Below are 72,089 nucleotides of genomic sequence, written 5' to 3' on the forward strand. Positions count from 1 at the left end.
TCTATTCTAACTTGCTTTCAATGCTGAAAGAAGGCAGAGACATGCTAAGAAATGAATGAATAAAGAACCCCCTCATGATCTTTCTTACATTTTATTTTCTTGTATTAACAACCATTTATTCTGAAAAAAGATAAAATTCAAGGAAAGGGAAAGATATAGCAACATGTAGTCCTCTTTTCTTTCTTTTTTAATCCTTCTTTACTCATTGGTAAACTCAGAGATATAGAGTTTTGGTAGAATGTAGGCATATCAAGAAGTCAAAAGTAGTTTCGTATCGCGTTTCCATTGCCTGGTAAAAACAGAATACATATGCACACATGAACCTGTTCATAATGAAGACTCTTGGGCCTCACTTTTAACCTACAACATCAAAATCTGCAGTTTAACAGGCCCCCAAGGTGATTTGAAAGGACTTTAATATTTGAGAAGCATCAGCCTCAGTTTAAAATGATTTTTAAATGGTGAGATGGAGACAGAGAGAGAGAGAGACAGGAAGAAAGGGAGGGAGAGGAAGAAGAAAGTAAAATAAAAGCAATGCTAAAAGTCTTTTATTTCATCCATGTTTAGTTTGAAGCTGGGGACTTTGTTCCATCATTTCCTTTACTCACTTTTCTTCTTTTTGTTTTGTTTTTTCCAAGTCTTTTTGTTGTGGTTGTTATTATACTGAAGAGCTACACAAGACAGAGAGCTTGGCAGCCTTCCCACAATCCTCAGCATGTGGGAATAGCAAGTAATAAAGTGTTCGCCCTGCCAACTGGTGGTTCCATGTAAATGTCTCTGTTAACAACCAACACTGCTGCTAGCAGCCATCGGAGCAAAGCAGCAAATCTGTTCCTCTCTCCGGTGTGGAAAACACTACCAAAAAAGTCACCTAATTACTTGATTAAGATATATCAATCCTGGAAATTGTTGATCTAGAACATTGAGTCTCTGACATTTAGTTCATTCTTGATTAAACAGAGTAGTTTCCACCTGACTCTTTGTGTTATCTCCAAGTACTGTGTGCTATGCCGAGAATTCTAACAGAATAACCTTTTTTTAATGGGGGAGAGAGAGAAAAAAAATACAGTTTGCGGTCAGATCCTTTCAGCTGTTTTAGTACAGACCTTCGATAAGCCCCTGTGTTAATAATGGGAAAGATAGATGACCCAGAAAAACTAAGGCTCTCTACAAGCCTCTGATAATAATTGAGAAAAATCATTATTTCTTTTAAGCATCCTAATTCTCTTATTTTGAAAAACACTGAGAATTTTCTCCCATACCTAGGCTACAAAAACCCAGTCCCACCCCCATCCTATTGAAATGCATTGTTGAGGAGGATTTCTTCCTGTACATTCTCACACCCAAATTTATTTCCATTTCTTTATCCCCAGAAGATGAAGTTTATCTGATTCAGTCATTATCCACCTGAGGCAGGAGTGGATGCAATTTAGTGGTAAGCTGCTTCTTTTGGTCATGATGCCGTACCATCACTTTAAGAGCATCAGGGAGCCTACCTTCAGGGATCACCAGCACCAAGAATTGAAAAATAATGAAAAAGTTCTTCCAAAGATTGAATTTGCTTTGAAAGCTACAGTGAGAGGAATGAAGACCAGGATAACACCCACAAGAAGCCATATTGTGTGTTAGTTATTTCAAAGAAGCGGTTAGTATTTGCAACTAAAATAAATGGGCCTCATTTTACTCCCAGAAACACCTTCCTTAATTTAAGAAGAATGAACATTTGCTGTTATTATCAACTTCTGGTTGACATTCAAGTAGGGCTGTTTACCATAATTCCATGGTTTCTTCTTCATATGACCGCCTGGCTATTGTCACATAAATAAAAACCCAGAGAAGATTGCTTAGAATGATCCCAGCTTTTTTTCTATTTCCAAAACATAATGAACCAGGTAGCAAGTCAGTATCATCTGGAACTGCACATACATCCAGAAAAGTAACTCTGTTTGGCCCAGTGCCAAAGCACCACATCCAATCCATCCATGTGATCTCAGGCTTTAAAGAGAAGTGAGTTTGTTTATTTGGTGCTAGCATAAAACTAGAATCCAATAGAGAAAATGAGCCTTCAGTGGCTCATTTTTAGCATCATGGGACACAAATTTGTTTCAACTGGCACAAAGAGAGATGTATAAGCTAGAGTAATTTCCATTTTACCAAAGGAATAGGTAGAGCTTTCAGAGTCAAGTCATTGCTCTCCTATGCCATATAGAAATGATATAAGAGCAAAGTGTAGTATATCTTGACCACTGTAGTATTAGACTTCTAATAGAACTAATTATATATTTATAGTATATATATATTTATAACTATATATTTATAATTTATTATATATTTATAATTTATATTATATATAATTTATATCTATATTCTATTAGAACTAATAGAATAGTTCTAATTTTGTTCTAATTATACTTTTTTGTTGACTTAAAGGTAGGAGAAGCCCAAAGTGTCCTGGTAGCAATCTTAATTTCCAGTTTAATGGAATCATTGTTGTGTCTCCTGGTGGTAGCGTTCCTCCCTCTGGAACTAAGACCTCTGGCCAGCAGAATGTAATGTCACAGGAACAGGAAGCAAAAATGTTGCAAGTGGATCACTAGGGGTAATGGTGAGTGGTATCACTTCCACTTCCACCCCTTGATTCTTGGACCTGTGAATCCTGGCTATGGGAGAAACAATACCATATAGTGGGCCCTGATTCAGAGCATACACGGCCTTCTGGAGAACTTTGCCCCAGCCCTGCAAAGTATTGGCACCTAGTTGGCATTATAATTGTGACTTCAAAAGGCCAGTACACCATCCTGTCAATCCAGCTGCTTCAGGATGATGGGGAACAAGGTAAGACCAGTGAATTCCATGAGCATGAAGTCCACTGCTGCAATACTTTAGCCATAAAGTGAGTGCCTTGGTCAGAGTCAATGCTCTATGGAATACTATGACGGTGGATAAGGCATTCCTTGAGTCCATGGATGGTAGTCTTGGCAGAAGCATTGCATGCAGAATAAGCAATCACATATCTGGTGTTTCTATTCCAGTGAGGACAAACCTCTACCCTTTCCTTGATGGAAGAGGCCCAGTATAATCAACGTGCCACCAGGTAGCTGGTAGATCACCCAGAGGAATAGTGCCATATCGACGGCTCAATGTTGGTCTCTGCTGCTGGCAAATTGGTCACTCAGCAGTGGCTATGGGCAGGTCAGTCTTGGTGAGTAGAAGCCCATGTTGCTGAGCCCATGCTTAACCTCTATCCCTGCCACCATGGCCATTTTGTTCATGGGCCCACTGGGCTATGACAGGGGTGGCTGGGGAAAGAGGCTGAGTGATGTCCACAGAACGGGTCATCCTATCCATTTAATTATTAAACTCCTTCTCCGCTGAGGTAACCCATTGGTGAGCATTCACATGGGAAACAAAAATATTCGGTTTTTGACCACTCAGAGAGGTCCATCCACATATCTCCTCCCCAAATTTCTTTGTCACCAATTTTCCAATCATGCTTCTTCCAAGTTCCTGACCATCCAGCCAAACCTTTGACTACGGCCCATCGAGCCAGTATATAATCACATATCTGGGCATTTCTCCTTCCATGCAGAGTGTACAACCAGGGGCATGGCTCAACGTTCTGCCCTCTTGGAAGATTTCCCTTCACTGCTGTCTTTCAGGGATGTCCTCGAAAGGGGCTGTAGTGCTGCAGCTGTCCACTGTCAGGTGGTGCCTGCATATCGTGCAGAACCATGTGTGAACCAGGCACTAGTCTTCTCTTTCTCTGTCAACTGATTATAGGGAACTCCCTCATGAGGCCATAGGTGCAGGCTTGGGGAGAGAAAGCAGGGTGGCAAGAGTGGAGACCATGGGCATTTGAGTCACTTCCTCATGTAATTTACTTGTCCTTTCAGTACTTGCACTAGCCCAATAGCATATGTACCACTTTCATTTGATGATGGAATGCTGCTGTGCATGACCCACTTCATGGCTAGATCAGTCAGAAAGCAACCAGTTCATGATAGGCAGTTCAGGTCACAAGGTGACTTGATGATCCATAGTCAAATGTTCAGTTTCCACCAAAGTCCAGTAGCAGTCCAAGAGCTGTCTCTCAAAAAGAGAGTAGTTATTTGCAGAAGATGGCAGGGCCTTACTCCAAATTCCCTTAGGCCTCCACTGTGATTCATCAATGGGAGTCTGCCAAAGGCTCCAAATAGCATTGCTATCTACCACTGACACCTCAGGCACCAGTGGATCTGCTGGGTCATATGGCCCAGGTGGCAGGGCAACTTGCGCAGCAGCCTGGACCTGTTGCAGAGCCTTATCCTATTCTGGACCCCACTCAAAACTGGCAGCCTTTCAGGTCACTCAATAAATGGGCCAGAGTAACACACCCAAATGAGGAATGTGCTGCCTCCAAAATCTAAATAGGCCCACTAAGCACTGTGCCTCTTTCATGGTTGTAGGAGGGGCCAAATGAAGCAACTTCACCTTAGAAGGAATAGCTCAGCGGGCCGCCACCACTGGACCCCTAGAAATTTTACTGAGTTAGAAGGTCACTGAATTTTAGTCAGATTTACTTACCATCCTCTGGCACGCAAATGTCTCACCAATAAGTCCAGTGTATTTGCTACTTCTTGCTCACTGGATCCAATCAGCATAGTGTCATCAATGTAATGGACCAATGTGATATCTTGCAGAAGCAAAAAGCTATCAAGGTCTCTCCAAATAAGATTATGACCAAAGCTGTAGAGTTGATACATGCCTGAGGGAGAACAGTAAAGGTATATTGCTGACCTTGCCAGCTAAAGGCAAATTGCTTCTGGTGGGTCTTATGGACAGGAATGGAGAAAAGGCATTTGCCAAGTCAATGACTGGTACTAGGAGATGTGTTAATTTGTTCGAGCAATGAAACCACACCTGGTACAGCAGCTGCAGTTGGAGTCACCACTTGGTTAAGCTTATGATAATCCACTGTCATTCTCCAAGATCCATCTGTCTTCTGCACAGGCCAAATGGGAGAGTTGAGTGGAGATGTGGTGGGAATCACCACCCCTGTATCCTTCAAGTCCTTGATGGGTGCTCTAATCGCCACAATACCTCCAGAGATGTGATATGGTGTTTGATTTACTATTTTTATAGGTAGAGTTGGCTCTAATAGCTTCCATTTGGCCTTTCCCACCATAGTATCCCTCACCCTACCAGTCAGGGAGCCAGTGTGGGGGCTCTGCCAGCTGCTAAGTATGCCTATGCCAATTGTGCATTCTGGCACTAGGGAAATGACCACAGGATGAGTCTGGCAACCCACTGGACCCACTGTAAGTTGGACCTGAACTAAAACTCCATTAATTACCTGACCTCCACAAGCCCCTACTTTAACAGAGGATCACAATGACATTTTGGGTCCCCTGGAATCAACATCAGCTTAGACCCAGTGTCCAGTAGTCCCTGAAATATCTGATCATTTCCCTTTCCCCAATGCACAGTTACTATGGTAAAAGGCCAGGGTCTCCTTGGGAAAGGATGGGAGATTCACCACATAAATTATCAGTAACGTAGTGGGGTCCTTCCTCAAGGGCACCTAGCCTCTCCTTCATTCAAGGGGTTCTGGGTCTGTAAACTGGCTCAAGTCTGGACATCAATTGAGGGATTGTGGTTCTCTCTTTTTATAATTCAAATTAGTCTTTTGTCAGTTTGATCTAGAAGTTTTCTGATTGTATAAATTAAGTAAGAATGCAGTAGACTTCCTATCAATTTCACTTCTAGGAACACTGTGGTTAACTATCAGATGCTAGAGCTCTACAAGAGTCAGACTATTCTGATTGACGCTTTGCCTCTGCTCTCCATTATGGTAGCTACGTCCACCTTGTCTTTGATGGTTCAGTGCCACCACTTGGCCCCTGCCATCTTGGGATCCAATTATTCCCATTATATTTAAATTCTGTAGTTGAGTGACTGTTGTTCCCACAATAGATCTGACGCACAGAGAAGAGCGATTACAGGGCTCTTCAAAAATGCAGGTACTGCCCCCTCGCAAATCTGTTTCATAAGTAATTGGTCAAGGGTATATCTTCTGGACCCTCCCCACTGGGATGAGTAGGTCTAAAGTGACTAATCCACTCTAGCCTTCCAATCTCCCTAAGCCTTTTGATCCCTTCCTCTCCATTAAACCAAGTGAGATCAGGCATTTACAGCTTGCTCACAGTGGGCCATCTTTTAATCCATATTTCAGCTAACCAAGCAAATAAACTATTTGAACCTTTTTTTAACTCCCTGAGCTGCAACATTAAAAACAGAGTCCCTACGCAGTGGACCCAAATCAATAAATTCAACCTGATCCAACTCTGTGTTCCTTCCACCATTATCCCACACCCTTAATATCCATTCCTGTGCCTGTTCTCCATACTTCTGTTTATATAAATTAGAGAACTCAAACAGTTCTTTTTGAATGTAGCACATCTCCTCATGGGTCACACTTTCAACCTCACCTCTTGAGGCCCACCAGGACTTTAGTCTAGTTATAGGTCTAGAAGCAAACAGGGGTATTAGGAGTGGCTGCTGAGCAGCATCAACATTATTTTGCCTGGAAACTACCTCAGGGAGGCCATCACTGTTGCCTTAGGCAGCACAAAGTTTATCCCCTCAGACAAAGGTGGAAAGGCTGATGGCAGCATGGGTTGGGGAGGGGATGTTGTCGCTACTGGAGATGGGGAAGCTATTCCTTCTGGCAAACAAGGTTCATCAGAGTTTACAAGCTCAGTGTCCCCAGCTTCAGCAGGGTCCCACACATCCCCATTCCAAGTTTCAGGGTCCCATTCTTTTCCAATCAATGCTCTCACTTTAACAGTAGACACTTGACAAGGTTGTGCATACACCTTTCGTTGCAGGTCAGCCACTTGCATGATAAGAGCTTGTGTCTGTTTTTCCACAATTTCGGTTCTTTCTCTACAGGAGATAAGATTTTCACTCAGGGCAATCTTAGCAGATTTGAGGCTCAGTATCTTCTTCTGAAGCCGGGAGACAGAATCCCTGAGTTCACCAATTTCTCTCATTGTTTTGTCCACTGAACTTAGGAGTCACTAAACTCCTTGCCTCTCACGAGCAGTGAATCAGGAATGTCAAATGCATTTATTCTGTATAACTCTCTAGTTTACACCAAGGACTTTCAGTGTTCTCCATACTATTAGAAGTAGAGTCTTTAGCATTTTGGGGTCCAATCATACTAAACAGTCAACTCCAGAAACCCCAAAAACAATGAAAGAATTCCATCTTTAATATTTTGTTCCTCTAGAACCACTCCTGGCACCAGAATTGTATTATTAAGGGCTCTCTTAGAAGAACAGAAATAATAGGAGACATATATATATATATACACACACACACATACACACACACACACACACATATATATGTAAAGGGGAGTTTATTAAACATTAACTTTCATGATAACAAGGTCTCACAATAGGCAGTCTGCAAAGTAAGGAGTAAGGAGAGCTAGTCCGAGTCCCAAAATTGAAGAACTTGGAGTCCCATGTTTGAGGGCAGGAAGCATCCAGCATGGGAGAAAGATGTAGGGTGGGAGACTAGGCCCATCTTGCCTCTTCACTTTTTTCTGTCAGCTTTATATTTTCTGGAGTCTGGTTAGATGGTGGCTACCTGATTAAGGATGAGTCTGCCTTTCCCAGCCCACTGACTCAAATGTTAATCTCCTTTGGAACACCCTCACAGACACACCCATAATCAAAACTGCATCCTTCAATCCAATCAAGTTGACACTCAGTATTAACCATCATGACCACCATTCACTCAAAACCTTGACAATCTCAGTTTTAAATATTGTATCTATTATAACAGTCACTGCTCTTAACTATTATACATCCCTGTCTCTATAAATTTTGAAAATGCCTTAAGTATCCGAAGTACATTTTCTGTATACCTCTCATAATAAAAGAAAATTACTCAAATGTCTTCAAACCATGATCTTATTTGATGTTCAGAAAAGTAGTCACTAATATATAGGTCACTAGAAAAATACCTAGCTGTCTCTTACAGCAGTTCCACCATATTTTAAATAAAACACAAGGCATATGCACATCTTGTTTGGGTGCTTCAGCAACACTCAGATAATGACACTTAAAAATATCCGTGATCATTCCAAAGGATAACAATTGATAATCACTTGATGAAACACACAAATTATTTAATGTTCTGTACTTAGTATATAGTATATTTTTCTGAATATGCATTGGGTGGGAAATTACTGATAATTCTGGAATAAGGGAAATTAGCTTCAAGATTTCCAAAGCTATTCCTGGCTGTCACTTCAGATCAAAATCTTTAGCCAATCCAGGTAATTCCTGTCCAGGTAGTTCCTAAATTTGTGATATTATGCTTTACCATTATGTATGAGATAAGAATTAACCACCTATACTTGGCACATTGAGAAACTTCTAGACAAGCTTTCTCTCTTACGTTTTTTAGGGATGTGTACTCCCCTTCTAGTAGAGGTTTACTTACAGTAAAAGGAGAAGATGCACAAAACGGAATGCATCTGAAACCCTTAGAAGAGAAGAAATATCTCTGGGCCTTGGTATAATCTGCAGCTAATGTGAGCATTCTTGCACAGAAGCAAAAATAATGGAAGCTTTTGGTAAACCCAACACAACAAGCAACTCTCTATTTTTTTAATCATTTCTTACCTTCCGCATGGCTGTCCTCTTAATTCTCTGACCACATTTTTAAGACTCATATGTTAGGCCGGGCGCGGTGGCTCAAGCCTGTAATCCCAGCACTTTGGGAGGCCGAGACGGGCGGATCACGAGGTCAGGAGTTCGAGACCATCCTGGCTAACACGGTGAAACCCCCGTCTCTACTAAAAAAAAATACAAAAAGATAGCCGGGCAAGGTGGCTGGCACCTGTAGTCCCAGCTACTCAGGAGGCTGAGGCAGGAGAATGGCGTAAACCCAGGAGGCGGAGCTTGCAGTGAGCTGAGATCCAGCCACTGCACACCAGCCTGGGCGACAGAGCGAGACTCCGTCTCAAAAAAAAGACTCATATGTTAGACATTTTTCCTCTAACCAGATATAATGTCATTCCCTAGGGTTCTCTCCTCCAGTCTCTTCTTTTCTATTCACTTTCCTTAGATAATTTACACCTACGACTAATATTTAAACTCATGATTTTCAAGTGTACACTATCAGTTCCATTCTCTTTTCTAGGCCTGACCTCCTATTCATCTTCAATCTTATGACCTTCAGACGGTTCATTCATACAAAGTCTAAAACTAAACTCAAAATCCCATTGTCCTTAAAATTTTACCTTTCCCAATGTTTCCAAGCACAATTAATAGGATCTACATCTAATCAATAAACTGAACTAGAAACTTGAGATCATTCTGTTTATTTTACTAGTCTGTAATCCACATGATTGTAAGAACTTTGCCTCACTAGTCCCCATATACACAACAGGTAGCAAAGCACCAGGCATATGGCAGGTGCTCAATAAATATGTAATCAATAGATTAATAAATCCTTGACTCATTCTTTTCCCTTCTCTTATTATTCATCTGGTTACTAAATTTTGTAGCTCTGTTCTAGAAGCATTTCTGGAATTCATCCTCTTTTTTCTATTTCTCCTGCCCCCGCCATGGACTTCTCACTTTTCTGTATCTTACTCTTCTCATGGTCGTACATCCTCCACACTGCCACAAAGGTTATCTTTCCAAAATGAAATTCTAATCAGGTTGTTCTCCCAAGGGAACATTCCTGTTGGTCTCGCAAACTCTTCAACACGGGCTTCAGTCCAAATGTTTAGCTTCTCACCATCTGGCATTTCTCTAATATAAACCTTATGGTCTACCCAGTTGGACTTGTTTCATTCTTGAACACAGTGCATATTCTTTTCTTTCCCATCAATTTGTTCATACCCTTCTCTTTGTCTGAAATGCTCTTTCACTCTTCTTGTCTCCTAGCAAGGCAAATCAACATTATCTCTTCTGTGAAATTTTCTCTTTCCCATAGATTCTTCCTATCTTGTTTGCCCATTGCCGTTTGCTCAGCATTCTCTCAAGGACTTTCATATTATTTTTATTTCATGTTCATTTTGTCTGCCACATCATAAGATTCTTAAAGAAGGAACCATGCTGAATTCATTTTTACTGCTCCCACTCTCCAATAAGTATAGCATATAGTGGCCATTCAGTGTGTATTTTAAATTGAGTCATTGTGTGGCATATTGAGGAGAAACTCTAAGTCTGTATTAAGTATGAAATGGAAGCTTGGCAGTATGCTTGCACCAAAATTCTGGAAAACTTCAATATACCATGCAAAACTAGTGATTAAAGCATTATTACTACTAAACACTTAAATCTAAAACTGCTAAAATAAAACATTGGAGAAAAGCTTCAGGACATTGGCCTGGGAAAAATTTTCATGAGGATTAATAGCCCACAAGAGCAGACAATCAAAGCAAATATGGACAAATGGGATCACATCGAGTTAAAAGCTTCTGCACAGCAAATGATACAAAAAACAAAATGAAGAGAACCCACAGAATGGGAGAAAATATTTGTGAACTACCCATCTGACAAGGGATTAATAACCAGAACATATAAGGAGCTCAAACAACTCTGTAGGAAAGAGTCTAATAATCTGATCAATAATGGGCAATAGATTTGAATAGACATTCTCAAAAAACAAGACATACGAATGGAAAACAGGCACAGGAAAATGTGCTCAATATCGTTGATCATCAGAGAAATGCAAAACTACAATGTCATATCATCTCACCCCAGTTAAAACAGCTTATATCCAAGAGACAGGCAATAACAAATGCTGGCAAGGATGTGGAGAAAAGGGAACCCCTGTCCACTGTTGGTAGGAATGTAAATTAGTACAGCCACTATAGAGAACAGTTTGGAGGTTCCTTCAAAAACTAAAAATTGAGCTACCATAAGATTCAGTAGTCCTACTGCTGGGTATATGCCCAAAAGAAAAGACATCAGTATATCAAAGAGATATCCGGACTCCTATGTTTGTACAGCACCATTTATTTATTTATTTATTTTTGAGACGGAGTTTCGCTCTGTCTCCCAGGCTGGAGTGCAGTGGCGGGATCTCAGCTCACTGCAAGCTCCGCCTCCCGGGTTTACGCTATTCTCCTGCCTCAGCCTTCCGAGTAGCTGGGACTACAGGCGCCCACCACTACACCCAGCTAATTTTTTGTATTTTTCGTAGAGACGGGGTTTCACCGTGTTAGCCAGGATGGTCTCGAACTCCTGACCTCGTGATCCGCCCATCTTGGCCTCCCAAAGTGCTGGGATTATGCAGCACCATTTATAACAGTTAAGATTTGCAAGCAGGCCGGGCGCGGTGGCTCAAGCCTGTAATCCCAGACAAACATCGCATTTTCTCACTTATGTGTGGGACTTAAAAATCAAAACAATTGAACTAATGAACACAGGTAGTAGAAGGATGGTTACTAGAGGGTGGGAAAGGCAGCATGGGGCTGGGGAGGAGGTGGGGATGATTAATGGATACAAAAAAAATAGAAAGAATAAATAAATACCTATTAATTGAGAGCACAGTAGGGTGACTATAATCAATAACAACTTAATTATACGTTTTAAAATAACTTACAGAGTGTAATCGGATTTTTTGTAACTCAAAGGACAAATGCTTGAGGGCATGGAGATCCCATTTTCTATGATGTGATTATTTCACATTGCACACCTGTATCAAAACATCTCATGCACCTCACAGATATATACATCTACTATGTACCCATAAAAATTAAATATAATTTTTTAAAAAAACATTATTACTACTAAAACTCAGGTTATGCAATGGAATAGGGCAAACGGCTGAGAGAAGAGACAGAGAGCAGTTAGCAGTTTTCTTTTATGTGTGTAAGAATTATGTGGACAATTTTCACTTTTCTGACCTTGAATCATAAGCCTCCAAGAAGTCCACCTACACATGGTTTCCTGATGAGGTCAGCATGAGCCCCACTCCAGTACTTGCTACGGTTGTTTATCTAAGCAGGAGCAAGTAACAACTGGTACAGTTTCAACCTACAGTGAGTGAAATGAAAAATGGTTTGGCACAGACATCAAAACTATGTTAACATCATCGAGCACTGAGGTAGGGGTGGGGGCAAGCTTTATCCTACTTTACTTTCTGGAAATTATCTTTCCTCTATTTACAATACATTATGATTCCCTGATAGGTGCTGATAGATGTGTGAGAGTCTGTGTCATTATACGTCATTATATATATTTTTTTATTTCATTTATTCCACCAGCAAAATAAACTGATTAAAGATGTTTCTATATCTAATAAAATTAATATTAGTTTTCAAAAACTACAAGAAATGTATTCTGCTTGAAATAATGCTATGTTGTTTAAAGATCTCTGAATTGAGTCTATATGTATAGATAACAAAAGGCCATAATCGTATTTTTGAATTTTAACTTACCTACATTTCACTTTACATGTAGCCCCTCATGATATCCTCTACCTAACATAGCAAGGGCCTTGAATTTACATCAATATCAGTGGCTTGTTTGCTTTTTTAATACTTAATAAAGATTTCTGTGATTTGATCTGAAATTTGCCTATGAAAAGAGCATTGTACTTGGTAGATACATAGCAAAATGTTTCTATTCAAATGAATGATTAATATAAAGAGGACTGGCATCCTTAGTTGGGAATCTAGGGCCACATATGAGTGGGAACCTTGTGGCCCACTGCTAAGCCACAGACTCCTGGCATGCTGGGGTTCAAGGGGGAAAGAGTCTTACAAATCCTATCAGGGCCAACCTTCTCAGCATCCATAGATATGGATCTTTGCCAAAGAAGATAATCCTCTCTGCCCCCCACCACTATTGGTTTGATGGTATTAAGTCCTTCAATTTGAGACAGAAATTCTCCTCTCACCATTGGAGGGAGGTATAAAACCCAACTGAGACAGGAACAATAAGACTACACTGATTTAACCACGTGATAAGTAGGAATAAGTAAACAAAATCAGAACTTTTCATAAAGTCTTTTTAAGTTACGTTTTGGATGAATAACATCTTCAAGGAAAGTAAGCAGAAGGAATAAATCTAAAAGGATGACAGAAAGGGAATTTCCAACTTGATGGGGGAAAGCATAATGAAGAAAGACTTAAACAAATGAATATAAATTTGTATTTATTGAAATCACTTCCTCACAACTGATCAAAAATCATAAAACCAATAATAGCGATAATAAGTGAGTGTTATTATATATGAAATAATAAGCTAAATATTTTTTATAAGGTTATCTGATTTAATCCTCTAATAGAATCCTGGGAGGCAAGGAGTATTGTCCTGATTTCAGAAGTAAACAAACGTTGTAGGTGTTCATTAACTTGCTCAAGGTCATATAATTTAAAAAGTTGTGCAGCTGAAATGGAATCTTAGGTCTGTCTGCCACTAAATCCCATGCTCTTTCTTATAAAACACAGGCTATATTTATGTAATCCTTTCCACACAGGTGTTTTTTGTTTGTTTGTTTGTTTCTTTGTTTGTTTCTGTGAGACAGTCTCGTTCTCTTGCCCAGGCTGGAGTACAGTGGCATGACCTTGGCTCACTGCAACCTCCTCTTCCTGGGTTCAAGTGATTTTCCTGCCTCAGCCGCCTGAGTAACTGGGATTACAGGCGTGTGCCACCATGCCTGGCTAGTTTTTGTATTTTCAGTAGAGACGGGGTTTCACCATGTTGGTCAGGCTTGTTTCGAACTCCTGACCTTGTGATCCTCCTGCCTTGGCCTCCCAAAGTGCTGGGATTACAGGTGTGAGCCATCACGCCCAACCACAGGAAGTTCTTATTTGTGGTTGCTCCTACTCCAATTCCCACTTCAAAGTGGAATAAAATTTAATAACAGTTGTGAAAGATTGGGTTCAAGACAGAAACTGAGTTCAGTCTTAAAGATATTAAAGAAAGTAACATTTCACGTGCCTGAATTTTGATACTTGAGAATACTCTCCCAGCTTGTGGTCATGATGGAATACTTTATTTGAATTCAATGGATAGGTCAACCTGGAAATTTGCTTTGTAATCTGCTGCAATGCCATTAACCAGTTGACTTCAGCAAAGGAAATCAATGATCCTAACCAAATCTCATGTGGCTTAGAGCGGCCGACCAAATACATTCCCTCAACTAGAGGAAGTATCCAGTTAGATTTTGCATTTGATATTAAGCACATTAGATTGCCACTAATGAAGGCCAACTGAACATTTATTATTATTTTTATTATTATTGAAGAGCAAGCTAGATACTGACTCCTTCAGGAACCAGTTACTGAGCTTCTACTGTTGGCCAAGCACTGTTACAGGTGCTGGAGAGTCCACAGGAACCATGACAAACAAGGGCATTGCTTGCACAGGACTTTTGCTCTAAGAAGAAAGAGTGACTCATTAAAAAGAAAGAAAATAGTGGAGAAAATACCAGAATTAAACAGGGTGATGTGAAGGGATGTGGGGCTAGAACATCTTTTGTATGTTCAAAGATGGCCTTTTAAATAAGTGATTTTTAATACACATCAAATGAAAAGATTATCAAACATTCAAGATGATTTTTTAAGTCCCAAATATATTCATAAAGTTTATTAGTAAGACAATCACTTATTCTGGGTAATAAATATTCAAGCCAGTTTGTCTATAATGAAGACATAATAGGTAGGTAGTTACTCCTTGAAATAGCCTGTGGAATACAGCTGCCTGTCAAGATGATTTAGAAATTCCAAACTTGTTTCTTTTATTCTCCCAAGATCATTGATTATTAATTGCACATTCATGAATTTTAAAGAAAGAAACAATATTAATTGGGCTTTGTGGGGGACCTTATAAAATTGTGCAAGAGTGAGAGAGGCTGATGAAAGGAAAAGATTAATACCCATGTAGTGCCAGGAGGGTGACTAATGCGATTACTTCCTTATGAGGCTGTAGCTCTCAAAGTCTCGATTCCAATTTTAACAGAACAAAGCAGATTTGAAGCTCATGCACTGACTTTTTGCCCAAAAATATTTCAAAATTATTTTTACTGCAATTAGAAACTTTATTCCAGAGATAAGAAGAGTTTTCCTATCCAGAATTAGATAATTATCATACTTGTGAACAAACTGACTTTAGCCACAGTGAATAATACAAGTAGGCACAAGCACCAAAAATGTTACCACAGAGTAGTTTTACTTAGTATGGAAATTCTAGTCAATATAAAGTATAACAGCATAAGGAATTTATTGATTATGGCCATTTCTTCATATAACATCATAGTTATGAGTGGTCTTTTTTATGATATTTATTATACATTTTTAATTTGGATTCAATGTATCCGCGTTGGATTTTCTTCTTCCTAAACACAAATCTCTATCTATACTTATATAATAATGACAATGAATTCTTTAATTAATTGCAACATTCTCAGTGTGGTCCTTATTATTGTTTTTCTTAAATACAGCTTCATTTAGTAGAGTGAATTACAACTTCACTCTACTAAAATAAGTGTTTAATTTTGAATTGAAGATGCACAAAAATTAACCATGTCTTTCAGCTCTTTCTAAGAGAAGTCACCTGTTAACCTTCAATAGTCAGAAGGATTCCAGGAGCAAAATGAAGAAAACTGAAAGCAGTGTTTCACTTGTAAGACTAAGAGAATTTAAAAGACCCTTTTAAATGAATAAAATAAGCATTTTTAAAATCCCTGTTATCTATAGTCATATAACTAACCACCCTAAAACTTACATTTATTATCTCTCACATTTCTGTCAATTAGCTGAGCACAGCTTAGTGGTTCTTGCTTGGGGTCTGTCAGGCAGCTGCAGTCTGACTAAGTTGGACTGAGTGGCCACAGTGGCTCACTCTCATGGCTGGCAGATGATACTGGCTCTTGGTTGGGAGCTTAGGTAGCTTGTCCATGTGACTTGAGCTTCTCACATCATGGCAGCTGAGTTTCAAAAGCAAGTGTTCCAAGACACTAAAAGAAGAAATGTCCTAGTTTCCCATTACCATGTAACAAATTACCACAAACTTGGTGGCATAAAACATTGCCCATTTACTGTCTCACAGTTTCTGTAGGTCAGAAATCTGGGCATGGTTTAGCTGGGTCTTCTGCTCAGTATCTCACAAAGACTGATCAAGGTGTCAACCAGGGTGACAATCTCAATGGAGGCTTAGTATCCTTTTCCAAGCTCACTTGGGTTATTGGCAGAATTCATTTCTAGCAGTTCTAGAACTCAAGGCAACTGCTTTCTTTGAGACCAACAGGGGAATGTCTCTGAGCTCAGGGAAGACATAAACTTTTTTTGTTTAAGAAAAAAAGAACAGTTGGCCAGCCGCAATGGCTCATGCCTGTAATCCCAGCACTTTGGGAGGCCGAGGCAGGCAGATCACGAGGTCAAGAGATCGAGACCATCCTGCCCAACATGGTGAAACCCCCACCTCTACTAAAAACACAAAAATTAGTCAGGTGTGGTGGCAGACACTTGTAGTTCCAGCTACTCGGGAGGCTGAGGCAGGAGAATCACTTGAACCCAGGAGGCAGATATTGCAGTGAGCCGAGATCATGTCACTGCACTCCAGCCTGTTGACAGAGCAAGACTCTGTCTTAAAAACAAAAAACAAAAAACAAAAAAAAACAGCTTTATTGAAATATAACTCGCTCATTTAAGGTAGGAAATTCAATAGTTTTTAGCATATTCACAGAATTGTGCAACCTTAATTGCTTTCTAACTTTAGGACGCTTTTCTCATCCCAGAAAGAAACGCTGTGCCGATTAGAAGTTACTTTTGTTTTTTTTTTTTTTTGAGATGGTATCTTGCTCTGTCACCCAGTCTGGAGTGTAGTGGCGTGGTCCTGACTCACTGCAACCTCTGCCTCCTGCGTTCAAGTGATTCTCCAGCCTCAGCCTCCCGAATACCTGGGACGACAGGCAGGCATGCACCACTGTGTCTGGCTAGCTAATTTTTGTATTTTTAGTAGAGACCAGATTTCACCATGTTGGCCAGGCTGGTCTTGAACTCCTGACCTCAGGTGATCTGCCCATCTCAGCCGCCCAAAGTGCTGGGATTACAGACATGAGCCACTGCACCCAGCCAAGCAGTTACTTTCAATTCCACCGCTGCCCTTAGCCCTAGACAACCACTAATCAATTTGATCTCTATAAATGTTTTCCTGTTCAGTTATATTAGTGGAATCATTCACATTCACAAAAGACTTAGTGACTAATTCATAATCATGAGTCACTAAGTCTTTTGTGACTTAGCAAATGTTTTCAAGATATAACGTTGTGTTATGTATTTTTACTTTATCCCCTTTTATAGCTGAGTAATATTTTTATGGATATACCACATTTTATTTATCTATCAATGTTGATAGATGTTTAGATTGATTTTATTTGGGGATTATTGTGAATAATGCTACTATAAACATTCATACAGAAGTTTTTGTATGCACATATGCTTGTATTTCACTTGGTTTTATACCTAGGGGTGAAATTGCTAGATTATATAGTAACTCTATGTTGAACAATTTGAGGGACTGCTAAACTATTTTCCAAAGTAGCCATACCATTTTCCATTCTCACCAGCAATGTATGAAGATTCTTATTTCTCCTCATCCTTTTCAACACTTGTTATTATTTGTCTTTTTTATTATTATAACTATCCTATTGGGTATGTAGTATCTCATTGTGGTTTTTATGTGCATGTCCCTAATGACTAATAATTTGAAAGTATCTTTTCATGTGCTTATTAGCCACTTGTATACCTTCTTTGGGAAAAATACCTATTCAAATCCTTTATTCATTTTTAAAATTGAGTTATTTTTATTTCAATTCCTGAGTTTCAAGAGTTTTTTTTAAATATATTATGAACACATTTCTTGCTAGATATGTGATTTGCAAATATTTTCCCAATTTCATGTGTTGACTTTTCACTTTCTTGATTACATCCTTAGAATCATTACAATTTTAATTTTGATGAAGTACGATTTATCTTTTTTGGTCTTTCGCTACTTTGCTTTTGATGTTGTATCTAAGAAATTATTGCCTGCCCCAAGTTCATGATGTTTATCGTAAGTGTTTAATAATTTTAGCAATTGCATTTAGGTCTAAAATCCACTTTGTGTTTATTTCTGTGTATGGTGTGAGGAAGGGGTCCAATTTCATTCTTTGGATATCCAGTTGTTCCAGCACTATTTGTTGCAAAGGCCTAGCCCTTTTAAAAAGGATCACCTGACTAGTTCTAACCTAACCAGGATAATTTCCCTTTCATTAATTCAAAGCCAACTTATTAGAGACCTTAGTTACACCCAGAAATGCCTTTACCATTGCCATATGTGGTAACATAATTCCTAAAGTGACATTTGTCATAGTCACAGGTCTCATCCCAAATCAAGAGAAGTCTACAAAATGAGGCATGCACTCTATGAGGTAAAATTTTGGAGGACAACTTAAAATTTCCACTACTATGGATAACTACCAGTGTCTTCAGGCCTGGACTTGAAAACTGACAGAACATTATTGCTATCATATTCGATCCACAAAGCAGTCATAGGGCCTACCAAAATGCAAAGGAGGAGTAATAGGGTTCTTCTTTTTTCTTTTCATGAAAGGAGTTCCTAAGAACACGTGCTGTCTTTAATCTGTTGTCAGAAAAAGAAGTTTTAGAGATGGTTGTTTGTTTGTTTGTTTGTTTGTTTGTTTGTTTGTTGGATACAGAGTCTCGCTCTGTCACCCAGGCTGGAGTGCAGTGGCAAGATCTCGGCTTACTGCAACCTCCACCTCCTGGGTTCAAGCGATTTTCCTGCCCCAGCCTCTTGAATAGCTGGGATTACTTGTGTGCACCACCATGCCTGGCTAATTTTTTTGTATTTTAGTAAAGATGGGGTTTTGCCCTTTTGGCCAGGCTGGTCTCAAACTCCTGACCTCAAGTGATCTGCCCATCTTGGCCTCTCAAAGTGCTAGGATTACAGGAATAAGCCACCATACCCAACCTAGACATGGTTGTTTATTACAATATTTTAATTCTAGTTTTCTTTCTTCTATTTTAAGATTCCTAAATACTCTGAAAATCAAGAAGACAAATTGTTGTAAAGAAAAGTCTGAAACAGAATATAATAACTACCTATATTTATTTACTGAAAAGAAATTAGAAACCCAATTATTACAGGAATCTGGCCTCTTCCTCTGTTGATATGTGCTTAGCACATGCCCAGGTGAATCACCTTGGCTGTTTCACAGAGTGCATTTCTTCTTTGTGAGCAAGAAGCGACCTATGAATGACCTTAGAAAGATGATTCAACTCATATATAGAAGCCGTTTTCTCAGAAGGAAGAGTTCCAAAATGACTTGATTAGAACTGAAAGAGAAGGCCTCATATTAATGTTAGTGCTACCAACAACTCTACCCCCACAAATTACTGTTAACTCCCCGCTCCAGCTTAATTCCAACAATGTAGAATAAAAACTCCAAACAGCATTGTTTAATCTATGCCAAATTTGTTAAAGTGTACAGGAAATGGAGACCTATACCAATATGCAAATTTCACAGGTATAATCAGCCTGTAGTGGTTAAGCCATTGCACAAAGCTCGTCCTCATGCAAGAGAATGGGCAAAGTTTTTAAAATTTTATTTTAGGTAAAGTACTTCAATTCTACACAAGTGAATAGACCTATCTTAGATACATAAGAAACATACTCCAGAAATACATGAAAACCAACTCTGTCTCTCTGTCTCTGTCTCTCTCTCTCCCTCTCCCTCTCTATCACCCTCTATCACCACCGTCTCTATCTCTCTGTCTCTTTTCTCTCTCTCTCCCAGAAGAAAACTGAAATGGAAATCTGAGGGAGGTTGATAGAATACTATATGAAGGAAGAATCAGGATATTAAAATAGATGTAGACTTTCTTGGAAAAAAAAGTACAATTACTGTATTCGCCTAAGCTGGAATAATTATAAGTGTCTTTTTTTCGTGATCACAAGGCAGAAAAAGAAAACACAAAACAAAACAAAACACTAGAACTCAACATAAAATATCTAGCTTGGTCCCAGAGCAGTTTAGTTTCTAAAACTTATCCTGATTAGCAGGCTAAACAAAAAATCCACATGTCTGAGTTTGTATCTTCATTTTCTAAATGGCGATAATCCTATCTAACCTACCTATCTCAAAGAGGTATATTATAAGAATCCAGTAAAATATGTTCGTATGTCTTTTTTCATAATTTTATTTTAAATTTAGGGGTACACGTGCACATTCATTATATAAGTAAAATTGTGTCATGGGAGTTCCTAGTACAGATTATTTTGTCACCAAGGTATTAAGCCTAGTACCCATCAGGTACACCAAGGTATTAAGCCTAGTACCTATCAGTTATTTTTCTCTCTCTCTCCCACCCTTCATCCTCTGATCAGTCCCAGTGTGTGTTGTTCCCCTCTATGTGTCCATGTGTTCTCATTTAGCTTCCATTTATGAGTGAGAACATGTGTTATTTGGTTTTCTGTTCCTGTGTTAGTTTGCTAAGAATAATAGTCTCCAGGTCCATTGACGTTTCTGCCAAGGACATGATCTTGTACTTTTTATGGCTGCATAGTAGTATTCCATGGTGTATATGTACCACATTTTCTTTATCCAGTCTATCATTGATGGGCATTTATGTTGATTCCATGTCTTTGCTATTATAAATAGTGCTGCAATGAACATATGTGTGCATGTATCTTTATAATAGAATGATTCATATTCATTTGGGTATATACCAGCAATGGGATTGCTGAGTTGAATGATATTTCTGTTTTTAGGTTTTTGAGGAATCACCACACTGTCTTCCACAGTGGTTGAACTAATTTACTCTCCCACCTACAGTGTATAAGCATTCCTTTTTCTCCACAATGTTGCTAACATCTGCTATTTTTTTGACTTTTTAATAATACCCATTCTGACTGGTGTGAGATGGTATCTGATTGTGGTTTTGATTTGCATCTCTTTAATGATCAGTGATATTGAAGCTGTTTTCCATATGCATGTTGGCCACATGTATGTCTTCTATTGCAAAGTGTCTGTTCATATCCTTTGTTCACTTTTCATTGAGGTTCTTTTCTTCTTGTACATTTGTTTAAGTTCCTTATAGATGTTGGATATTAGAAAATTGCAAAAATTTTCTCCCATTATATATGTTGTCTGTTCATTCTGTTGATAGTTTCCCTTGCTGTGCAGAGGCTCTTCAGTTTATTTAGATACCATTTGTCAATTTTTGCTTTTGTTACAATTGCTTTTGGTATCTTCATCATGAAATCTTTGCCTGTTACTCTGTCCAGAATGGTATTGCCTAGGCTATCTTCCAGGGCTTTTATAGTTTTAGGTTCTATATTTAAGTCTTTAATCCATCTTGAGTTAATTTTTTTTATATAGGGAAAGGAAGTGGTTCAGTTTCAATCTTTTACATATGGCTAATCATAGTATCTTAACACCATTTACTGATGAGGGAATCCTTTCCCCATTGCTTGTTTTTATCAGGTTTGTTGAAGATTAAACAGTTGTAGGTGTACAGCCTTATTTCTGGTTCTCTATTCTGTTTCATTGGTCTATGTGTCTGCTTTTATACCAGTATCATGCTACTTTGGTTACTGTAGCCCTGTAGTATTGTTTGATGTTGGGTAGCATGATGCTTCCAGCTTTGTTCTTTTTGTTTAAGATTGCCTTGGTTATTTAGGCTCTTTTTTGGCTCCACACAAATTTTAAAATAGTTTTTTTCTTAGTTCTGTAAAGAATGTCAGTGGTCATTTAATAGAAATAGCGTCAGTCTATACATTGCTTTTGATTTGCATCTCTTTAATGATCAGTGATACTGAAGCTGTTTTTCATATGCATGTTGGTCACATGTATGTCTTCTATTGCGAAGTGTCTGTTCATGTCCTTTGTTCACTTTTCATTGGGGTTCTTTTCTTCTTGTACATTTGTTTAAGTTCCTTATAGATGCTGGATATTAGAAAATTGCAAAAATTTTCTCCCATTATGTGTGTTGTCTGTTCATTCTGTTGATAGTTTCCCTTGTTGTGCAGAGGCTATATAATTAGTATAGCCATTTTAATGATATTGATTCCTCCTGTCCATGAACATGGAATCTTTTTCCATTTGTGTTATCTCCGATTTCTTTGAACAATGTTTTTTAGTTATCTTTGTACAGATCTTTCACCTCTCTGGTTAGCTATATCCTAGGTTTGTGTGTGTGTGTGTATGTGTGTGTGTGTGTGTGTGTGTGTGTGTGGCAGTTGGGCCAGGAATTGTGTTGCTGAGTTCACTCTGAGCTTGACTGTTGTTGGTGTACAGGAATGCCGTGAGTTTTACACAGTGATTTGTATCCTGAGACTTTGCTGAAGTTGTTTATCAGGTTAAGGAGCTTTTGGGCTGAGACTACAGGGTTTTCTAGTTACAGGATCACGTTATCTGCAAACAGGGATAGTTCAACTTCCTCTCTTTGTATTTAGATACCCTTTATTTTTTTCTTTTATGATTTCCCTGGCTAGGACTTTCAATACTATGTTGGATAGAAGTGGTGAGAGAGGCCATCTTTGTCTTCGGCTGGTTTTCAAGGGGAATACTTCCAGTTTTTGCTCACTCAGTATGATGGTAGCTGTAGCTCTGTCATAGAAGGCCCTTATTATTTTGCTGCATGTTCCTTCAATACCTAGGATTTTTGAGAGTTTTTAACATGAAGGGGTGTTGAATTTTATCGAAAGCCTTTTCTATGTCTATTCAGATAATCATGTGGTTTTTCGTCTTTAGTTCTGTTCATGTGATGAATCACATTTATTGATGTGCATATGTTGAACCAAACTTGGATCCCAGGGATAAAGCCTACTTGATCGTGGTAAATAAGCTTTTTGATGTGCTGCTCGGTTCAGTTTGCCAATATTTTGTTGAGGATTTTTCATCGTTATTCACTGATAATAATGGCCTGAAGTTTTCTTACTTTGTTGTGTATCTGCCAGGTTTTGGTATCAGAATGATGCTGGACTTATAGAATGAGTTAGGGAGAAGTCCCTCCTCCTCAATTTTTTGGAATCATTTCAGCAGGAATGGTATCAGCTCTTCTTTGTACATCTGGTAGAATTCAGCTGTGTATCTGTCTGGTCCTGGGCTTTTTTAGTTGGTAAGATATTTATTACTGACTCAATTTCAAACCTCATTACTAGTCTGTTCAGGGATTCCATTTCTTCCTGGTTCAGTCTTGGGAGGGTCTATGTATCCAGGAACTCATCTATTTCTTCTTGATTTTCTAGTTTATGTGCATAGAGGTGTACATAATGTTCTCTGATAGTTGTTTGTATTTCTGTGGGGTTTTGGTAATATCCCCCTTGTTGTTTCTGATTGTGTTTGTTTTAATCACCTCTCTTTTTATCAGTCTAGCTAGTGATCTATTTGATTAATTTTAAAAAATAAAACAAAACCTCCTGCATTCGGTGATCTTTTGATTGAGACATGGTATTTTTGTGTCTCAATCTCCCTCAGTTCATTTTACTCTTGTCACCCAGGCTGGAGTGCAATGGCATGATCTCAGCTCATTTCAACCTCTGCCTCCCAGGTTCAAGCAATTTTCCAGCCTTAGCCTCCCAAGTAGCTGAGATTACAGGCATCTGCCACCATATCCACCTAATTTTTACATTTTTTATAGTGATGGGGTTTCACCATGTTGGCCAGGCTGGTCTGGAATGCCTGACCTCAAGATCCACCCACCTTGGCCTCCCAAAGTGCTGGGATTATAGGCATGAGCCAGCACACCAGGCCTGGGTATTTCTTGTCTTCTGCTGGCTTTGGGATTTGTTTGCTCTTGGTTCTCTAGTTCTTTTAGTTCTGATATTAGGTTGTTAACTTTCTAACTTTTTAATGTGGCATTTTAGTGTTGTAAATTTTCCTCTTAACACTGACATAGCTGTCTCCCAGAGATTCTGTTATGTTGTATCTCTGTTCTTACTAGTTTAAAAGAACTTCTTGATTTCTGCCTTAATTTCATTATTTACCCAAAAGTCATTTAGGAACAGGTTATTCAATTACCATGGAATTGTATGATTTTGAGTGAATTTTTTAGTCTTGATTTCTAATTTGATTGTTCTATGGTCTGAGACACTGTTTGTTATGATTTCAGTTCTTTTTATTTGCTGAGGAGTATTTTACTTCTGATTACATGAAAGATATTACAGTATGTGTCATGTGGCAATGTGAAGAATGTATATTCTGTTGTTTGGGAGTGGAGAGTTCTGTAAATGTCTATGAGGTCTATTTAATCAGTAGGGCATTAAAGTCTCCCACTATTCATGTGTGGGAGTCTGTCTCTTTGAAGGTCTGGAAGAACTTTCTTTATGAATCTGGGTGCTTCTGTATTGGGTGCATATATATTTAGGACAGTCAGAGCTTTTTGTTGAATTGAATCCTTTACTGTTATGTAATAATGCCTTCTTTGTCTTTTTTGGTCTTTGTTGGTTTAAAGTCTGTTTTGTCTGAAACTAGGATTGCAACCATTGCTTATTTCTGTTTTCCATTTACTTGGTAGATTTTCTCCATCCCTTTATTTTGAGTCTATGTGTGTCATTGCATGTGAGATGGATTTCTTGAAGATAGCATACCGCTGGGTCTTGGTTATTTATCCAGGTTGCCACTATGTGTCTTTTAATTGAGACATTTAGCCCATTTACATTCAAGATTACTATTTGTATGTGGGGATTTAATCTTGTCATCATGATGTTAACTGGTTATTTTGCAGACTTGTTTATGTGGTTGCCTTATAGTGTCACTGGTCTGTATACTTCGGTATGTTTTTATAGTGGCTCGTAACTGTCTTTCTCTGTACGCCTTTTAGCATGCTTTAAGCTGCTTTGAGAAAACCAAACTTAAACTCGCTTGAACAGCCAAATAATTTCCTGTCACATGACTTCCAGAAGTAGGGCAAACATTAGAGTTCACAGCTTCAGTTACTGTGACATCATCAGGAGCACATGTTCTTTCCAACTCTCCTTTCTGTTTTCAAGAGATTTGGCATAATCCACACCAAATCTCTCATTCCCCTAGTGACTATAAAATGGCTACAAGTAACAGTAGGGCCTCCCTGCCTCTTTCTTTCTATCCACAGAGAAAATAGAAATTCTTCCCTCCAGATCTTACACCCATTCCTGGACCAGTAACACCAATCAGTGAACTATTTGATGCTTGACTTATACAAGGATTCCTGAAAGGCTCTGGCTTTGATTCATTAGGACCCACTCCTGGAGCTGGGAAAGGGGGAATTTCTCATGAGTTGCAAGAGCTATGTGATGGATATAATTACGTATGAACAAGATTGGATATCTGTAAAGGGGAAATATTAGAGAGGAAATGAAGGTTGAGTAAGCAATCAACAGCATCCAATATAGACCGGAAGTCACCTGGAAATAGCACATTTTTATAAATATACGATAAGATATTGTTTAGCTGTATTTCCTTCAAAGGCAGCAGCTCATCTTACTCTACAATGATATTGAAGTTCTCCTAAACAACTTGATGGGGAGGATCTGACTTTCTTGGTGACTATAACTTAATCTACCCTGTTTAAGGTAGATTTTGAAGGTGGATTTTCATAAATTATGACACTAAAAACTGTAATATGAGCAAGAAAAGCCTGAGGCATCATTATAAAACATGGTGTTAAGAAAAAATTTTGATGAGTTAGAAATATTTTCATCTTTTAAGTGAAGAACAGCAGGTTTTTAAAAAAATGAAATATCTTTACCTTATGCTATATACAAAAATTAACTCAAAATTGGTCAAAAACCTAAAGGGAAGAGCTGAAACTATATCAGTCTAAGAAGAAAACAAAGGGGAAACATCATGACATTGAATTTGGTAATGATTCTTTAGATATGACACCAAACCACTGGAAACAAAAGAAAAATAGATAAATTGTGTATCATCAACATTTAGAACTTTTGTGTATCAGAGGACACTTATCAACTGAGTGAAAGGCAAACCACAGAATAAAATAAAATATTTACAAATTATATATCCAATAAGGGTGTAATATACAGGATATATAAAGAACTCCTGTAACTCCACAAGAAAAGAAATTGATTTTTAAAATGGACAAAGAATTGAATAGACATCTCTCCAAAAATAAATATATAAATGTCCAATGAGCCCACAAAATAATGCTCCACATCACTAATAATTAGCAAAACACAAATCAAAACTATAAGATACCACTCCATGTCTATTAGGATAACTACTGAAAAAACAAACAAAACAGAAAATAACCAGACTTGGCGAGGATTTGAAGAATTTGGAAACCTTTTGCACTGCTGGGACTGTAAAATCATGCAGCTGGTGTGGAAAACAGTATGGTGATGCCTAAAATAATTAAAAATAGAATTAATATTAATCCACTAATTTCATTTCTGTGTATACATCTAAAAGAATTAAAAGGTGTCAAAAATATATTTATATACTCACGATGTGCATAGCAGCATTATTCACAATACTTAAAAAGTGGAAGCAACCCCAGTGTCCACTGACAGATGAATGAATAAATGAAATGTGGTATATACATATAATGAAATACTATGTAGCCTTTAAAATGTAGCAGATGTAACACATGCTACAGCATGGATGAAACTTGAACACCTTATACCAAGTGAGACAATTCAGTCACAAAAAGATAATTACTGTGTTATTCCACATATATGAAGTACCTAGTATAGTCAAATTCATAGAGACCATAACTAGCATGGTTGTTGCCAAAGGAGTTATTGTTTAATGTGTATAGAGTTTCGGTCTGGGAAGGGGTCAAAGGTTCTCATGATGAATGGTGGTGATGGGTTCACAACAATGTGAATCCATTGAATACTACTGAACTGAACACTTACAAATGGATGATATGTTTTATATGTATTTTTCCACCTTTTAAAAAAAGTGTACAAAAATGTTTACAATTTTGCTATTTTAATACTAAACTGTCCAAAATGTATTACTTATGTAACAAGAAAGACACTGATTTAATGGAAATACCTGCTACTTCCTTACCTCTTAGTCTTGAAAAGATTGAATTCCTATTCCACATCTGGTGGAGGTTGAAAATTCTCTCCTAGGTTTCTACTAATTCTTAGTTGTAAAGTCGGCCTCTGATTCTCCATTCCTAATTTCACTGAATTATTCTATGTTAAAAAAATTTTAAACACCCTCAAGAAAACCATTTTCCTCTACATTGCATTAACATAGACTCTCTTCAATTTCACAAAAGCAAAATGAAGCATTAAAACACCCCATAGACACATGCATTTAAAGAGTTAACTGAAGATTTGAAGAGATGGGAAGTAGGGCTGGTGTATATCTACAACCCAGGACATTTCAATTTGAATATCAAGCACTCAGGTCTTACAAGTCATTTCAGTCTCTCTACTCTGGTCGCTTCAAACTTATAACATCCCAAACTCACATCACATCGACCCCTTATAGCTCCCGTCTTTCTTTTTTTAATCATTCTTCCTCACGCATTCTTTCTTGTATGGATTCTCCTCTTTCTCAAAGCTCAAAATTCTTCTCTATCATATAATCAGTTCAGAGCTCTCTAACCCCTTTACCCCCAAATTCAGCTCTAAAACCTCTCCTGGGATCACTAGAATAAAGGACCCTTTTTTATAGGTCTTCTCCTTCTTAAAAGGTAGCTGTAGTCATGATAGGCATTTTCCCTTCCATTCCAAACAGAGGGTCAGAGCCCCAATCTCCTTTTCTATGCCCTCACATCTTTCCTGTCACCTACCCTGCTATGAGCTGCATTCACCTCCTTGAAGCCAGTGAGCTGCCATTCTTCTCTGCTGGCACAGTTCGTCTGACCCTAATCAGGTCTAAGGCCTGCTTATACAATTTTGCAAATCACCATTTTCAGGGGCATACATGGAGTCCATTTACCAAGTCTTTCTAACAAGTGCTAGAACTAGTTGTTGTCATAACCCACTGCAATGAACTCTACTGGGAATTGCAAGAGATCATTTTTCTTCTGCATCTTAAAAAGGAACTCCTTGATGCTCGAGAGAGTGGAGGCCTTGAAAATGGAGTGGAAATAAGAAGAAATATTTCACATTTAGCTAAACAAAGCACAATGTAAAACAAGATTCACTTATCTTAGGTGCATAGGTTCTTTGAGGGCTTATTAGCTAACGTGTACTAGGTATTCAAAGAGAAACAATAGCTCCCTGTGTAAGAAATAATGCTTTAAAAATAAATGGACAAAAAATTTAATTTTCTATTCAAGACTGACTTGGTTTGGCTTTTACTAACCACTGACTTTGAAGGAAGAGGAAAATGTTTTAAGTAATGTCTTTTAAATTGGTGTAACTTGATGGTTACCGATATTTCAACACAAAAAAAGAAATCCATATTATTCTTATAGCATCAAGGAACTTACTTGTAAAATATTTCACACCAGTCATTTATTATTTTTTGAAGTCCATTCCATTTATTCTTCAGTCCATAAATTGAGTGACTAATCTATATCCTTTCACCCATTGACATAACTCTCCAAAGATGTTCACATAATGTTGTGTATGTGAGAACAAGGCAGGAGGAATGTAAACGTAAGTCATAGAAATTACCAGAATGGTAAATAAAAGAGATTCTATAATTTATCAACTTTAGAAATCAAAGAAAGAGCTCCCAGTCCAAATATAGCCAAATGGATAATTGTGAATAAGTTACTAATAGGAAACTGTTAAGCGATCAACCCAGAAAAGAGATGAGAAATTTAAGAATGGTGCAGAAATTATCTAGGTGTATGTAACTTTTTTGTTGTGGTGGCCAGATGAATAGTAACATTTTTCCTAATGTTGTCAGTGTTTAATAGTCTGAAAACCACCTACAGGTATTCAACAAAGTGGACTCCAATCTATGGAAGTGAGGAAAGCAACATGATCAGGTGTGAAAGTAATTGAACTAGGTACCAGGAAACCAGGTTCTAAGGTGAGAGCTGTCACTGACTCACTAGGAGACTTCAGGTCATAGTTGCTCAGTCCCATCCATCCGTTTTTTTCTGGTGCCCATTCAATAAGTATTTCTTGAAATATTTATTGCTATGTGCTAACAAAATGTGGTAAGTTCTGAGTTGCAATAATTGATTAGAAATGGTCGGTGGCCTCAGATAGCTCCCAGTCTAGAGGGAAAGACAAATAATAATGATGTTTGTTCTATAGATAAATGTCTTTAGTTTTAGAGTGGCATATCGACAAAGTATTGTTGTGGCAGAAAGTAGACCACATGATCGCTCCACATTCCTTACTGTTGTGGGAAATGTCAGGCTGCTATGTCTGGCAGGTACTACAGCCACAATGTGAGAACCCAGGAACTTTTCAAGAGTCTATGAAAGTGTTTTCACCCTGGAAAAAACAAAACAAAACAAAAAACTATTGGCTGCAAAATTTAAACATAAAATTGCAACATGAACAATCATTATTGTTTTTGCTCTAAACAAGTTACTTATCTTTCAATGACTCAGAAAATACGGTGATCCATAAATTATGTTTCAAGTTAGGTGTTTATTTTAATATATTTGAAAAAATATGGACTGGGCTTCCAAAAGTATCAGTGCCCGGGACTCAGTAAGGTCTTTGAATAGTCACTCCCTATGTAGACAGACGTGGGTTCAGTCCTGGATCAGTCACATGTTCGTTGGGGACTTAAGAAACTACCTTGAATGTCTTAAGCTGTAGTTTAGTATTCTATAACATGAAGATAATCATATCCAACTTAAAGTATGATAATGACTAACATATAATGTTTTATATGGAAGTTGCCTAGCATAATGCTTGGCACACATTGGTTGCCCAATAACTGTTATTTTAATTTTCTTTCCTGTATAGCTGGGGCTACTGTTGATATGTTTCTCTTTTTTTCCATAAAGTGACATTTTTGCATTTTTTTTTCTTTTAAATTATGTGCTTAGACACCATTGGAATTCCAATGTGATCTCAGTCGTGTAATCTGCCTTTTTCTGAAGTTTTATTTTATTTTTAATTGACAATAATATATAGAAAACAGTGTGATGTTTCAATACATGTATACTGTGTGGAATAATCAAATCAGGCTAATTAGCATAGCCATCACCTCAAATATATAGCATTTCTTTGCGGTGAGAGGATTTAAAATTTAGCTATTTTGAAATATACAATACTTTATTATCAACTAGTCACCATGCTAGGAAACAGGCACCAGAACTTGCTCCTCCTGTCAAACTGAAACTTTGTGCCCGTTGACCAGCATCTCCCCTTTTCTTGCCTATACGCCTCACCCGGCCTCAGGTGGCAGGAATGGAATCAATCACAACATATTAACTTTAACAAAAAATGTTAAAGCCTGCTTCACTCTGAGCATATCTCCTCCCAAACACTGGGCTCTGAGGAAACTGTTAGGAAAACAATGATATATCCAGAGACACCTTGACTTCTCAAGGTGATACTGTTGTGATACTAAGAAGAGGGGCTTGCCTGGCTGATACCCTTGGTGGTGTTTACTCAAGAGACACTTTATAGTCTCTTAAGAGAATTTCTTACCCCACCCTCAAACTTCTCTCTTTCTTCCGTCTTTTTTTTTCTTTCACTGAACCTCTACGAAAAATAACACATTTTGCTGTTAAAAAAAAAAAAAAAAAGTCATTCATCTCAATTACTGACATGCTTATTTGTATGATTTCTTTTTAAAATTATGAAGCCTTGAATGGTTCTTGGAGAGTTTATTTTTATTTTATATTTGGTATCTAAAATCTGGAAAAAAGTCCCACACTTCAAGATACAGAAAAATCTGCATGAGGAACAGATGAGTGAAATTTTCACAACTCAGCTTGCATTTCTCTGACTTCTCCAAATGTCATCACTTTTGTGTGAGCATTGTTTTCTTGCCTCTATATCCCAAAGGTAATATTTTATCTTTTCTTAAAGGTTTTATGTGCTTTCTTGTACTTGATATCTTTATTAACTGGTCATGTAGTTACGGGATCACATTGACTTTATTGATATTATGCAACCAGTAAAAATGTTATTATAAGTAATTAATGAATTCCCTTCCAAACTCACCCATCTTGTCTCTGTCCCTTAAAAATATGATTTACTTTTAGCATTCTGAGTTTTGCATGACCCATAATACCTTTGCTGTCACTAAGCCTAGGCCAGGGCAGGAGCAAAGAATCTTCCGGATCTCCCGCTTCACCCAGAAATATCACATTGTGCCATCTATGGAGGCAAATGTATTTGGCTCCTAAAGGACAAACTTTGGTCACAACGAATTATTTATTGATGGAAATATCATTAAAAGTGTATGTGTTTTCAATGCAGTGAAGTCCGTAAGGAATTCAAACCATGTCAGTGAGCCTCTCTTCCCGATGCATTCTTCATGAGTTGAAAGAATTTCTAGGTCCTAGTTACAAAAGACTTATTTTATAGGAAAGGAGATTCAATTTTAGGAGAGTTAGTGAGTTTTCCAAGGTGGTCACTGATTTGATCAGAAGTAGGAATAGAATTTAGGTCTTCTAGGATGCTAGCCTGGTGATCTTTCCTTTACACCAAAATGTTCTTGTGCTGTGAGCCTCTGCCCATAACCTTTAAAAAAGGATCTCAGGTGGTTTCTGGGAAAAAAGAGAAAACTATTATCCAAAAATCGTGTCCAGAATTATGTGTCTCTGGGCCTAATTAACATGTCAGGGGCCTAAGTTGGCATCTTCTGCCTTTCTCAAGTTCTGCTTCTTAAATTTTTATACTAAGAGCAACATGGGGCCAGATACTGTGTAATACTGTTGTTTCTCAGAGAAAAGTGTATTTTTTCACATATTCAGAGTAATTATGCAGTGTTTTTTGTAGAAAAAAATTATTACAGTTTTTAATGCATTCCCAATTTATGAACTATTTAGTTGAAGAAAAAAAAATCTACTATTCCCTTTTGCAGCAATATGGAGTCACAGGATGAAAACTCAGAAAAATTAAAGCACCGATAGCTGCTGCTTAGCACTTAACAGTTATTGAAAAATCTTTTTCATATACATCCTCTGTTTTTTGTTTTTGTTTTGAGACAGGGTTTCACTCTGTCGCCCAGGTTGGAGTGCAGCTACAAGAACCCAGTTCACTGCAGTCTTCACCTCCTAGGCTTAAGCAATCCTCCCACCTCACATTCCCAAGTAGCTGGGACTACAGGTGTGCGCCACCACGCTCAGCTACTTTTTAAAACTTTAGAGATGGGACCTCACTATGTTGCCCAGGCTGGTCTCAAACTCTTGGCCTCAAACAATCCTTCCACCTCAGCCTTCCAAAATGCTGGGATTACAGGTATGAGCCACCGCACTCAGCCTTGCATTGCCTTTCTTAATCCTACCAAGAACCTTAGAAGATGGAGACATAGAAATCATTGTCTCCATTTTGCGTATCAGAAACTGAAGCTCAATGAAGTTACATAATTTGGTCAAAGTTACTCAAGTAGCTGTGTAGACTGATTGTTTTAATCTTAACACCAGCAGCAAAAATCTGAATATTCCTTTCCATATACATGTTTCTTTATAATTTGTACATACATTGATTAATATTGTTATTAATATTAATTAACATTATTATTATTAATAACATTATTAATATGTTGAATATGTTATAAAACTTACTATCAAAATGGGAACTTTAAAGGGTGAGATAAATACAAAATAACCATTATTTTTTGTTACTTTTTTTATCAATGAAATAAAAGTTTTGTTCACACACAAAAATTAGTATTTATGACATTTTTAGTACAAAATGTATGATTCAATATGCTCTGTTTTTTTGAAGAATTTTATTTAATATTTGTGATTTAGCAATATGAAATTCTGGTTCTAAGTTGAGTTTACTTTGATACTTGATTTTATGGCCAGATAAATGGAAAAGCCACTCAACATTAACATATAAATATAAATAGAAGACGTGCATTATTGATCATACTGATTAAATTGTGGAAGTTAGTTTCAAGTTTATCCACTAATTATGCAATGTTTTCTCTTAAAATTCTGTTAAAAATTTTCCTCGCATCTGACCTCTGCTAATTATTCTTGCCAACTAATCAGAAGACATTAAGGTAGAGCAAATTTACATTATTAACAAATAAGCTCAGACTTCCAGTTTTAGCTCTGGCAGATAAAGAGCTTGGAAGTCATTACTCTCATTTTCTCAACAAGATAAAGTTGAACCTACTGAAAAATCAATGACTTTTCTTGTACCTATGAGGTAGCAGGGCAAACCACAACCCAGAAATCTCAGCTGCTTATCTGGACTGGAGTCTTAAACTAGTAAAAACACATAAATAGTAATTTTGATGACTTAGAGGAGATGAAACATGTACTAGCTTACCATTGAGAAAATCCTGGCAGCTGCAGTCTTAGAAGGGCCTCCTTACTTTTACATTTAGAAACCCCAACAAGCGGCCGGGCGCGGTGGCTCAAGCCTGTAATCCCAGCACTTTGGGAGGCCGAGACGGGCGGATCACGAGGTCAGGAGATCGAGACCATCCTGGCTAACACGGTGAAACCCCGTCTCTACTAAAAAATACAAAAAACTAGCCGGGCGACGTGGGGGCGCCTGTAGTCCCAGCTACTCGGGAGGCTGAGGCAGGAGAATGGCGTGAACCCGGGAGGCGGAGCTTGCAGTGAGCTGAGATCTGGCCACAGCACTCCAGCCTGGGTGACAGAGTGAGACTCCGTCTCAAAAAAAAAAAAAAGAAACCCCAACAAGCCTTCATGGTGAAGAGAAAAGAAAAATCCCCTCATGGTTCTGGTAGGGATAATCATAGTAAAGCACCCCAGAGCATTCTCCATGACAAAAGCCTACTCTCCAGTTGGTGGGGGAAACACTTGACCAGAGCTTTAAAAAACCACCTGGAGAAAGGACGATTCTCTGACTTCCTGTCTCAGCTTAGAAGCGAACAAAACTATGGAACCTTTGCAAAGGTCAAAGCCCCAGAACTCAGGCCTGCTGAAAACAGAGATTTTATTATTAGATTACAGAACACTTCCCTTGCCCTACCTTACCACCACACCAGCAGGACTCCACTAGAATAACAGTGACTTACAGCTGAAAGAGCACATTGCTATTTACATGTTTCTGCTAGTTTAAGCCTCCAGTAGTTCCTGTCCAGACAAGCAGATCTCAGCTGAGATTTCCGGTCTTACTCCAGATTCCATGTCTTAGTCCAGATTCCACATCTTAGTCCATTCATGCTGCTATAACAAAATACTATAAACAAAATACTATAAATGTTTAAACACCAAACATGTATTTCTCACAATTCTGGAAAGTGAGAAGTCCAAGATCAAGGAGCCAGCACATTTGCTGTCCAGTGAGGACCCAATTCCTAGTTCGTGGTTGGTGTCTTCTTGCCGTGTCCTCACATGGAAGAAGGGGCAAACCAGCTCCCTTGGACCTCTTTAATAAGGGCATTAGTTCCAATCATAAGAGTTCTATCCTCTTGACCTAGCTATCTTTCAAAGCCCCCCCTCTTCCTAATACTATCATATCGGGGGTTAGGATTTCAACATATGAATTTTGTGGGACCACAAACATTCAGACCTTAGCACACAAACTCTATCTGAGGAATATTTCTTAGGGAAGCCTGAAGCAGTAAAAACATAGACACTAGAGGACTTTGAGACCACTACCACCCATAGCTATAGCAAACATTAAGGTGGGCCCAACTCCTAGCCAGACTGAAACAGCTATGTTGTCTGGGGTATACACCCCGGGGTTTGTCATCACGTGCCAGGAAAATTTAGTACATGGACGCACAGGAGGAGTTTAGGAGTGGAAGTTTAATAGGCAGAAGAGAAGAGAAAGAGAAACAGGTCTCTTAATAGAGAGAGGGGTTTCCAAGGGGAAAGGACTGGCTGGCAGTGAATGGGTCAGATTTTATAGTCAGGTTTGAGGAGGTGGTGTCTGAACTACATAGGACTCACAGATTGGTTAATCAGGTATGACCTTTACATAGTGCACAGGGAAGGCTGATCTCCTCACCCTAATCTTATTATGTAAATGAGCTTTCCAATTAATCGGGGCCATCTTGTCTGTTCCTTACTGTACATGTGGCTGGCAGAGAAGGGAAGGTAGAGCCACCTTCTTGAATATGTCTAGTCCCTAGGTCCTGCCAGTATTCACACTTGCAAGCTTCCAGCTTGCTTATCTATGTCTGCAGCTTGACTTTACAGTCATGCTCTTTGTTAGAAAATTATTTGGGGCTGCTTTTCATTGAAAAGAAAAGCCTTACCCAGGACTTCTGTACCCTCATTATCTGCCTAAGTGATTTCTTCATAACTTCCATATCAAGATTACCATAAATCTTCACACTAAAGGCCTAATTACCTCAGTTCCTATTGCCTTATATGTCATGCCTTGTTTTCAACAACAAAAACAAATGGAAGACATGCTAAAAAGCAAAAGAAAAAAAAAAAACCTCAGATATGACATAGATTTTGGAATTATCAGGCAGAGAATTTTAAAATGTTACAATTAATATCTTAAGAGATGTAGTAAAAAAGGTAAACAACATGCAAGCACAGATGAGTAATGTGGGCGGAAAGATGAAAATTCTAAGAAAAATCAATTCTATTCAAACCCACATGACAGAATCTGTTCTAATTAAGAAAACATTAAAAACACACACACACACACAATCAAATAAGTAATGGCACCACCTTCAGCCTCTCTATGATAGGGAACTACTTCTCTTGTTCTAGGATTTCCTCTCAAATGTGGCAAGGGAAACTGTCACATATCAATCGAATGAATGAACAAGTATCAATCTGTCTATTAAATGTATATGCACCCCATTTTGGCAACAACTGCACTATAACCTAATAGCCACGTCCCCATCTACATTGGGCAATTGATCTATGAAGGAAGAGCTAATTTATGTTGTAATTCAATTTTCCATTGAGACGCTTGATTGAACTATGTCCTCCAATGATTGCATTTTTTTATATAGAGAGGAATAATACTTTCCACTTAACCTGCCAGATGCCCTGAATTCATATTGAGAATCAAAAACTAGTCACAGTAAACCAGTATGTAAAAGGAGATAAACTGGTTTCATTAAGAGTCAATTTAGGCCAGGCATGGTGGCTCATGCCTGTAATCCCAACACTTTGGGAGGCCAAGGCAGGGAAATTACTTGAGGTCAGGAGTTTGAGACCAGCCTGGCTAACATGGTGAAACACTGTCTCTACAAAAAATAAAAAAATATATAAAAAACTAGCCAAGTGTGGTGGTGTGCACCTGTAATCCCAGCTACTCAGGAGGTTGAGGCAGGAGAATCACTTGAACCCGGGAGCAGAGGTTGCAGTGAGCTGAGATGACGCCACTGCACTCCAGCCTGGGTAACAGAGTGAGACTTCATCTCAAAAAGATAAAATAAAATAGTAAAAAAGAGTCAATTCACCATTCACTTAATTTGGAAATAGAGTTGTCTCCAGTTAACATTTATCAGTTATTTTTACTGATGCTAGGGGGAATGAAGGAGTCTTGGGTTTGACACTTTCTCTAGTTAGTTGTGACAGTTCTATTCATCCAATATTCACCTTCCCCTCTTCACTTCCAAACTCTCTTTAAATAAGGCAGAGCCACCTAACTAGCTCTGGCCAATGAGCTGTGAGCAGAAGTGACAGAAAGGTACGAGCTCTTCATGTATGGTCTCTTATGGTGGACCCTGCATCAGCAGTATTCCTAAGCTTCCATGAGTAGGACAGCCCCGTACCACCTCCCTTCGTACATGCAACTATACTGGATACATAGCATAAGCAAGAAAAACACTTGTTTAAGTCAACAAGATTTCCAAGTTCATTTATTATCTTAGCATAACTTGGCCAATCCTGAATGATACAGTAATCCTGAGGCAATTATGGGTCTTGTTTTCCTTTTCTGTAATAAGAACGAAACTACAAATGCACTCTATCTGCTCCATGAGTTGTCACACAGAATGAGTTATAGGTTAATTAGTGGGTAAATCCCTTATGCATGGATTAGAAAATGCACCCTGGCACTATGTAGGTGAACACTATAGTTCCTATAGACTCTATCAGAAAAACGGGATACATTTTTAGTGCAAGGATAGAGATGGCCTATAATTGTCTTAATATTGGTCTAGGCTCTTCTAATCAGAATAGTAAATTCTAACCTCATTTGATTTATCTCAAAGTGTTTTTGCAAATAAAGGCCTTCTATGTGGAGTTTATTTATTCTCCCTTCCTCCATGTGTACAGCCATGCACATTGGCTGCTCCATGACCTGTATAACTATAAATGAATAATTAAATGAATAATAAACTTAATGCATTGATTATAACTATTTATTTCTTAAAACAATAAAACAGTTTTGACATATGAAGACTCTGGAATGTGTTGTTCTCCAATTATGGATGTGTTGGCCCTTTGCAGAAAAGGAAAACTACGTGGAGAGAGATGGGAAAGTCAGAGTAGAATGGACTCAGGCAGAATCTACCTACACATTTCTTCAGCTCCAAAACTCTGAATATTACATAAAATGTTCATGTATAATTGAAAACTAAAAGCAAAAAATGTATTGTTGAGTGACATTTTAAATGACCCACAAGTTAGTGCTTTCAGTAAGTTAAAAGATAAAAAATGCAACAGTGGAAGCAATGTTTTGTGTTATCACTATGATTCATTAATTTAAAAATAAGCCGATGTTCAAAAAAGAAAGCAAATCAATCAATTTCCTTTTTTTTCTATGTGCACAGCCTAATGATTTATAAAAACAAAAGTGAGAATGTGGTCTACATATTGTGTTAGAAATATTAATAATCCAACTGTTGAAAGTGATATAAATTTGCTCAATTCTCCTACTTTAAGTAAAAGACATTACAACACAGCATGTTGAAATCTAACAAAATGATACTATTGAAATATTGTGTTGTATGTTTTACACCTGAACCATCGTATCTAACACTCAGAGGTCTTTAAAAAAATTTTTTATTATACTTTAAGTTCTGGGATACATGTGCAGAACATGCATATGTATTTATTATACTGAGTATTTATTATACTTTAAATTCTGGGATACACATGCAGAATGTGCAGGTTTGTTACATAGGTATACAAGTGACATGGTGGTTTGCTTCACGCTTCAACCTGTCATCTACGTTACGTATTTCTTCTAATGCTATCCCTCCCCTAGTCCCCCAACCCTCAACAGACACTGGTGTGTGAAGTTTCCCTCCCTGTGTCCGTGTGTTCTCATTGTTCAACTCCCACCTATGAGTGAGAACATGTGGTGTTTGGTTCTCTGTTCTTGTGTTAGTTTGCTGAGAATGATGGTTATCAGCTTCATCCATGTCCCTGCAAAGGACATGAACTCATCCGTTTTAATGGCTGCATAGTATTCCATGATGAATATGTGCCACATTTTCTTTATCCAGTCTATCATTGATGGGCATTTGGGTTGGTTCCAAGTCTTTGCTATTGTGAACAGTGCTGCAATAAACATAACGTGTGCATGTGTCTTTATAGCAGAATGATTTATAATCCTTTGAGTATATACCCAGTAATGGGATTGCTGGGTCAAGTGGTATTTCTGATTCTAGATCCTTGAGGAATCCCCACACTGTCTTCCACAGTGGTTTAACTAATTTATACTCCCACCAACAGTGTAAAAGCGTTCCTATTTCTCCATATCCACTGAGAGGTCTTTTTAACCAATATTCTGGGTTTTTTAAAAGAATTTTATAAGTTACTTCTCAATAATTTAACCTTTTACTTTTATACTGGGTGTTAAAGACATATAGTAAGATAAGCACTTTATAATCAATTGACTGGCTAAGTAAAAAAAAATTGAAAGAAGAGAAACTTGAAATGTATAACTCTTCTGTGCCTAACTTTAAACGTTAAATGTTTACCATAAGCATGAGTCTTGATCACAAAGGAAATACTTTTAGCATATATTTTATATTTGACTTATCCTAAGACATGGCTTCAAGTGCCTTCTACGAATCAAGCATGGCATTTGACATTAAAGGAAATAGTTTCTGATAGCACGGAGCTGAGAGTCTAGTGAGAAAGATAAGGAAACAGATAACTACAATGAATGTACTGCAAGAAAAGATCCTTTGGTGAAGCTATAGAAACCCATGGGAAGAGGACTAACCCAGGTTGGAATGGGCACGACTATGAAAAAGTGAGTAGGATTTAGCTAAGAGAAAGACAATGAGGACACTCTTGAGAGAGGAAAGAGTTTAAGCAACAATGCAGAAGAAAGTGTGTATCTTTGGGGAACTTCTAACTGCGTTGAACACTGGCTATACGACTGAATCACAGGCAGTGCCGCCCAAAGGAACTTTTTGCATTGATGGGAATATTCATATTGTCTTCACTCTAATGCAGTAGGTGACTGTAAAGCCACCAGTCACAGTGGCTGTAAAGTACTTTAAATGTAATGAGTGTGACTAAGGAATAGAAATTTTAATTTTATTCTATTTTATTTTAAATGACACTGAAGCAGCCACCTATGGCCAGTGGCCATCCTATCAGCAGCACAACTCTAGATTATCAGTTGCTGAAACATGAGGCAGAACACAAGGCTCACACTTCGAAGAGTTTTATAAGCCAGGTTAAGTAGTTGGGATTTCAGCCCGAAGGCAAAGAGGAGTTAATGGTGAAGAATGTTAAGCAAGGAGGGATGTGATCAAATTCCTTAGAAATATCATTCTGACCGCTGTGTTTAGGATGCAAAGGAGGCTCAAGGCTTGAGGCAAAGACAGCAGATAAGTTTATGGTTAGAGTAACACAAATGAGAAATGAGAACCCCACTAAAGACAATGCCAGGGAGTATGAGGAAGAGGAGAGAGATGTGATTAAATATGAGATTAAGGAACAATAGAAAGAGACATTCTAGTGTCTGGATTACACACGTAGGTGGAAGAAAGTCACCAACATGTGCAATAGGAGTTAAGAAAAATGTGAAGGGTTGCTCTATTTAACTGATATTGAGTATGAACTGTCAGTGGGGCAGTGAAGTAAAAAAGACATAATTAGGAGTTGGGTGAGTATGTTAGCAAATAGAGAAACAAATGAAAATAGCACCTAGACATACTTAGTTCAGTCTTTATATTCATTGGCAGAAATTTCACAATATGCTGTTAACGTCTTTTAACTTCAAAGACTTCAGATGTATACACATTTTATATAAAATATTATTAAAGGCAATGCAATCAGATTCATAAAGTGCTTGTAAGTTTCACTTTAAACATCAATTATCATTATGTAATGTTTTGAAAAGTACCTTATTTAGTTAAACTTTTGGACTAGTTATATTTTGGATCGACTTGAGATTAGTAATTTCTCAGATACGAAATTAGGGTGTTTTTCCAAACTTTCCAAAGGTGCATTCTGGTGATGATATTCTACATCAAATAGGTTTAATTTTAGAATAATATGAATGTTCTTTTACTAGCCAATGAAATAAATATTTGCTTTCTTAAAAAAAAAAAAACCTTTCTCTCATAAAGGAAACAAACAAGCTTTTATTATTTCAGAACCCATTCTGGAAACTGACTTAAATCCATTATTTAGGTTTCTACAGATAATTATGGCTCATCTCAAGGTATACGAAAGTTGTGAAATAGAAAATATCATCTCAAATCTACACAATAACTATTTTTGGGTCCTCAATCCACATCTGACCTCTAAAAATAAATCTTCCTGAGAAAGTATAGTCCACTAAATACATTTCAATTTTTGTCACAAACAGTTGTATGATCACTGGTTCCAAGTGCCTCTTTGGGACCTGGATGTTCCTCCAGTGATTTGTATACATCTTTGTAATTTTCACACTGAATGTTCAGTTCTTTTTTTATGGTTCCTTTAAAAACATAACACACACCTTCAAACTACCACCTGGCTGTACCCTAAAAGTTTGTCTGGGTAGGCCATGTGGCACCCAGAATACATGTTTGCCATAGAAAGAGTGTTGTAAATGTTGGAGAGGTTCCCAGGTAACACACAAATGCCTATTAGCCCTGTGGATGGAGCTAATGGCACTGCAGAATCTTAGGCATTAGGACGTAAGTTGTTCAAGACTCTGAGACCTGGAAGGCAGGAGTGATGAAAAACCTGGGGAAGAGCTGTACATGGAAGAGGAAGAAAAAACATATGCTGAATGGTGCCAAGAAAAAGGACAAGGGCTGAGATTGTAAGAAATTTTTTTTTAAAAAAAGCAAACAAACAAACAAACGAAATACTTTTGAAATGAGGAAGAGGGAGAGAGAAAAAGATGGGGAGAGAAAGGCTATATTACAGTTTGATGTTTTCTATTTTGCTTTCACTCTAACCCTCTAGTGGTTAGTGAAGGAGGAAATAAAAGAGCAGGGGAGCAGCAAAAGGTGAAGGAGAGCTTTCTCTGTCTTTTCCTCTCCCTTCTCCTTCCAAGAATTGGCTCCTTCCAGCCATGCTCGTATTCCACCCCCCTACATGATGGCCACATCATGTTGAGATAAAAGACTGTATACAAATTTTTAAAACTTCAAAAAAACAAAGGCTACCCAGTGAACTGTTTTATATAGATAATTATAATATTGGTCGCTGTCTTTTGGAACAATTGCCTGCTGTGGTCACACAGCTGTAATGAAGAGATCACGCTGTGAAGTGAAAAAGTCTCCTTTTCCTCTGGGATTAGATCCGTATTTGCCTTCTTCTAGAAAGGTTTCGGAACACAGAGAGGAGAGAAACGTCGGTAAGGAGCAGCAGCAGAAATTGTCTTGATCTCCCGTTTCACTAGCCTGGAGAAAAGGTGCTTTTGCAGGAAACTCGGTTTGCAAACACTGAACATCTTTTGTGTTTCTTGTTGGCAAAGCAATTGATTCTAGTTAGAGATTGGCTGGGTGCCACCGTGTAACCAGTTTGTCTTTTCTGTTCTGAAAAGTATAGTAGGAAGAGCTACAATTGAGGCTTCCTTTTTTCTTTTCTTATTATAGTCTGTTTATACTTTTTTTTTTTTTTGCCTACTACCCCTTCTGCCATGAACAACTGCACGCGATTCATAAGTCACAGTTCATAATACTTTTTAAAATATATAAACAACAAAAATATACCTTTTGAGACATTTTTTAAAACAAGAGGGAGAAGACAGTTTTTATAACGGTATGCCTTCCTCCCTAATGTGATTCTTTTACCTTTCCCTCCTGAGAAAGAAACCAAGCCAAAACCTTGTGCTATAAGCAGAAAAGGTAACAGAGGGTGTATTGAAACTCGGTAATGCTAACACAAAGATGGACTACACTGTGAGCGTGGCATTTAAGGAGCCGAGGACAGCTGCGGCAACCATTACTTTTCTATTTAATTTCTTTCATAAACATTGGAACACTCAGTTCTATTTAAATTTCAATTCAGTTTTATTAAGGAATGAATATCTACTATTGATTATTTATCAGCTCCTGTCTGCCCTCTGTTTAAAAAAGTTCGGATACTTTCACCATGGAAAGTATTATTCAAACGATTTCATGGTAAACATTAATAATTGGCTTTGGTGTAATTGACACTTTGAAAGCACCAGGAGTTGAAGAACTTGCAGAGAGGCCATGGAGGCACTGAGGCCTCAGAAGCGCAGCTCTCCTCCCCTCATAAAGGGGACTACAGTGGTGGCAGGGAGGGGGATGGGTGAATCCACTCCCTTGAGGCAACTGCGTTCTCATTAGCAAGCTGTGATTTGGGACTGACTCTGAGCAACATCTATTGTATGTACTTGGGTGTCTGGGCTTGGAAGACAAAGCCCGCCAAGAAAGCAGGTCAAGAAGGTAAGCCCTTCCCCTAGAACCGGGAAGAGGGAGGCCTTTTGTTTGCTTTCACACATTGAAGCAGACTTAACTGACTCTCCTTCATGGTAGTGGAACAGGTTCTGCAAAATACACATCCAAACTTATTCTTCAAAAGGCAATATACAGCACGAAATCCAAGCAAGAGGCCAAGCAGAAAAAGCCTTGATTGTTGTTGCATGGATTAATTGCTCTCAATGCCAAAGGTTTTAAAAGGAGATACCTTCATTTTAGCAAATGTCTTGATGGCAAGAGAAGAATCTGTTAAAGGGTTAACATTTAGGTGTCTTTTATTAAAATGTCACAGAATTATCTTAAAAATATACTACCAATCAAAAGAATTTTTCACTATAAGGTTATCAGGTCATTTTTGCATCTTAATCAAACTTAAGTTTGAAAAACATAGTGACCCTACCACATTCTGATGAAAACTTTATTTAGAAGTACACATTAGTGAAACATTCTTGACAAAAAAACTAACCTTTAAAAACTAAACAGTGTGGCTGGGTGCAGTGGCTCATGCATGTAATCCCAGCATTTTGGGAGGCCAAGACAGGCAGATCACGAGGTCAGGAGTTTGAGACCAGCCTGACCAACATGGTGAAACGCTGCCTAAATTACACATTCAAAAGTAAGCCGGGCATGGTGGCAGGTACCTATAATCCCAGCTACTCAGGAGGCTGAGGCAGGAGAATTGCTTGAACCCGGTGTTTCCAGAGTTGGTGGGTCCTTGGTCTCACTAACTTCAAGAATGAAGCTGCATACCCTCAAGGTGAGTGTTACAATTCTTAAAAGATAGTATGTCCAGAGTGTGTTCCTTCAGATGTATCTACAATTTCCTCCTTCTGGTGGGTTCATGGTCTCACTGGCTTCAGAAATAAAGCTGCAGATCTTCACGGTGGGCGTTACAGCTCATAAAGGCTGCATAGACCCAACCACTAAGCAACAAGATTTACTGCAAAGAGCAAAAGGGAAAATAAAAACCTTCCACCAGGAAAAGTACCACAGGATTGCCACGGCTGCCCCTGGGCAGCCTGCTTTTATTCCCTTATCTGACCCCACCCACATCTTGCTGATTGGTCCATTTTACAGATTGCATTTTACAGATTGCTGATTGTTCCGTTTTGACAGGGTGCTGATTGGTGTGTTTACAAACCTTGAGCTAGACACAGAGCACTGATTGGTGCATTTACAAGCCTTTAGCCAGACAAAAAAGTTCTCCAAGTCCCCATCAGATTAGCTAGACCCAGAGCACTGATTGGTGCATTTACAACCCTTTAGCCAGACAAAAAATTTCTCCAAGTCCCCACCAGATTAGCTAGACCCAGAGCACTGATTGGTGCATTTACAAACCTTGAGCTAGACACAGAGTACTGATTGGTGTTTTTACATTCCTTTAGCTAGACAGAAAAGTTCCCAAGTTCCCACTAGATTAGCTACACACAGGGTGCTGATTGGTGCGTTTACAAACCTTGAGCTAGACACAAAGTGCTGATTGGTGCATTTACAAACTTTTAGCTAGACATAAAAGTTCTTCAAGGCCCCACCTGACTCAGGAAACCAGCTGGCTTCACTTGGTGGATCCCGCCCAGGGCCTCCGGCACAGCTGCCTTTCAGTCCCAGGCCAGGTGCGCGCACTCCTCAGCCCTTGGGTGGTGGATGGGACTGGGTGCCGCTGGGGAGCAGGGGGCGGCTCCCATCGGGGAGGCTGGGCACGTAGGAGTCCACTGGTGGTGGGGTGCACTTGGGCATGGCAGGCTGCAGGTCCTGAGCCCTGCCCCACGGGGAAGCAGTGGAGGCGCAGTGAGAATTCAGCCCAGCACAGGCAGGCCAGCAGTGCTGAGGGACCCAGCACACCCTCCGCAGCTGCTGGCCTGGATGGTAAGCCCCTCACTGCCCGGGACTGGTAGCTCTGGCCGGCCATTCCAAATGGGGTTCCTGAGCCCACACCCACCCGGAACTGGCCCTGGCCCTGGAAAACCATGCACAGCCCCAGTTCCTGCCGGCACTTCTCCCTCCACATCTCCCTGCTAGCAGAGGGAGCCGGCTCTGGCCTCGGTCAGCCCAGAGAGGGGCTCCCACAGTGCAACCGGGGGCTGAAGGGTTCCTCAAGCATGGCCAGAGTGGACGCTGAGACCAAGGAGGCGCAGAGAGCTAGCGAGGACTGCTAGCATGTTATCACCTCTCACAGGGAGGTAGAGGTTGCAGTGAGCCAAGATCGCGCCATTGCACTCTAGCCTGGGCACAGAGCGAGACTCCATCTCAAAATTGACTAAATAAGTAAACTAAATATTGTGTGGTGTTCTCCTCCTTGTGTCCATGTGTTCTGATTGTTCAGCTCCCACAGTGAAAACGTGGTGGTTGGTTTTCTGTTCCTGCCCTAGGTTGCTGAGGATAATGGCTTCCAGCTCCATCCATGTCCCTGCAAATGATATGATCTCATTCCTTTTTATGGCTGGATAGTATTCCATGGTGTATATGTACCACACTCACCTGGAACTTAAAATAAAAATTTAAAAAAAAACACATAAACTCAAAAATGCTTTATATTGTGATGGCAATAACCCCAGTGTTTGGAAACAAGTTTAGGGCAAAAACATGAAGTCACATTTTTGAGTCAAAATTTATTTTTCAATAGGAAAACAGTAAGCTAAAGGAACTAATAAATTATTTTAAATAAGGTTGGCACAGTGACTCATGCCTGTAATCACAGCACTTTGGGAGCCCAAGTTGGGTGAATCACTTGAGTCCAAGAGTTCGAGACCAGCCTAGGCAACATGGCAAACCTCATCTCTACAAAAAAATGCAAAAACTAGCCAGAAGTGGTGGTGCATGTGGGCAGTCCCAGCTACTGGAGAGGCTGAGGTGGGAGGATGGTTTCTCTGCATGAGATGGGAGGCCAACGGAGAATGTTGAGTAAAGAACTGACCTGATCTATTCTGGAATCTTGTGTTGAGACAAGCTGCAGAGGGATAAAGAGGATGAGTAGGTTATTGTAGTCATCCTTGTGTGAGAGATGGTGGCTTAGACTACAGAGTGAAGAGTAACAGTGATATAAAGAGTTTGCATGTCTCTAAAAGGTTCACACAAGATTTGCTGATGTAGGGTGTGAGAGAAAGTGAAATGTTAAAGGTGAGCCCACCTTCAGTCTAAGCATGTGTTAGAATGTAGCTACATTTACAGATGCTCCTCAATTTATGATGGGGTTAAATCCTAATAAACCCATACTAAGTTGAAAATATCCTAAGTAAGAAATGCATTTGATACACCTAACCCACCAAGCATCATAGCTTAGCCTAGCCTCCCGTAAACATGCTCAGAGATTTACATTAGCCCACAGTTGGGCAAAATCATCTGTCACCAGAGTCCACTGTAGAATGTCTAGTGTTTGCCCTCGTGATCACATGAGGAGCTGTTACTGCCCAGCATCGCAAGGGTGTCTCACCACATATCACTAGCCTTGGTGATACGGGAAAATATTACAATTCCAATTCAAAGTATGGTTTCTACTGACTATGTATCACTTTCACACCATTGTAAAGTAAAAAAATTGTAAATGAAACATGTAAGTTGGAGATAGTTTGTACTAAGTTGAGGAGGACTAATGGAGGAACAGCTTCATTGGGAGAGACAAGGAATTTAGCTTTAGACATTGAGTTAAATGGGATATGTGAATCTACATTTGAAGGGAGTGGTCCAGTCTAGAGATAGTTGTTAGAATATTTATGATATTTAAAGCCATGTGATAGGATGAGATCACAAGAGGAGTGGCAGGGGAGGAAATTGACTCAGGCAGAGAAAAGAGAGTTTTACAAGAGTGATTAACAAGACAAAATCTGGTACAGCAGTCAAATAAAATTTTATTCAATCACAGGCCATCCTAAGGAATGAATAATTCTGTGACTTTGGATTTTAAAATGTTAAGTGAACTTTTCAGAAAATAACCCTGGCTTCTAAGTTGTCTAGATAATATAGCAACACATATGGTATGCAGACCTCTGAAAGCACCTAAAATAGTACATTGGGGAATGGAAAGAAAGCATTAGAGTCTACGGCCATACCACCCTGAACGCCCCCTATCTTCTCTGATCTCAGAAGCTAAGCAGGTTTGGGCCTGGTTAGTAGTACTTGGTATGGAAGAAAGCATTAGACATCAATCTTGTAAGAATTTAAAATTCAATATATTATTATAATACATATTTTTTTGAGTTGACAATAATTCGTGTGCATGCGTACATACATCTAAAAACATTTTTAGAGGTGGGAGATGTAAAATGCTTGTAAAACACTGTACTATAGTGAAAGAATTAGCAGAAAGCTGAAAAGGCCTTTTTGCTACTTAGTTGTGTTATGGTTGATCTAGAATCAAACTGTGTTTGGATACATCCTTATATATGAGTAAAAAGGCCACTAAGTGAGCAACTGCTTGACTCTATTTAGGATAGGCTCTATAATGCCAGCTCTAATGCTCTTGTCCAGCACACTCATGCTGGAGGCCCTGCGGTCCTAGTACCTGCTCAGCATCCACTCCTGCCACCTACACTCAGGGCAGTAGCATGCAGAGCTGCGCTGGGCCTCAGCCACAGCAGCCAGAGGAATATTGGTTGCATCATGAAATCGGAGGGCTTGAGAATATTGCCCTGCTTCCTTTGTTCTGTTTTTCTGCAATTATTTTATCTGAGAGAGACCCTCTGGGGTCCCTGCATTTGTCTTCTGAGGAGGGGGCCTAACACAGCAAAGTCTGGAGGCTGCTTAAAAACCCTGCGTGTGGCACTGTGATCATTTCTAGTCATTTATTTTTGCTGAAGCTATGTACCTTTGATTAAACCTGGCACGGCACTTTAGAAGTCACTGATACACATCAAAGAAGTTAGCGCTCCTAGATCAAAATAGACTGAAGGTTTGGACCTGAACCAGCGCTGCTTGAACACTAAGAACAGACCACAGCAGGAGGCAATTGCTTTTGGACAAGAATCAGGAAATAACCAAATGGATTTCCTCTATTTCTTCCTTCATTAGCAGCATGGCAAATGCCTTCATCCTTTTAGAAGAGAAATCTTTATTGGATTTTTATCCATAAACCAGTTTGGGGGTAAAATTTGAGGTGAAAACTTAAAGAACTTCCTAAACTATAAAACTTTGTGATAAAGATGAACATAATTTATGCTGGATGAATGGAATAAATATCCCAAGTTTTCTTTTTATTGTATATGCAGTTGTTGATAGAGCTCAAATGCATTTGAGGAATGTAGATTTACTTTGTTTCCATTTGTTGATCTGGGAACAATTAAAAAGATCACACAGATCAATCAAAAGTAGGATCAAGTGGAAAAATTACACATGTCGATAAGTCCTTGAGGAGTTTTTTCCAAAGACATTTTGAGAGAGTGGAGGAGTTTCATTTTTATATAATCTCTCCTCAAAGATGAGTACCTGACTTGTAATAGACATCCAATAAGTATTTGAATAAATTATTTTAAATGCCAATTTCTAAATCATATCTAATATAAATAAATTAAATAGATCATAAATCATCTATTTAAAAATAAACTCAGTTGAGTTGGTAGAAGGATAAGAATAATTATTAGAGCAAAACATCCAATAATCAGTAATTCCATTTTGACTTTTTTAACAAGGAGATTTCTAAGTGCTGAGATTAACAACCTCATTTGTTCTTCACAATAGTTCTGTGATGTAACTATGTTATTGATCCCTTTCTACAGACAAAGTTATTGAGGCTTTGGGAGTAAATTAATGCTCCTATGACCAATCAACTATTTATAACAGTCCATTGGCAAACGTTTCCTGTAAAGGACCAGATGGTAAATATTTTAGGCTTTTTTGCACCATACAGTTGCTCTTGCAACTACTCACCTCTGCTGTTGTAGCATGTAAACAGCCATAGCCCATACATAAATAAATGACTGTGGCTGTATTCCAGTGAAACTTTAATTATGGGCTGAAATTTGAATTTTGTGTAATTTTCATGTCATGAAATATTATTATTCAATTGATTTTTTCCCGGATCATGTAAAAATGGAAAACACATTCTTGTTTCACAGGTTGCACCAAAAGAGGTGGTGAGCTGGATTTGGTGCACAAGCAGTAGTTTACCAAGCCCTGATAGAAGAGACAGGCTCAGGAGTTAAACTTAGATTTTCTACCACAGTCCATGTTCTTTCCACTACACCATATGGATTTGTTTCATAGTTGAGGAGAGGCCCTAGTCAGAGACTTGAAATCTGGAGAGTTTTACTGCTGTTCCTACTTTTAAAATTAAGTATAAGACTCAAACATTTTAAGCTTCTGCATCCAAAAAGAAAGATAGAGTAATCACCGGCAGTAGAGTAATTACCAAAGAGAGAGCCAATAGCAAGCCCAGCGAACACTTCATTGTCAGCTAGAGGGTTTGGCTAAAAGTAAATTTAATACTCATTAAGAAATGAACATTGCTTTAATGCCACTTCAGAGGCTGGTAAATTGTAGCTAGCTCTAAGCAATTCAGGAAGCTGGCCCATTACTTTAAGGCTGACATGTACTTACAAACAAATCCTTCAGAAGGCAAGAAGATCGGGAGAAGCCCCATAGTGGAAAGATGAAGTGTCCCCTGAAGCAGCCCAGACCTGAAATTCTACCCCTTACAAAGGCAATAGGCATGGTCATAAGTAGAAGAGGGAGTGGGTGTTGACTGTACTGAAAATATGGCACACAAACTTCATAAAGTACAGCCCCACAGAGGAAAGATTTTGAGAATTGCACCTGTCTCTGAAAATAGTGATTAAAAACACACTCTTATCAAGGTACATTTCATCATTTTTATATTTGTTTTCCTCCTCCCATATCATGATTTATTACAACCCTTCTGAAGCATGAAGCTCAAATTCGTCTCCTTAAACCTCTCTTCCCTGAGTGATTTTGTTGGGATAGAGTGGTTCATAAGAATTTAGCAATTGCTGGTGTGCTATGGAATAAAACTGTCAGTGTGATTTAAAAATACATATTGCAGAAAATAAGAAAACACGTTTTAAAAACCTTGTCATTTCATCTTCTATAGAAGACAAAGGCAATGAGGGAAAGAGTTCCAATAATAAAAGAGACTTTGTTAATTGTGAGGCATTTACAACCTCAAAATCATGTCACAGTGCTATGGGAACTAGCAGGTATCCAAGTGTCTCAGATCTAAAATAACAGGAGCTAATTGCCCAAGTGATAGATGACTTTAGAGAAACGTACTTAGATAAGTAAATTAGTGAATGAAAGAAGGCCATGAATGACTAACTGCATATGTGTCCTTACATATACTTTTTGGGATACTTTGGATTTTGTTTTTGAATTTTGGAATGCAAGGAGTTAATCATCTTGAATATTCCACCTTTCCTTTTGGTCTGGCTCTTCTGTGACATCATGAAATTAAAATGTAGAAATTAACCCAAAATGCTGGTGCTGTCTTTAAGGTGCTTTTGGTTTTCTGTTTGCCTAAAAGTTATACTTGATGAGCTTCCTCATCTATGGGTTTGGTAGGTGCAACATATGAGCTTGTGGGAAAATATTTCATCAGAATAGCATTAATATATCTTTGCTCAGAATGAATATTCTGAGCTGCACTACCCTTTGAAAGGAAAATGCATATTCATGCAGTATTGTGAATGGATAAAGAGAGGAAGAAGGATTCAATGCAGAAGAGAGATGATTTTACTCCTGCCACTTAGCTAGATAGGTACAGAGATATAGATGTTTAAGTGCATCCTTTAAGCATCTACACAGATATTTAAATTTTTATAGACAAGTTCTTGCCAACCTTTTTCTTTTCTTTTCTTTTCTTTTTTTTTTTAAGACAGAGTCTCACTCTGTCACCTATGCTGGAGTGCAGTGGCGCTATCTTGGCTCACTGCAACCTCTACCTCCCAGGTTCAGGCAATTCCCCTGCCTCAGCACCCCCTAGTAGCTGGGATTACAGGCACACACCACCACGCCTGGCTAATGTTTGTATTTTTAGTAGAGACAGGGTTTCACCATGTTGGCTAGGCTGGTCTTGAACTCCTGACCTCTGATAATCCACCCGCCTCAGCCTCCCAAAGTGCTGGGATTACAGGTGTGAGCCACCACGCCCGGCTGCCAACCTCTTTTTAATGAAACATATAGTAAGTGTTTATTTGTGATAACACTGTGGCAAACAGCAAGGGGTGTGAAAATAGTTATTTGGAATTTGCTATAAAATTATTTTACTGACATTGTAAAATTTTGGTAAGAAAAAGAAAATGCAGCGTATTAGGAAAGACATAGATTATTTCTAAAATAAAACTTCAAACACTTAAAGAGAAATTTGAGCTTGCTTTTATAATACTAGGTTTTAAGGTTGAAATTGTTCTACTTGATTCCTAGCCAAGGTGTTACAATGATGATTTCATCAAATTTTCAGTATTTGCTCTCTGAAATATTTCCATGTAAGTAAATAGTGTATATTTCAAACATTTCTGAAACCACTCATTTACAATAATTGGTTTTTTTAATCTAATAATTCTTCCTTTTCTTAAATTATCAGCTACATTATTGAAATTTCCTGAGATCATGTATTTGGACTTTAAACCCAGGTGAATTTTTTTCATATTACATGTTTCAGAAATAATGATGAAGTTTCAATCTGCAAAGCATGCATACATTTGCTAGGACAGCCACCTGGCAGCTAGCTTGTATGCTAAAGAGCAGATCCAGCCAATGAACATCAAGTATATAGTTTATGTAAAGGTAAGGATTCAGGGGCTGTATAGCAATGCATTCACTGTAGCTCCCCTCCTCCCATCCCTGATTTCCCACCCTCTACCTACAGGACACCTTTGGGCTGAGTGCCATGTACTCTGTCTGTGCACTTTGTACATGAAATCTAGGAGGCCTTCTACCTTGGTTAATAGTGGGCTACCACAGACACTGCAGCTGGTATGAATACATATGTCCAGGTGCTTAATCATCTCCTTGCCTTTGCTCAGCTGTCATGGTGGACTGGAATGATGGATGTTGCTCATGATCTTCTCTATAGTGGGGCTTTTCTGGTGGGCCTGTAAAGTGTTCCATTGGAGAGTTCAAGAATACAAGGAAGAGACTGCATATGCTTACCCAGACTGGGCCAAGGCTCTATCTATATCCTCTAGCTTCCTGATTTCCTAACCAAATGGACCAATGTCTAGCTTTAGAACACCGCTTTTCTGTCCACAGGTAAACTTGGGACTCTGAGGGTCTAGAAGCCACCTGACAGAGTCTCTGTAGAAGAGATGTGCTTCCAGCCAGCGTTAACAGGAGAGGAGTGGTTTTCTGTGCAGCCCGCAGACCAGGACCTTTTTTGTGTATAGGACAGGTCAACTCCTTTCCAGCAATTACATCTCACACTTACCCCAACTGACCACAACCTCATCCAGGAAAGCTGGTTACTTATTCCTGAGATTTTAGTTACTTATTCCTGTTACTTATTCCTGAGATTTCTCACCTGCCTGTCCCAAGCATGAGGCAATTGTAGAAACAGAAAAACAGAGCTTGATCAACATCAGATATACAACTCAAAGAACCAAATATTAGTTTTCGCTTTACAGGTAAATAAATGTTAATGTTAAAAAATTCCCTTCTGTAAATCAAAAAATTTTTTTAACTTGCTGTCATAAAAACTGTGATCTTGGTGAAATCACTGAATGATAAAGAACTTTAAAAATGTTTCTGAAATAAATCACACCTCTTGCCTAGATTTTGCTTTATCCTGAGATTTTTCATAGAAATTTTACTTTGACTTTGGTTAACATGTTAGGATTGGCATTAAAAATATAGGTTTTACATGAGATAAAATTAGATCACTTGTAATTCCAATTTTTAGGGTTTTCAAAATAATCATTAATATATGTAAATTACTTGTTAAAATGGTCCCCATTCTTTAAGGTATCTAAACACCTAAATAGTCTGGTGGTAGAAAATTTAAGGTCGTTTGGAAAGTATAATATTTGAAGTACAATTCTATGAGACCAGGGCAATTCACAGGCAACAAATCAAGCATTACAAAGTAATATTTAGATAGCTACTTGTCATGTCTGGGTAGACATCACAGGTACCATGGAAAACAGCAGAAAGAGCCAAGACTACAAGGCTACATTCTAGTTATTTGGTTACATGGATACAGCTATGGTCTACCAATTTAAGCGGTAGTATTTAATAAAAGAGAAAGCAAATTACAAAATGAGTTGTATTGATAAATGTGATTAACTCAATTTAAATTTCAAGGCTTTAATATTTTCATAGGCTTAGTCTTTTGTTCTTAGTCACATGCATAATTACTTTTCCTCATTCTTTTGATTTAGTGACAGAAAAATCTGAATAATCTCTGTAGAAAAATATACAGTGGGAAAAACTGATCTAAATGAGAATAAACGTTGCCAAAGTCTTGTGGTTACGTTGTGTATGACCAAGTGGAAAAACAAACCATTATAATCTCACTGATTGTGGTTAAAAATAAATACCTCATTTCTTCTAAGTGTGATGAAGCAAGAGAAAGTTTATCTAGTTAGTTTTTAACTCTCACAGTTTATGTCAAAATTGAAACAGGAGAAAAACATTTCCAGCATATAAATCCCAGGACATAGTCTGGCTGCCACACAACTCTTTGTTTTCCCCTGTTTTCTTAAGCACAAGATACACTCAAATTCCACAGAACAGGCAAAATTCAGTGGCTTCATAAGCAGTCTTTGAGAATATACTTCAATGGTTTATCATTGTCAAATTCAAAGGTTCTCAATAAAAGCATATCAGAATCACCAGGAGATGTCAAATTAAAAGGTTCTCAATAAAAGCACATCAGAATTACCAGGAGAATAGCTTCAAAATACATATTTCACAAAAGATAAATTATGCAAATCAATAAATAGTAAACTTACCTCCAATCCACTCTAGTTTGGTGACCTCTTAAACTCAAAAAGACCAATACAGGAATGCTATTTATGCAGGTATATTCTGAGATTGTGTGTGTGTGTTTGTGCACGTGTGATGTGACACACATACATATAACAGCTTCTGCAGAGATCCCAGACCCTGCCTTTATGCAGAAGGCATGGTTAGAATGCGGATTTGCCAAGCATACTTTCTTCTGCTTCCTGGTTGTGTGATCATCACTCTGGCCATGTTTCCCTCTCATTCTGCCATGGAGTTTATAAGAGCCCAGACTGGCAAAGACAGAACCAGTATTTGCCCATAATAACTCCGTGGCCACATTCAACATTCATGAGTTTTGGTAGCCCAGAGAGTGGAGTATAGGAAGGGGCCAAGATTTCTCTGAGCTGTTTTCCCGGGAAACATGGGTGTCAAAATATCAGAAATGGCAATACTGTCTTAATAATACCTCCTGTTCGTGGACAAATTCTGTAAATTTTTATTTGTCAAAATAAGTACAGTCTATGAATACTTGATTGTTATGCAGTCATACTTTCCTGGTTTTTGTTTTTTTTTTCTTCTTCTTCTTTTTTCTTTTCTTCTAACCTAACACTCTCCTCCAGGGAAATCAATCACCGCACTAAACATTTACTAACAGGATCTCCCACTTTGGCTACACATTGGGATCACCTAGAGAGCTTTTTAATATACTGGTACTTGGGTCCCACTCCCAGAGGTTTTACTTTGATTGGTCTGGGATGGACCTGGGCATCTGGATTTTTTTATATCACCAAGGACTTTTTTTTTTTTTTACTTTTATTTTAGGTTCAGGTGTATTTGTGCAGATTTGAAAGATAGGTAAATTGCATGTCGCAGGGATTTGGTGTACAGATTATTTTGTCACCCCTTGGTAATAAGCATAATGCCCAATAACTAAGGAGGTGCAAGGCCTCTACAAGGAGATTCACAAGACACTATTCAAAGGAATTAGAGATGGCAGGTAGTTTTTGGATCCTTACCCTCCTCCCACCTTCCACCCTCAAGTAGGCCCCAGTGGATGTAATTTCCTTCTTTGTGTTCATGTGTGCTCAAATTTTAGCTCCCACCTATAAGTGAGAACGTGCAATATTTGGTTTTCTGTTCCTGTGTTAGTTTGCTTAGGATCATGGCCTCCAGCTCCATCCATGTTGCTGCCAAGGACATGATCTCATTCTTTTTTATGGCTGCATAGTATTCCATGGTTTATATGTGACATCTTTTAAAAATCCAGTCTACCGTTGATGGACATTTAAGTTGATTCCATGTCTTTGCTATTGTGAACAGTGCTGCAATGAACATATGTGTGCATGTGCCTTTTTGTGGTAGAATGATTTACATTATTTTAGGTATATGCTCAACAATGGGATTCCTGGATCCAGTGGTAATTCTATTTTGAGTTCTTTGAGAAATCAACAAACTGCTTTCTACAATGGCTGAACTTTACATTACCACCAGCAGTGTATAAGCATTCCTTTTTCTCTACAACCTTGCCAGGCCAGCATCTGTTATTTTAATAATAGCTATTCTGACTGATATGAGATTATTTTCATTTCTCTAATAATTAGTGAAGTTGAGCATTGTCAACAAACTAGGCATGAAGGAACATACCTCAAAATAATAAAAGTCACCTTTGACAAACCCACAGCCAACCTCATACTGAATGGAAGAAGGCTGGAAGCATTTACCCTGAAAACCAGCATGAGACAAGGATGCCCACTCCTACCACTCCTATCCAACACAGTACTGGAAATACTAACCAGAGTATTCAGGCAAGAGAAAGAAAAAAGACATCCAAATAGGAAAAGAGAAAGTCAAACTATTCCTGTTTGCAAACAATATGATTCTATGTCTAGAAAACCCCATAGTCTCAGCTCCCTGATCTGATGAACAACTTCATCAAAGTTTTAGGATATAAAATCAAGGTACAAAAATCAGTAGCATTCCTATACATCAACATCCAAGCTGACAGCCAAATCAGTAATGCAATCTCATTTGCCACAGCCACAAAAAGAATAAAATATCTAGGAATACAGCTATCCAAGGAGGTGAAAGACCTCTATAACAAGAATTATAAAATACTGCTCAAAGGCATCAGAAATGGCACAAACAAATGCAAAAATATTCCATGCTCATGAAGAGGAAGAATCAATATTATTAAAATGGCCATATTGCCCAAAGCAGTTTACAAATTCAATGCTATTTCTATAAACTATCAATGACATCCTTCAGATAATTAGAAAAGAAACTATTTTAAAATTCAAATGGAACAAAAAAAAGAAAAGAGCCCCCAAAGCCATGGCAATCCTAAGCAAATAGAACAGAGCTGAAGGCATCACATTCTCTCACATCAAACTATACTACAAGACTACAGTAACCAAAACAGCATGGTACTGGTACAAAAACAGACACATAGACCAATGAAATAGAATAGAAAGTTCGGAAACAAAGCCACACACCTACAGCCATCTGATCTTCAACAAAATTGACAAAAATAAACAATGGGGAAAGACTCCCTATTCAAAAAACAGTTCTAGGATAACTGGCTAGCCATATGCAGAAGACTGAAACTGGATTTCTTTCTTATACCATGTACAGAAGTCAACTCGAGATGGCTTAAAGACTTAAATGTAAAACCTAAAACTACAAAAAAAAAAAAAAAAGACCTGAAAGATAACCATTCTGGACATAAGATCAGGCAAAGATTTTATGATGAAGTTGTCAAAGCAATTGCAACAAAAATTGACAAATGGGATCTAATTAAATTATAGAGCTTCTGCACAGCAAAAGAGTAAACAGACAACCAAAAAATGAGAGAAAATATTTGCAAGCTATACATCCAACAAAGGTTTAGTATCCAGAAGGAAGTTAAATTTACAAGCAAAAAAAAAAAATTATTAAAAAGTGGGCAGGAGGCATGAACAGACATTTTTCAAAAGAAACATTTAGGTGGCCAACAGTATATTTAAAAAGGCACCTGGATTTTAAAAAGCTTTCTAAGTAATTATAATGCAAAGCCAAGATTGAGAACCACTGTGCTAAAGAGAAATTATTCTGTCTGGGAGTGCAAGTTTTTTTTTTGTTTAAATGAGTAAATCAAGATAATCCTGCATTCTATTTCTGAAAGAGAAAGACACCTATTGCTCTAGGGGTAAATGACGCCCTAGTCACCTTAATTTAGAATTTGCAGCTTTGTTCACTGTTTTACAGTCTCCATGTTATTAATTTTCTGTTTCATAAACCTGACAAACATAATTGTTAATTACGTACCACACACTCCACCCTCACAGTAATGGTTTCTCTCAGAACCTTCATCTGATATAAAGCTATAGTACAATGCTCCACTATATTAAATTTCAATTTAATTATCTTTATTACAGCATCACCTCCTTGGAGGAAATATTAACTCTGAGATGGACCTATAATAAGAGAGAAAGGTAATGCAGGAAGCCTTGCCCTAAAGCCTTGTGCTACTATATAGGCTACAGAGCCACAATAAAATGGTTGAAAAAGGAGCTTCTCTGCCATATCCTCGGCTCCTTGTGATGTGATCCCTCGAAGGCCCCTACTGGCACACACAAAGTGAATGGCATAAGAAACAGATCTTACGCACACACACACGCACGCACAAGTCATTGTGCGTGTGTGTGTATGTATGTGCACACTTTAGTTGAAAACAGAGAATAATTCACAAATAATTAGCCCAGGTGAGACCAGGAAACTGTCCATGGACAGTACATAGGCATTACACCATAGTTAATCTTTTAAGAGTTAAACTTTACTTAGCACCATGTACTTAAAAAAAAAAAAAAAAAGCTTAAGGTGTTTTGCCTTAAAACATTACTTGAAGTGACTTTCAATGACTCTCTTTAAACTTGGTTTGAAAGTTAAAAGAGCTAGAAGCCAGCAAACTCCCCAAAAGTCATTGAGTCCCTAAATTAACACTAAGGGGCTTGAATCCCATGCAACGATGATATTAGGTGACTGAGAAAAAATGAACTAGAAAATTGGATCACAGAGCTTTGAGGCTGCGTTATTGAAGCAAAATAATAAAATAAACTTTATTATCACTTATTCAGCATTTAAATAATAGGTATTTACAAGAAGTATTTTGGGATCAACTGCTATCAGGAGTGAACTATCAGCATCCCACATACATGCCTCACCACTCCCGTTTTTGTTCTTTTTAAACATGTCAGGAAGTTTAGGCACAGAGAAATTGATTTGTCCAAATTTCAGCCAATGGAGTCCGACATAAACACAGACAATACCAGTGACACTTGAAATATTCAGTGAATTGGACGATCAGCATATAGCTAGGACACCAGCTTTAGCCTAAGTTGAACTTATCATAGGATATTGACATCTTTGGGGGCACTGGAGACGTGGTGGGGAGAGGGTTCAAACTAAGAATGCTCCTTGATAGAACACATTGAGGGAGAACATATTGAGACGCTTAAGTGAACAGCCAAAGGGGAAAGGGTATTTTGAGTACATGCTGTGCCTTTTATTCACATAACCCCATCCTCTGCTTAGGGAGAGAGGGTTGTAATAAAGAGCAAAACTTCAATTAGATATGATACTAAAATTTCATGACCGATTGGAGCAAAAGCGCCTTATCTATTGGGGGTTCTAACGAAGTGGAAATTAACAGAAGGAACTCTTTCCAGAATGAGTAAATATTGGAAGCTAGAGGAGGTAGGAAGTGGCTTCATGGCAACACTGCAGCTGTGCTTTTCATGATCATTAATGAATCTGATGGAATGAGACAGTGGAAAATGGTCAGTATTGGGCAGTAGCTGAGAGTGAGAACTTGCCATTCCTGTGTTGGCTTGCTGAGGATAATGGCCTCCAGCTCCTTCCATGTCCCTGCAAAAGACATGATTTTGTTCTTTTTTATAAAATGCTCTCAATCTTATTGCCACCTTCCAATTTCCTGTTAGGACTTCCCACTAGGAGAGTATAAGAAAGCTGCTTGGTAAGGAGCGAATCTTGTTAAAAATAAAGTTCGCAGACTTTCAGCCTGCTTCTAAGAGAGAAACACAGATGCATGAGCATGGAGCTGACAGCCAACAGACAAGTAATCAGCCCATTGGGTTACCCAACTTAAAGTTAAGCAGGAAGCCAACAATATTGAAATAGTCCTGTTAGATTAAATTCCATTGCCAATGAGAATTTGTTTGATAAAAATTATACATGATTGTCTGCTACATTAGTGTAACAGGCAACCATCAATTTTCTCCTCTTGTTTTGTGATCCATAGATTTAGCTGTAAAAGGCTTGCTTCTATTTACAAAAATTTTAGTTGAAAAACATTTATAAAAACAAGAAAATATACATAGTATATTACAGCTAATAATATACAGTCAATATACATAATAAATGTTTTATTAGATTAAGAAAAAGTGCAAGAAAGGAAATCTAATGCTTGTCACAGGGCCAAATACAATATCTAAGGATAAAATTTGATGAAAATAGCATTATGAAAATTCACTCCCATTAGATGATGGCTTTTTTATGTCAGCTTGATAACTTCCAGGAAATAAATGAAGACATTTTAAAAATCAAAGGGATATAATCATATACGTGGTGCCTTATAAAAACTGTTAATGGTACAGTATACCAGCTCCAAACTATGACAACATTAACCACAGCAGGAGAAAGTAATGAATTCTAATAAGTCTGGAGACAAGCAAAGAAATAATTAATATCTCTGAATCAATTTTGTGGAGCTATTATCTTAATTTTGTGGTATTTTGAATAGAATAAAAAATATTGAGTCACAAAAGCAAGATATTAATTAAGCAGGGGTGGTTCCTGAGACTTGTTGGTACACAGGCTACATTTTTTTCTTTTCATTGGAGACTGGAGTGTTACATTTCATTTTTGGAGAAAGTAATCATCTACTTTTCCAAAGCAAGTTAGCAGTCAGGTAGAATCTAAATGACAAATACCATTTCTCCTCAAAGGTGGTATCTACAGACCACACATTTTATAAAAGAAGGATCAAGTCCAAATTATTACAGTTTCTTTATTCACACTGATAGTCTACGCCACACATTAATAGGTGGTTCAAAGCAAAAGCTATATAATTGGTTTTGGATATCCCAACCTCCTTTATTTCTAATAAGTATCTATTATTGCTAGACCTAGGATCCCGTCATATGAGGAAGCTAGTAGTATCACTCCTCCAAGCCCCAGAGATGACATCGCGCCAGCAGCGATGCCCTGGAGTCAGTCTCATGAAGCTTAGGAACTTTGAGCAATGTCTATCATTCAGGTGATCCCCTGCAACAAAGAACTACGATGTGCAGAGAGGGAATGCGCTGTAACTAGAAGAGAATATTGGATACACTTGCCTTATTATGTAGTCTATTAGTAATCCTAGGACAGCCTCTAGCCAAAAACAAAAAACAAAAAACAAAAAAAACATGTCTTAAAGCTTGGTGTACTTGATTTGGTATTTCACCTTTCCTATGCCTGCCTCCCCAGTCAATCTAAGTGTTTATCCTGATTTCCCCTTAGAGAAGACATGTGACTACTCTTTGCAACATTTGCTATATTTATGGAATACAGGGTGCAAGTTATATATTTCATAAAGGAGAGATATGTTTGTATTAACAGCATGATCTTATGCTTGTAATCTCTTTTTAATCTGGATATATCTTACTGCCAAAGTGATTTCATAACTTAAGTTGATATTTTTTTTTCTGTCTTACCGGTACAGAAAGTGATGGCATATTTTACAATCTTTGGTGTCATAGATTAGATAAAATATGTAATTCACTTAGCAAATGTGAAATATTGGACAAATTTCAGACCCCTACTGCATAAAATGTGAAGGTCAACACTTAACTAAAATGATTTCTTAAAGTTTCTTCCACCTTCAAAACCCGTCAAACTATTTACTGGACCTTCAGCAAAAAAAGGCATTTGGTAAAGAAATTGAGATACTAATGACAAATAATCTATCAAGGAAACTTAAATTATTATTCAAAATTAATAAGCAGGAAATAGTTTAGCTGAGGACAAGACCAGTCTGCCAAAGACAGAGATTGAGCAAGTGAGAGAGAGAGAAAGCTTAAAAGCCCAGAATAAAACTGCATACACAATATTTAACATGTTTTTCTATTTCTTAAAATGCCCCCACTGTATTACCTGAGCTGCTGAAGTGTGCAGTAGCAAACACAACCCTTCTCCACAGCTCATATTTTAAAGAATTGAGAAGTTACATTCATAATTTAGAAATCAAATAGGAAATTTTCTTTTTTTTTTTTTTTTTGAGGCGGAGTCTCGCTCTGTCGCCCGGGCTGGAGTACTGTGGCCGGATCTCAGCTCACTGCAAGCTCCGCCTGCGGGGTTCACGCCATTCTCCTGCCTCAGCCTCCCGAGTAGCTGGGACTACAGGCGCCCGCCACCTCGCCTGGCTAGTTTTTTTTTTGTATTTTTTAGTAGAGACGGGGTTTCACTGTGTTAGCCAGGATGGTCTCGATCTCCTGACCTCGTGATCCGCCCGTCTCAGCCTCCCAAAGTGCTGGGATTACAGGCTTGAGCCACCGTGCCCGGCCAAATTGGAAATTTTCTGATTGGAAAAAAGAAGAAATTTGATGCCCCCCCCCCCCCTGCCCACCGCCAAATGCCTGAGAATGTATCCCTGTGGACATTGACCTGGGGAAAGCTACTTCGTCATTTCATCTATTGAAGATATAATTATTTTGATCCTGTAAGCTATCTGAAAATTTGAATGTCTTCTGTGTTATGATAAAATGCCCTTTCCCGTTAGCCTTCTGAAACACAGTGCACTCAGAAGGCCTGCTAGATGCATTATAGGGACACATCAGGCATTCTGCAAGCTGAAGATTCTCCACTTTGATCTCCCAGCAAGCTGACTGTGGCACAGTGTCCCCACAGAGTTGAATGCACCACAGAGGAGGGTCTTTTAACTGAAGTGCACACGGGGAAAATTTCATGAGGTTCTTATGAAATGGTTTGTTTTAGCTCTGAATGGAGGAAAAGAAGTAGAGAGGAAAAGGGGAGACGGTCTTGTGACATAAAGATCCAGCTGGACCTGGTGTGATTTTTATCATCTTAAAGCCTGTTTGAGAAGACTAACCTCAAAGTGTAAGACTGTCTCAATACAGCACATTTAAAAAAATGGAAGGCAAAAAGTAGCTGGTCTGTAAACAACCCACAAAGCAAATCGCCAGTTGATATTTCCTGAACTAGAATTCTTTGAGTTACAATGGGAACAGCTTCTCGGTATATAAAGAGCATGAGTCTTCTCTTTGGTTCCAACGGAGCTTTGTCATGACTTGTAATGAGCTGAACATTGTAATGCATGTTCTAAAAAAAAAAAATTGACTATGACTGTGTGTGCAAAAATACAATGCACATGCACCAGGATGTTAACAAAACAGCACCTGCACAAACTAAGATTGCAACTCTATTCTCAGCTTATCTTTGCTTTTCAGTCACTGGGATCATTTCTGTTTCAATGGGAAGGAAAGCCGCACACACAAGCAGAATTCATACATTAAACTGGAGCTACCACTTTTATGTGAATCAGAGCTCAGTAAACAAAACAAAAATCTGAAAAATTTTAAGTCCAAATATTATCTGTCACATAAATACAATAGGCTTCCACAATGACAATGTTAATAGCAATAGATGATAAGTAACACAGGCTTTTAAACCTGAGGTTGGAATTTAAGAGAGGTATTACACAATTATAGGCTGTTTAAAATTGTTTTGAGTATACACAAAAGAAGTATTTGTTCAGACTTTAAAACTGCTCTTAAAAATATCATTAATAGAGTTATAGAAATTAATGTACAGATGAGTGAAAATACATAAATAGCAAAAAATGATTATATGTATTTGTCCTTTAAAAATGCCAATAGTTAACATAGTTCTCTAAATCGAATCCAACATCTGTTCATGGTTTACAAGTGACAGATTTGCTGATTAATTGAGAATAGATAACCCAGGTAAACAATAAAAACCACCGCAACTAACAAATAGTGAATACTTATATTTACCACAAGTACCATGCCTTGTGCTAAATACTTTATATATTTATTTAGTCCTTCAACATTCTGTTAGGTAGGTACTTGTTACGCTTTGAATTTAGCAGATGATCTGCCTCGGGGTTCAGGTTTATGAACCTTGGCCCTGTCGCATAGCTAGTAAGCAGCAGAGCTGGGCAGTGTGGTATCGCACTCCTCCCCTAGATCTAGTCATCACATATTTCTCAGTCACTATACCTATAACAGGAAAGAGCAAAACAACATCAAGGATGCTGTTATTTGGGCAAATGTACATTTTTCAATTGTGGCAAGTGAGAGCGCTTTCTATAGTAAGGTCAGTTGAAAGTGAACAGTGAGTATCCCTAATCTGAATCATTACAGTATTACAAAATGAAGACTTGAAACAACCAAAGAACTTCATATTGGAAAGAGTATTAGAGGGCATCATATTACCCAACATAGGGGTTCTGTCCAGTGCATTCCTGACAGATGGCTGCATTTGAACACTTCCAGTGACGGGGCATTCACCACCCACTAGGCAGCTTATTCCAATTTTAAATGACTTGAATTTTTAGAAAGGGCATCACTACCTGGAGCCAAAAATCAGAGCTGCTATCACTTCAAGTAATTACTGCATGCTGTATCACTTGATCATTGAAAAAACTATTGTCTCACTGTAAAATATGGGAGCTAAAGTATATACAAGGGGCAGCATATTTAATTGAATAAGTGGCATGTCCAGGTTTGGATCTCTTCCTCAGCTGTGTCAACCCCAGTGAAATCCAACGGCAAGCCTGGATTATACTGCATAACCCTAAATAAAATTTACCAGCAAACCAAGGGCATCCCACATCACATAACTATTGCACTTTGTTGTATCAGCTTAATGTCCATTGTGTTGGTAAAGACACACCAAATTTCTGATTGAAGCAAGATTCAGAACTGGGCATGGTAGCAGAAACATGCAGTAGGTCTGTGAACAGGTAATTGTCACTATAAACCCTCTGAGTGAGGTGCAAAGGAGGACATGAGCTATAATTCATACTTGTAGTGTATAATGGAGGACACACACGCAGCTGATGGGTGACTATGGCTCCTCACACTGCCAGCTTGCCTTAGAGGGTAGGGCTGCTGATAGAGCAAGGCATGGTGCCCATTGCACATGCCCACTCCGCACATCCAACCAAAGAGACTAAAATTCAAGGAAAATATTTGCTCTCAAAGCAAACAGAATCAGCATACACTTTAATCTGTTCTATAGATACACAGTGCCGCCTCTTAACCAAATGCCTTACTCTTGAGCAGTTCACTGCACTCTGTAACCGAACGTCAGACAGGACAGGAGAATGTAACTCCTTCATTTCTAGAGAGAAGTGCAAAGTTCGCTCATATGGCCTAATGTTTTACATCCATTGTGTCTAAAATTAAAATCCCAACAGTGACCAGGCTTGACTGTATTCTAAACAGAAGCTACATCAAAAGAGCTTTTGAATCTGGCTTCCTAAGCCAGGGTCATGAATTGATACTTCACTGCTGACTTCTTCTGCCCCAATCTCTAAGAGAAGCTCTAGCTAGCCTCCAGAATTGGCAAAAATCTGTGATGTCTCTCTAAATGGAAAATCTATTGTTAAAAACAAACTTCTTAACAGGTTGACTGATTTTAATGAGTATCCATAGTTTTTATCAGCATGCATAGACATCCAATGTCTTCTGACATTAATTTTATTGAGTTTTTAACTCAAAAGTTACGTCAAATGCATGCTTGTGTCTTTTTGCATTTCAATCTATTTTTAAAAATACTTGAAAGTATTTGAATTTCAAAATAAGCTGTCACCTATTACAGGTTATCCCAGAAGTCTTAGTGGAGTTTTGAGCTTTCAAAATTTAGGCAGAAACAAATGCTACAAACTTCCAAAGAGCACCACTTGTAATATTTATGGTTACCTTTCCTCTAGGCTCATGCAGTTTTGTGAATTTTTCAAAATCTGTTTTTAACTTTTTCCAGTTTCTCTTACTGAAAATGATACACACTGACTAGAAAAAGAAAAAGAAAAAAATCAGTCAAGATTTACAAAATTGCATACATATTAAAAAACATAAATAATTACTATTTTAAGAGACACTTGAACAAGACAGTACATTCACACTTCTGAAATAGTTAAAGCTCAAAAGTGAACTAAGGGTTTTTGAAGACTCTGTAGAATGTTCCAGTTCTGGAGCCCTGCAGAGACAGCCTATGTCAGGCAGGAATATAGCAACCCAAAAGCCATCTCTGTATTTATGCTTCTTTACCCACTGCCTGAAAATGAACAAGCATAATATAGAAAGAGAACCTCTATCTTTAAGACATCATTTCCACTTTGTGAGTACGTAAATTAACGGTGGAGAAGTTTCAAAAAGACATCTTCCCCAGGTCAAACCCTGGGCTCTGCCCCATGGCACATGATTCAAATTTAGAGAGCAGCATTTCACCCACCATATCGCTGTAGAATCTAATCATAATAAAGGCAGAAGAGATTTTCTTACTTGAGCACTTAAAGTCAAAGCTTACAAAGAGTCTGCTTGGAGAAATTTGGGCATATATGCAGACTTGATTCATTCTTTCTACTCTTTCTAGAAAAATCTAAGAAAGCTGAGGGTTGCGCTCAAGTTTTTATTCTCCTTCTTTAGGCCCCTTTTCTGCCTCCCGCCTTCCAAAATCCTCAAAGAGACAATGAATGTCACCACCACAGAAAAATCAAACTAGACTGTGAGAAAGCCAAAGAACTCTTTATCACTCAGTTGATATGAAATAGTCAAGCAGAAAATAATCTTCCATCCTAGTCGCACTGACTCATTTTATGAATGAGAAAAATAAAGGGAAGAACGTTTTATCATACTGTGTTTTATCAATCTTGGGATAAAAGTCTGAGCTGGAGCTTAAGCATTCCCCTCTCAAAAGGGTACGGTGTCAAAGACACCACAGAGATAGCTGATGTTAACCACATAGACTGTAACCTAGTTTCTGGTAGGGACCATTTTATTCATTGTCCAATCACTACCACAGAGCTGGCACATGGACTACAATCAGCAGATGTTTGTTTCACAAAATGTAGCTATCAGGACAATATAAATTTTTATATTATAAAAAGCTATTAGAGTATATTAACCTTTTGCTTCCTGCCTATTCTGGGTTGGATAAAAAAAAAAACAAGAGTGTTTTTAGAGTAAAGGGATAATACTGTATTCTAATTTTGACGGAAAGAACAAATTCCAGGAAAGAATTGCAATCATTCTGGTTTGAATTTTTAAAGGAGGAAGATGAAGGGGCACACAGGAAGACAAAGTGTGCTGAAACGAGAAAGAAGCCTAGAAAACAGCACAGAATACTGAAAGACACGGAAGAGAACACGAAGAGATTGCAGTGGCACTGGGACTTGGAACCACTTTCTCTACATGTTGTTTTAAGTATTAATTTTTGTGTAAATGGCATATAAGATCCTCATCCGCCATCTACATAAAAGATTGCGGTGCCAAACAGGACTGCCCCGTGTGCGCTTTGTTTCCAAGTCAGCTTTCTTACAAGCGTCTCTCTGCTTTCTGACAAATGAAAGGAACAAGTTCATTGGAACAAGGAGGGTGTATTGTCTCTATTTGCCGTTGACTTGTTTGCTTCCTTGGGGTACTTAATGAAGGAGCAGCCTTTGGGCAGCAGAGAAAGAGCTTTGGAGTTGTCAGAAGCACTAGCTAAAAAGCTTCAAACTGGGTCTTGCCGGTGTGTAACTGCTGTGGAAGAAAACATTTGAAAACAAGACATGCATTTTTAATAAATGGAGACATAAAAGTTATTTTTATTTGATCTGAGCCTGACATTATTTTGTGCTTCTAAATTCCTTTGGAAACACTAGAAGTTTCAATTCCCATGTCATCTTCAGAGTGCTTTGAGAAATGTGAATATTGTGCAATTATCTTTTGGATGAATGGAAAGAAAAGGTAATGTTTCCTTGAATGATAACCTTTACTCAGCCTTAAATACACAAGAAATGCTTCATTTCTCACTTTCTTTATCTGACACACTGAAACAACACCAATAATTGTTTAGGCCTCTTGCAGAGATTCTCTGCTCCCTATTTTGTATCAGAAGTTTTTATAAATGTTTCTCACATGAAGTTTAAATTGATCAGCATTTAACTAGGTAAACTGGAGACTTCTTTGTTTGTAATTCTTTCTCAGTCTTTTGCCCATAAATCAAGAAACTGAATGGACTTAAAGACCTCCCATTATTTTATAGGTGATGAAACTGAGACCCAGAATGTCTGATATTTGCGGAAGACCATCTCGTTGGCTCTGCAGACCCAGAACACACCGATTCTTCAAGCCTTCCACTGTTTCTTCTGCTTAATAATAAAACATACACCATAAAAAGCAGCTGCTGCTTTTTGAGGCACAGTGCTAGACATTTTAAATATATTAGGATATTTTTCTTCATTATCTCCTTACAAGATAATTATTATTCTCTTCTCTTAGATAAGAAAGCTGAGAAAGAAAGTTGATAAAAATCCAAAAAGGTAGTGTAACTCACCCAATGTTACAAAGCTGGACAGTGGCAAAACCTGAACTAGAACACAGCTCAGACTGACCCCAAAACCAGAATAGCTAAGCTAACATATCCCTGAAATTCAAAATAAAATGAAAACCTGAATATGAAAATAGAAATAGAGGCACATGTCTCCTTGGGTACTGTAACAACAACAACAACAAAAGTGAAAATCAGGCTCTTTCTTAAACGAATGGGAAGAAGTCCAATCTAGACATTGGAGTCCTAGCCAGTTCCATAAATCACCTAACTGAGGAATATTGGTAAAATTCAGCCTCACTGAGCCTTGGAGTCACGCTCTCTAAGGCCAGTGTTAATGCTACCTGCACCACCTCCTTCACCAGACCACTGAGAGGATCAAACGAGAAAGATAAATATGACGATGCTTCCAAATATTTATCAGAGAATTATAATTTTAAATTCTAAGCCCCATTGGAAGGGGTCTCAAAATTCTGCATTTTTTTTATTAATTGCAGAAATTGCAAAATTCTGCATTCTTTTTATTAATTGCTTCTCTGATTTGAGAATCCTCTTGCTATTTATATGATCTCGAGAAACATGGAAAGGAAATGAGGGTGGACTTGGTTGCTTAGCGTGCTCCCCCAATCATATCTACCCAGAACCTCAGAATGTGACTTTATCAGGAAATAGTACCTTTATAGATGTAATTAGTTAGAGATCTCAAGTTGAAATCATTCTTGGATTTAAGAGGATGATTTTCCTAAAACCACTGACTGGTGTCCTTATAAGAAGAGGAGAGCACACAGAGAAGCACAAAAGAAAGCCATGTGAAGATGGAGGCGGGGATTGGAGTGATGTTGCCACAAGTCAGGGAACACCAAGAGCCACCAGAAGCTGGAAGAGGCAAAAGATTCTCTCCTGGAAACCTCAGAACGCCCGTGGCTCTGCTACCACCTTGATTTCAGACTTCTGGCCTCTAGAACTGTGAGAGAACACATTTCTGTTGTCTTAAGCCACCTAGATTGTAGCTGTTTGTTCCAGCCCTGGGAAACATACAGAAAAGGTAATGCACCTTCATCAATTATGTTCTCAAGTCACCAGGGAGGTGGCTTCTCCTCCACACCCATCCTCGGATGCTCCCCTGAATGTGTGAGGCTCTTTGAACAGTACTATACCAGTTGTTCATAGGCAATTTCCACTCCAATTGATCAGGGCTCAACTACTAAATAAGATAAATATCTTAAATATGCCCCCAGCTCACAGGTATTATAGGGAAGCAGTATTCAGTTGTAAATATATGATTCACTCTAGCTGCTTATCTATTATTATGTTTGATATAATTTTGTGTTCAGAGCTCTTCACGAATAGACTGATGCTGGATGGAACTAGAAGCTCATCTGAGTCAAGAATGAAAATGCTGGTGATAAAAATTGCACATTATAGATTTGGGCACATCTTATGGTCTCAACAGAAAAGGTCCCCAGGGAAGATAATTATTTTTACTTTCCACCTTTGTTACAAAAATAATATAAAAGACAGGAAATGGGAAAGAGCTGCTTCAGCTTATTAAAAAAGAGACAGTGGCCATATTTTTTAAACTCTGTTTACATATTAAGGGGCTTCAGATTACCACCATGGTCAAAGGATACTGAGACTCTGCACAGAAGATCCTCAATTAATATTTGATGGAAGGACAAACAATAAATGATTTTTACATACAGCATACCTTAGTAAAATTACTATAGGACATGCTACAGTACGTGATCATACAGATTGAAATATTTGGCAAATTATAAAACAGTTATCTGTATATAGGGCAGTGGGAGGTGGACATTTCTTAGGCAGGGTCAGCTCCGGGAATACCCTGCTCTTCTTCCCTTTTCTTCCTAAACAAGAATGAGTTCATGTCCTTCGCAGGGACACGGATGAAGCTGGAAACCATCATTCTCAGCAAACTAACACAGGAACAGAAAGCCAAACACCGCATGTTCTCACTCATACGTAGGAGTTGAACAATGAGAACACACGGACACAGGGAGGGGAACATCACACACTGGGGCCTGTCAGGGGGTGGAGGGCTAGGGGAGGGATAGCATTAGGAGAAATTCCTAATGTAGGTGACGGGTTGATGCATGCAGCAAATCACCATGGCTGGTGTATACCTATGTAACAAACCTGCATGTTCTGTCCATGTAGCCCAGAACTTAAAGTATAATTTTTTTTTTTTAAGGCATGCATTTGTATATAGGGCAGTGGGAGGTGGACATTTCTTAGGCAGGGTCAGCTCCAGGAATACCCTGCTCTTTTTCCCTTTGCTTCCTAATTCCTCCTGTATCACCAGTATTAACAATATCTTAACCAGACAGATTAAAAGGCTAAATAACCATGAGAGGCTGTTGAAGAGAAGCATACAGCTTAACTGCAATGAAATTATAATGTTTAACACTCTTCACCTCACTGATCCTGTGAATATACCCTAAGGCCCCACCCCACATATGTCTTTCCCAGCAGTAATGAAGGCAAAAGAATAGAAACAGGTGTTCCCCATGAATGCCTGGACCCCGAGGGCACCACCTGTGTCCACATAAATCCAACACAAACAGTATCTAGCACAGTTGTGAGCAAGGTTATAGGACTCATCACACTTCCCTGCCAAGGCAGGAAAATGAGGACAGGTAATCTGGCTCTTTTAAGCATCAGAGATACACAGCCAAATACATGGAAGGGGACAGAATTCTCTTCCTTCTTGAAATTCTTAGAGAAAGAAGTAGAACTCAGCCAATACAAAATGAAACTTCTAAAAGTGCATTAACAATATCCGGCTGCAGCTACTTGGGAGGCTGAGGCAGGAGAATGGTGTGAACCTGGGAGGTGGAGCTTGCAGTGAGCCGAGATCGCGCCACTGCACCCCAGTCTGGGTGACAGAGCAAAACTCCGTAAAAAAAAAAAAAAAAAAAAAAAAATTGGCTGGGCACGTGGCTTATGCCTGTAGTCCCAGCACTTCGGGAGGTTGAGGCAGCAGGATCATTTGAGCCCTGGGCAACATAGTGAGACTCCTTCTCTACAAAAAATAAAAAATATTAGCTGGGTGTGGTGGCACACGCCTGTTGTCCCACCTCCTCAAGAGGCTGAGGTAGGAGGATGACTTGATCCTGGGAGGCTGAGGCTACAGTGAGCCGTGATGGTGCCACTGCATTGCCTGGGTGACAGAGCAAGACCCTGTCTCAAATATACATATATCAAACAGTTCTCAGAGCATAAATGGCTTTATTTTACCACATGGCTCATTCACAAGTATATGCCAAATTATACTCACCAGGAATTGAGGACACTATCAGCTCCAGAAATGGACATAGCAAGTTGCTGGTTGGGAGTCCTGTATTTCACAGGGCCCTTTTGTCCCCAGGGTTAGTGGTAAAGCTCCCTTTCCTTGGCAACAGAACTACAGGAGAAGTGGCTGGACAAGTGTATTGTATTTCTACCTTCGGTAAGGGAACCCCATATGAAGATGTGCCAAATCTTTTTTTTTTTAAAACACAGCTGGCAGCCCGAAGCAGCAATGCACGTGGATATCTAAGAGCGGGGAGACATTCAGGGAAGACAGGGCTAATGGAGCCACAGGGTGAAGTGGCAGATCTGCTCTAACAACCTTCTCAGTAGCAACCGCAGCTATTTCTCCTCCCAAAGCAATCACACATGATTAAAATGCCACGTTCTTCACAATGTTCTGGGGAGTCACATTTACTGTGACTCAGAAATTTTGCGTTTATTGGGCAAAAGTGAGACCTGTTGTATCCCAGGCTGCCTGTCGAGTGGATGCTTGGGGGCTGCAAATCTGATAGCCTGCTGGGGGGATGGTCACCATACTTTTACATGTTGAAAGTACACTGCCAAGCTAGATGTGCCCAAAGAGGCATTTGGAAATGACGCGCTAAGAACCAGAGAGCCTCCTTGGTAACAGTCAGTCTCAGAATTGCCGGATTCAGGCTACTGGGAGTTACAGTTACAATTTCCCCAGGACAATGTTTCTTAGGAAATGTGTCAGATCATTGGTATTTTTGCATGATGGATTTTATTGACATAATGCTGGACCCAATACCTGTGCCTCATCAGCCCCATTGTTAATGATTTGTGAATGCTTTGTGGTCTTTGGGCATATAAAGGTGCGCCCTCAGGTACACTGTCTCTGTACACATCACGCCCTCAGTGCACAATCGTCAGAGTGTGTGGGAAGTTCCTGGGGCCTCTCCCCCAAATGCTGTATGAGAAAACAAGATCTGGTATCATAAAATTTTTTTACAAGAACTCCCAAACTGTAGATCCCTTTTAAAACTTCATTGCAGTGGTTCAAATCTGTGCTAGTATATATAATACTTAATATACTTTGTTCATTAAATTGGCTTAATTGAAAAATATTTAATTCATTTAGATACTGGCAAAGATCCATTTTTTCAATTTATGAAATCCCCTTAAAATATAGTCTCAGTCTGTTTTGTGCCTACAGGTTTACTTTAACAGCTAAAATATCTTTTGTCATTTCCCCTGGTTTTCACATATCTCTTTCCCATAACCAGGGTGTCAATACACAGAACAAGCAGGTCAATGGTTTTCAAAGTGACTTCTAGCTGCACTTTTTTTGTTGTTGTTGAGGCGGAGTTTCGCTCTTGTCACCCAGGCTGGAGTGCAATAGTGTGATCTCGGCTCACTGCAACCTCTGCCTCCTAGGTTCAAGTGATTCTCCTGCTTCAGCCTCTCAAGTAGCTGGGATT

The sequence above is a fragment of the Colobus angolensis genome, unplaced genomic scaffold, assembly GCF_000951035.1.
Source record: "Colobus angolensis palliatus isolate OR3802 unplaced genomic scaffold, Cang.pa_1.0 Scaffold6, whole genome shotgun sequence".
Lineage (NCBI taxonomy): Eukaryota > Metazoa > Chordata > Mammalia > Primates > Cercopithecidae > Colobus > Colobus angolensis.